This window comes from Podarcis gaigeae, assembly GCF_964106915.1.
Source record: "Podarcis gaigeae genome assembly, chromosome: 13".
Classification (NCBI taxonomy): domain Eukaryota; kingdom Metazoa; phylum Chordata; class Lepidosauria; order Squamata; family Lacertidae; genus Podarcis; species Podarcis gaigeae.
The window spans coordinates 20,830,596-20,902,078 of record NC_139689.1 but is presented as its reverse complement, the minus strand read 5'-3'; the positions used below and the strand labels follow the sequence as shown (position 1 = coordinate 20,902,078).

Sequence of the window (71,483 nt, the reverse complement as noted above, 5' to 3'; positions counted from 1 at the left end):
CCAGAGTCGGTCACGACTGGACCTAATGGTCAGGGGTCCCTTTACCTTTAATATTGGATTTGTTTGTTTGTTAGTTTAATAAATTTCTATCCCAACTCCAAGGAGCTCAAGGTAATGTACATAGTTTTCCTCTCCATTCTATCCTAACCCCGTGGCGGGGATTCGAACCACTGACCTTCTGATCAGCAAGCCCAAGAGGCTCTGTGGTTTAGACCACAGCTTCACCCACATCCCAATCCTTACAACAACCCTGCGAGGTAGGTTAGGCCAAGAGTGAGTGACCCGGGGTCACCACCATAAAGCCATCCATCGCAGGAAGAATTCTTGCCCTGTCAGAATTAACCTGGCAAGGGCACCAGTGTATGTGTGTGTGTGTGTATGTGTTGTGTATGTGTCTTCCCTTCACTGTTTTATTCTCTTCCCCACCCTGCTGCCACACAGCAGCAGTTGCCAAATAGGGAAAAGCTGGGAGAGGGAAAGGGGTGATGATCTAGCACCGGAGAAATATCCGAGCCCCCCTCCATACTGTCCTCTGCTGACACTGCTTCCACTGTGAATATATTTGCATCTTATTATCACTGAAACACACACACAGAGAACAGCTCTCACTGTGGGGGATTTTCTCTTCCCCCGCTGCGATATCTGTTAATTGCCGCTTGGCAGAGAGCGTGTCCGTGGGATCTTTGCAAAGAGCAAAAACGGGCTTGGGTCAAGGGGCTGCCGCTTTCTACTTAAGGGAAATAGGATTGATCTGCTCAGGCCGCTTGCCTCTTTCTCCCCCCCCCCCCTCCAAGAAGCGATTTCGTGGGAAAGAGCAAAGGAAAAGAGGCACCATCTGTTGCATTTGTGCTCTTAAGTTGGGGGAGACAGCAGTCCTCCTCCCCAGTTTGTGCTTTAATGGAGACAGGAGACTAACACCACATTCACACCTTGCCCAGCATGAGTTGCTGGAAGAAGAACAAATCACTCTTGCCCCCTTGAGGGCTTGCAGCTCCTCCTCCTGATACGCCACCCATCTATGTCCCCTGCTCCTCTTTCTCCCCTGCCCCCAACCTGCGTGTAGTTAAGCCGCGGGGGTGCTGGTTCCTCTCCCCTGCCTTACAAGCTTGGCAGCTGCAGGTTCCTGGGCCCAATCCAGTCCCCTGGGGCGTATTCTTTGCCCTCCTCCCTCCATCCCTCCCTTTGGCCAACTATGGCCCTATTAATGTCATACATTTAAAGCACTATGATGCCACTTTAAACAGTCATGGCTTCCCTCAAAGGATTCTGGGAGCTGTAGTTTGTTGTGAATTCTGAGAATTGTTAGGAGACCACCCCTCCCCATTCCCCTCCGCTGGTCCCCCTCCCCTGTGAAGAGGGGTTTGATAGTTAAAGCACTGTGGCAATTGTAGGTCTGGGAGGTGACTAGGGGCCTCTTAGCAACTCTCAGCACCCATAACAAACTACAATTCCCAGGATTCTTAGCTATGATATTGCTTTAAATTTATAAATTTATGATCATATGGGGACTTCCGGCAAGGAAAAATGGTGGGTGCCATGGTAGCGAGCAGCTTCTGAAGCCAGCCAGAGCCAAATGCGCTACCAGGCTGGCTCTGGGCTGCTGAGGCTGCCGCTGCCACATTTCCCGGGGACAGATTTGCAAATCTGGGGACATTCCGGGGACAGAATTTGTCCGGGGACAGATTTGCAAAATCAGGAACTGTCCCTGGGAACCGGGGACATCTGGTAACCTTAACATAAAGTAGATTAGGATGAAGAGTGAGTGACTGGCCCAAGATCACCCAGTGAGCCTCGTAGCTGAGTGGGGATTTGAACCCCAGCTTCCCAGGGCTTTAGTCTGACACTCTAACCACTATACGACACTGCCTCTTCTCATAAGGGCTTTTTCCAAGCATGTTAAAGAGGAAAGAACCACACTGGAGACTGCATGTGTCAGGACTGCCGCTAGGTCCCAGCTCACAGAGGACCAACACCCAGTGGATGTTATATACAAAAGTCTTTATTAAAGTTTAGTTTCCATTTCCAAGCTCTGGGCGCGCAGACCCACGTCTCGACACTAGACCGGCTAAGTCCCCTCTGACTCACTGCTCCACCCACACCAGTTTAAGATTCTAGCCCGGCTCCACCTCTTACGCTGTTCTTTCCTTCGCTGGGTCCTTCTGCCCTCTGGGGTTTCCTCCTTCCTGGACTCCTCTGACGCTGAGCCTCCTGAGTCTTGCCCCTCCCTCCGGCGGGCTTTAGGACCTGGCTCCCTTCCCGGGCTCCCCGCTGTGCCGCGCTCCTGTACATTTGAACTTGGCGCGCGCGCCCAGCCGGTGACTTTCCTTCTGACCGTTTCCCCGCTTCCTGATGTGGGCGTTGCCAAACCTGACTCCTCTCCTCCCTCTGGTGGTGAGGACACTGGTCCCGACTCCTGGGACTCCCCCTCCCCACTGCGCTCTGGTGGAGAAGCTGGTCCTGATTTCCAACTGCTGCTCAGGGACTCCCCGCTAGCCCCTTCCTCCTGGGGCTTCCCCCCTGGAGCCCCCCTCGCTCTGGCCACCGGCGCTCCCTTCTGTGAGTCCTCCGATTCGCTAGAGAGACTTGTGGAATAACTCTGGCCACTGTCACTGCCTGCGCCCCCCTCGTACTCCTCCTCCTCACTCTCCATTTGCTCCCCCTCCTGTGTCTCTCCTTCTGAACCCCTGACAGCATGCTTTATCCCTCTGGTTGCTTATCAGTTGCAAAGGCATTGCCTCTCTATCCTTCCCTAAGCTGGAGGAAGCAAATATATATTGTGCAAATATTCACTTCTAAAAACTCTTTGACTTCCTGGTTTCGCTTGGCTACTACTTATATCCCCTCCTTGAATTAGTCACATGGGTGATCCCACCCAATCAAGTATGATGTAGCAGCAGGGACACAAACCTCACTGACCTTCCAGATACCACTAGGACGCAACTCCCATCATCCTTGACCCACTGGCCATGCTGGCTGGAGCGGAGGCGAGTTGGAGTCAAGCAGCAACCAGCTGAAGTGAACAGGCTGGTGTCATATGTTGGATGGGATGACATAATTGACCACTGTTCAGCATAATGTGGATCCACATGATTAACCAACTTTGGGCAAATGAAGGCAATTGAGAGAGAGAGTGAGACAAGTGAAGGTATTTTAAACAATCGACACTTTCACAAATTCTCTAAGGCCTTTTGCAGGAGGGGGGGATAGGCTGGGGGGGTGGTGGAACTAAAACCCTGAGATACCCATTTCAGTGTCTAGCAGGTTGTTACACTGCCGGGAAAGTATCTGGGGGAATTACCGTATTGTTTGCTCTATAAGACTCACTTTTCCCCTCCTAAAAAGTAAGGGGAAATGTGTGTGCATCTTATGGAGCAAATGCAGGCTGCACAGCTATCCCAGAAGCCAGAACAGCAAGAGGGATTGCTGCTTTCACTGTGTAGCGATCCCTCTTGCTGTTCTGGCTTCTGAGATTCAGAATATTTTTTTTCTTGTTTTCCTCCTCCAAAAACTAGGTGCGTCTTGTGGTCTGGTGCGTCTTATAGAGTGAAAAATACGGTAGTTCTTGTGGAAGGAATTCTAGCATTGCCAAAAACAGGCTGCTTAACTATTCTCTGCTCATCGACACCCCTGCCTTCCCCCCGCCCCTGAAGACAGCAGGGTACTGTCAATTTGCTCAAGTACATCTCTGCCTGTACTTCATGCAGCCAGTGGTTCATCTCTGGCATTTCCTCTCCCATAGAGTTCACGCTGCTTACACCACCTTCCACCATCCTCCATCCTCCTGTCCTGCTTGGAGAGCAGCAGGGAAACTGCATTAAGGACCATGCTGGGCTCAGGGCACAGATTGGTGGAGCCTTCTGTCTCCCAAAGGCCCTGGGGATCTCCCAGATGTTGCTGCATGGTTGAAACAGCCGTCTTCTTGTACCCTGGACACTTTCTTTAATTTCAAAGAGACAGAGGTTTGAGGCTGCAGTCCTATATACCCATTTCCCTGGGACCGAGCTCTGTTGAAGCTGGTGGGGTTTATGCCAAAGTCAACATGCATAGGATTGCACAGCTAGTGCAGGGGTTGTAGGATCTTTGGCCCTCCAGATGTGGGTGAACTACAACTCCCATCAGCCTCGGTGAGCATGGCCAAGGGTCAGGGATGGTGGGAATTATCTCACAGTAGCAGAGGTGGATTTAGGGCAGGGCAACCTGTTCCATCGCACTGGGTGCCAAGCCCAGGGGGCACCATAGGGTGGCTCAACTCTGACGTCACAAATTGAGCTGAACGGAAGGTGGGATGCTGGGAGGGGGATTTTGGCCCCTGAAATTGGAAAGACCAAAGTCCACCCCTGAGAGCAGTGTATGGAGGATGAAAGACTAACTTAGGCATCATTTATTCATCTTCCGGAGAATCCAGGAGTCCCTAGATTCCCACCCAGACATCTTCAAGGGGAGGGACCATAAGAACTTAGTGGTAGTCTAGCTTCGCATGCAGGAAATCCGAGGTTCGGTCACATGTCTTCCAGTAGAAAGGGTCAAGGATCCAGGTGATGGGAAAGACAACAGCCGATCTAGAAGAGTGTGTCTGGTTCTGTCACACCGCATGTGGAGCTTCTGCAGGGCTGCAACTATGATGCCCAACAGAAGGTGAGAGGCAGGGGCACACGCCGAATTTTGGCGTTGCAAAGAGAGCCACTGAAATTTGAGATGCCAAGGTCCACCACTGAGAAAGGCCTTGGCCTAAGACTCCAGATGAACTAGAAAACACTGGGCAAGTTGGATGAACTGCCTTTGAGTTTTAACAATTTTTACGGTAATTATCTCATGTGTAAATTGTCTTAGACCCTATTTTTGAAGATTAATGAATCAATTGTAATAATAGTAATAATCATAAATAACAATACTATCCTGATGTGGTGTAAGATAGCTTCCTTTGCACCCAGAAAGCAGGAGTGGGGAACCTCAGGCCTGGAAGGCTGGATGTGGCTCTCCAGACCTTTCTATATGGCCCTCAGAACATTCCATTCCCCAGCCCACACCTTGTTATGGCCCAGATGGACAACCCAATTCTGTTTTCCTGGTTGGAACTCATGATAATGCCTCTTAGGTTGCCTGGAGGAGCATGTGTCAAAACTAGCCTACCGTACAAAGATAAAAATTTACATTCCTTGCTCCGCCCATGTTTGGCTCCACCCACCAGTATCATGTGACCTCAAAAGTTGCCCGGAAGGGAATGTGACCCTCTGGCCGAAAAAAGGCTTCCCACCCCTGCTATCAGGCTCTTTGGTCTTGAATGTGGTTATGGACCTTCATTGCAGAGACTGAAAGGAGCAACCTGGCCAGACCACAAACCTGGCTGGGTTTGTGTTGCGGTTTTATTCTCTTCCAGCACACAGCAAGCCTTGCGGTATTGCAAGTGGGGAGAGGTGATGGGGGAGCAGCAGCCAGCCAGAGTGGATGGGAAGAGCCATAGCTCAGTGGTAGAGCAGCTGCTTTGCATTCAGAAGGTCCCAGGTTCAAACCCCAGCATCTCCAGGTAAGTCTGAGAGACACCCTGAGAATTCACTGCTGGCCAGACTGTACTGAGCTAGATGGACCAGACGCCTGAGTCAGTATAAAGCAGTTCCCTGTGTTGCCATGACTTGCTGTAAGGAAGCTTCCTGTCTTCAACTCATCTCCCCTTTGCCCTCAGTGCTACTGGCTCCTTCCCGTACATCAGCCCTTTCTTCATCCCGACACACAGCGCCATCTGGGTCCCGCTGGGTCCCCCCTCCCTTCCTCCCTCCCTCCCTCCCTCCCTCCTTCCCTTCCAGAGTCACACTCCTGATCCAGAGCAGCCAACTCCCCAGCCGTCTGTGACTCAGCTGACAGCTGGCCTATCCCCAGAGCCTAGTGGAGGCTGAGAGATGAGCCAGCCTCAGACAATCCTGACATCTTCTTGCCTCTGCCTGTTTGCGGGGCCCAGTGCCGGATTTACATATAAGCTAAACAAGCTATAGTTTAGGGTCCCACTCTCTTGGGGGCCCCCAAAAAAATTAAAGGAAAAAAACACACTGGGTGTACATTTCCAAAATATAAGATAAAAAAAAAAATAAAATAAAACCTACATACAGCAACAGTGTTTTGTGTTGTGTAGGCTCCTGTGATGTAAGTAATGGGCCCCGCCTGCTCCCCTGCTCCCTAAAATATCACTGGTTTGCTTATTTCTATATAGAGGGTGCCTACATTCTGCATGGACTGGTTGCATGACAACATGTGCAAATGGCTTTAGATGCCTATTAGGTCCATAAATTACCATATAGCATATATTAAACACAAAAAACAGTGACCATTTGTTGTTGACAAAGGACAGCTGGACATATAAAGGTCCCCACTACCTTCAGTTGCTTAAAGGTAAAGGGACCCCTGACCATTAGATCCAGTCGTGGCCGACTCTGGAGTTGTGGAGCTCATCTCGCTTTATTGGCCGAGGGAGCCGGCATACAGCTTCCGGGTCATGTGGCCAGGATGACTAAGCCACTTCTGGTGAATCAGAGCAACGCATGGAAACGCCGTTTACCTTCCCGCCGGAGTGGTACCTATTTATCTACTTGCACTTGCTTGCTTTTGAACTGCTAGGTTGGCAGTAGCAGGGACCGAGCAACGGGAGCTCACCCCGTTGCGGGGATTCGAACTGCCGACCTTCTGATCGGCAAGTCCTAGGCTCTGTGGTTTAACCCACAGCACCACCCGCTTCCCTTCAGTAGCTTAGGGCCTCATCAAACCTAAATCCGGCCCTGGCGGGGCCCTCCAAGTCCAAAGCAGAAGCCCCCGTCTCAGGGTTGAAGGATGATCGGCTGGGCTTCCTTGAAGCCCTGGTTTGCAAAAGTGTAAGCTGCAATCCTTAGTGAAAGGGAGACCCCAGTGCCACAGTGGGACTTGCGCAGACACCATTTAAAGTAGATTTAAAGCACATGGCTCCCCGCAAAAAAGAATCCTGTAGAATACTGTAGTTTTTAAGGATGCTAGGAATTGTAGTTCTTTGGGGGAATGTGCTTTAAATGTATAGCATGTACACATGTAGAGGATCAGAGTGCTAGCCTCAGGACTACACTTGTCAACTGATTTAAAGAGTTATTTTTAAATCGTTGCTTTGTCCGGCTGTTTCTGACAGTGTATACCTTTGTATATTCTGCCATGTTTCCAATGATTTCATCAAAAGGGCATTTTGTGTGTGTGTGTGTGTGTGTGTGTGTGTGTGTGTGTGTGTGTGGAGGGGGCTTGACACCTGCAGGAGATACCTGAGAACTTGCATATTCAGCAAAGGAAAGCTCCCCACTCATTGGCTGAGTCCTCACTAGGGATGGACAAAGCTGTCCGTTTCGATTCTCTCTGCTTCTCATTATTCCCAATCTCACAGTCAGTTCTCCACATTTCTTCAATTCGCAGATTTTAGTTAAACTAATACTCATGAAAAGTCACCAGTATTTTAGTGCGAATTTCTCCTAATAAACACTTTTTCTTTTGTATACAGTTTTTAATAACGTGCACATATTTGCAAGCAACTTCCCCTGGTGTGGTGCATTTTAATGTTACTTTCATTCGCATACGCATTTATATGCACACTTTGCAAGAGCATATGAATTTCTGTACACATCACTTGGCTGGAGAACTATGACAGTGTGAATTCTGAAGGATGGTTGTATTGCTCCTTCTGAGGACGTGAATACAAGCCTCAAGCAGCCCAGGCACTTCCAGGGGAAGGAAGCCCCTCTTCTAGCCACAGGAGTGGAGCTGGCTAGGACTGGAGCCAAGTTTTTCGCTTCCTGCCCCTGCAGCCAGGAGGGCCTGGCTTTACAGTATAGTGCAAACATAACTTTTATATGCACTGAAAGGTAAAGGGACCCCTGACCATTACGTCCAGTTGTGGCCGACTCTGGGGTTGCGGCGCTCATCTCGCTTTATAGGCCGAGGGAGCCGGCGTACAGCTTCCGGGTCATGTGGCCAGAGCAGCGCACAGAAATGCCGTTTACCTTCCCGCCGGAGCGGTATCTATTTATCTACTTGCACTGGTGTGCTTTCGAACTGCTAGGTTGGCAGGAGCAGGGACCGAGCAACGGGAGCTCACCCCGTCGCCGAGATTCGAACCACCAACCTTCTGATCGGCAAGTCCTAGGCTCTGTGCGACTCACTTTATTGCAATATTCACTCAGGTGGTCTGGAACCAAACCCACAATATCTCTGAGGTATGCCTGTACCGTTTTATATATTTTCTGTAAAATGCTTTGAAGCATTTATTGTTGTTACAACCAAGTGGTGTATAAATTTAATGAAAGAAAATGGACTAAACTGTCAATATAGCTTTATGCAGAGTCAAACCATTGCTCCATCTAGCTCAGTTCTGCTTACACTGACTGGCAGAGGCTCTCCAGGGTTTCAAATGGGGAATGTTCCCAGCCTTACCTGGAGATGCTAAGGATTGAATCTGGGACCTTCTGCATGCAAAGCAGATGCTCTACACCTGTGCTAGGATCCTTCTCTCAAAGCTGCTCCTGCTCCTTCTTGCTCTCGTCACTGCAGCCCTACTAAAACCTTGGAAGCAGCAGAAGAGAAGCCAGGGTCCCTGGGCAGTAGGTCAGCAGCTGTGGGCCACCTGCTGGGGTGAGGAGCCTCAGCAGGTGCCCAGGGATGCCAATGCTGGATGCCATCCCTGCAGGTGTATCTGATTAGCAGCAGCTGGTCTGGCAAGCAGGTTTTCTGAGAGAGAAGTTCCTGAGCCGACAAACCAGAGGGAAACAAAAACCTTTGCAGGTCGAATTCTTGACATTTTGCTGCGTCAAGTCCTCCTTTCCTCCCCCTGCTGCTTCCTGTGCTTGGCCTAGGTCCACCCTCCACCGCCTCCCACAATCAGAATTATGAACAAACCTCATTAGGAAGTCCTTGAGAGCACACACTTTTTAGCTGCTTTGTGCATGGCAAGGTGGGATGGGGAGGACCTTCGGGGTGGGGTGTGTGTGTTTGAGGACTCCTGCTTCTCAGCAACCCCCCCCCCGCCCCTTAACCCCTCCCCCCCGGCTCATGAAGAACTCAGAAAAGACGTCTCCCCCTGTAGTGTCTTTTTTCCTACCTAGCCTGACATGTCTCAATGCCCGGATTGTCAGCGCCTTTGCTCTAAAACTCTAGTTCCTGCTTGCTTTGCTGGTGTGATGGGACAATTGCAAAGGGTGTGTGTGTGTTTTGATTTTACAAAACCTGTGGACCCCAGGGATGCAGGCAAAGGAAAATCCCCCTTGTAAGGTTGGCTTTTGTGATGCGTTTAAGGGAGAAGGTTTAGAAATAAGCACTAAAATGTGTGGGTTCTCCTCGGATATTTATCCACATAATAAATTTCTAATTCAATACCCAATTAACCAAGGAGCAGACTCCTATTTTGTGCTACTATTATATTTACTATACTATAGGCTCTATATAAACTCCAAAACCTGAATTCTATACAGTGTGGCTGGGGTGTGTGTGTGTGTGTTGTGTGTGCACAAGTGCATTATTACACTAATGTAATAATATGCAGTATGTATAATTTGTGTAAAAGTGTGTGTGTAATTCAAAAAGGCAATTCTTAGGTTTTTTCATAATGGTATATGAAGTTCTTTTTTATAATTCCCTTGAAAATATGCACATACGTATTTAAAAAGTCATTTTTCACTGAACTCTTTTATTTTATTAAGAAGAATGCCCCCCCCCCAAATCATCATTGAACTAGTCAACTTAGTTCTAACCCCCTGCCAAGAAGCTGGCTGAGGGGGCCTTATACCACTTGTTATCTCTCAGCCTATGTGGGGTGACATAGCTGTAGCTCTCCAGGGGTTGGACTACAACTCCCATCAGCCCTAGCCAGCATGGCCACTCATCAGGGGTGATGGGAATTGGAAGGACCACAGGTTAGCCATAGGTTCTCTTGGTGGGCTACTTTGGGAATTAAGCTCCAATGCATCCCATGCCGAGCTCCTTGGTGGAAGAGAAGGCTAAACATGTGACCCATCACTCATTCAACCAATCAATAAAATATGCATCTGCCTAACCCAAAAAACAAACAAACAAAAAAGCCCTCATCAGCTTCTGCTGATGTCAGTGAGGACAAAAGGAAGCCACACAAGCACACTTCTCTCTATGGCACAAAAGGAAAGTATTACTCAAGTGAAACACATCAGTCCCATATTGCAATGCCCAGAATGTGGAGGACAGGACTCCTGAACCTTTAATACAGGATTTTGCTGCAGAGACAATGTTCAGCAGATGCCGTTTGTCATGTAAGCTCCACCTACTAATATACTGTCAATTAAAGTCCAGGAGCCCTTTTCTGTTTTGCAGTTGGCCACTGTGTTTTTTACACAGTGGCCGCACAGTGTATAAAGTATTGTGAACACACAAACCAGGGAGTGTTGGGTTGTTCTCTCTCTCTCTCTCTCTCTCTCTCTCTCAGAAGCAACCCCATAAGTGCATGCCAACTGGAAGCCCATGTCACAAGGGGTTGGCCATGCCATTTTCCCCGGAAAGATCCTGTGAATGGGTTGCTTCGTGCCCTTACTACTCATGAAATCATCATGTGCTCACAACAGGAGAACATTGAGAATATCCCTGCTGAATCAGGATAAAGACCCATCTAGTCCAGCATCCTGCTCTTACAGTAGCCAGCCTGATACCTGTGAGAAACCCACAAAGCAGGACACCTGAGCACAAGAGTCCTCTCCCATCCAGCCGTTTCTAGCAAACGTAGGGCTACCATACGTCTTACTTTTCCCGGACATTACTGGAAGTTCAAAGGCGGAATTGATGTCCAGGAATTTCCAAAAAGTGCTTTGTCCTGGATCTTAGAGAAGTGAACCGAAAAATCATGGTTTCTTGGGTTTTGTTTTTTAAAAAAGCTCAGCAACTTTGTGTTTTGTCTTAGCTCAACAACTTTCGGGGTGTCCTGTTTTTTACTTTTTGAAATAGTGCAACCCTAAGCAAACGATACTTATAAGCATCAGAGCTAGTAGCCACTGATATCCTTAATCTCCACGAATTTGACTGATCCTCTTTCAAAGCCACCCAGCTTGGTGGCCGTCACTGCCTCTTTGCGGGAGCCAATTCCATCGTCTCCAGAGTCCAACACAATTCCTTAGAAACCCCGAGTACCAGCTTAAAATGTTGGGAGAGGCCCCGCGCGGAGTTAGAGGAACGGTCGCCTTGCAGAAAAGCAGAAAAGCTATGGGTCAGCAGCACCTCCCCGCCCCTCTTGTTACGCAACACACCCTGGAGTGCCCGAGTAATCGGGTGCTGCTGGGCTGTATCGTGGGAACGAGCGGAATCCATTCCCAGGTCTGCAGGTGTTCGACTGAGCAGTTTCTCAGGAGACCTCTCTCTCTCTCCCCCCCCCCGCCCCCAACTGATCTCCCAGCCCCGGGCGCGTCTGAGGTCTCGGGAAGAGCAGCAGCATCCCTTTGCCTCTGCCAGCAAAGAGGCACCTCCGCGCCGCTGTCTGTTTGACCTGCTGGGTCTGCAGTTGCTCCGCTCCCTAAGCCCTTCCCAGCTTCCTCCTGCCTCTGCTTAGTTAAGTACTTTTGAAAGATTAATGACGGAGCTGTTTGCCTGCCTTCCTCTTGGGACGCGCCCGGGACTTGCGGCGAACTCGCTCGCTCGCACACGCTCTCGCGTTGCTCGCTCCGCTTTCTCTAGAGAGAGACGCAAAGCCCTCGTTCGTATTTATTGTGTCATTATTATTATTTTTTCCTGCAGACGTCCGTCCGTCCTCATTAGAATGTATTTCTCTTCCCAGCCCTAAAAATAAGAACGGGTCGATACATTTGTCCTCCTCCTCCTCCTCTCTCTTTTCCTAGTTTCCGTTCTTTCTTTTATTCTTTTTCTTTCGTGCATTCTTTCTCTCCCTCTCTTCTGCCCAGACCTTCCTCCTCTCGACCTCTGCTTTCCTCCCAATAAAGCTCTCTGTCCGCGCACTCTTTATCTGTCCGCCTATCCATCCCCCACACCTCTCTAATCTCTTATCTAGATCCCCCCCCCCCCTCTCACACACACTCGCTCGCTCGCTCACACTCACACACGCGTAGATTGAGTCCCTTAATCCCGCGCCGGAGTCCTGCGCTCTCCGCGCGCGTCGCTGTCCGCGGTGCTGAAATCCCCTCTCCGGGCGCCGCCCAGTTCTCTGGGACGCTCAAAGTTCTCCGCCGGCCCGGAGCAGCACCGCGCCTCCCCTGGCAGACCCTCTCGGGGCCGGGAGCGAAAGGCGGACCCGAGCCAGGCTGGTGGAAATCTTGCCTGCGGAGAGGGAGGAGTTGTCTAGGTGTGCGTGTGAAAGAGAGAGAGAGAGAGAGAGAGAGATCGGATGCCTCTGCAGCGTCCCACGCAGGGCACGGGCATTAGTGCATGTGGGCAAACGCTGCCCCAATGACGCTTCAAGCCCGTGTCGGTGGCGGAACGGGCACGGGGCCAGGCAGGCAGAGCCGGTGATGGTTGCATCCCCACGCACCGTTCCTCAAGTTGAGATCGTGGTGCCATAAGAGAGAGGGGGGGGGGGTAAAAGAAAAGGATTTGCGCTGCAGGAAGAGGGAGTAAGAGGGGGAAAGAAGAAAGAGAGAGAGAGAAGGAAGGAGAAGAGAGGACAGAGAACGAGAGAAGGAAAGAAGAAAGGGGAAACGGACAAATAGAGAGATCCTATTATCTATCCATCTACCGCACCAGCAGTGACCTCGCGCCCTCCCCAAAGAAGCCTCCGCGATGTTTTGGTGGAGTCTTTAATTTATTTTTAACCTTCGTGTCGCCAAAGGTGATACTGGGACATAGCCCGGGGGGACCCTGCCTCTTTCTCTTAGCAGAAGAAGCCAGAAGCCATGGAGATTCGGACAGAAGAATTAAGGAAGTTCGCTGGGAGGACTTTAGGGCAGTTAAACAGGTAAGGTTTGCAGTGTGTGTGTGTCTGTGAACAAGATTTTCAACGTTGGAAGGAAGTTTAATGCAATGTTGGGAAGACGAAAGCTCCAGTTTAGCTTTAACCACAAACAACATTCTGTGTATGTCTACTTCATGAGCTTATTAATAAATGTCCTTGGGGTGTGTGTGTGGAGTGCCAATGGTTCAGATCTGAAGTGGGAATGCTCACTCCTTGTACACTCATAGCCCCATATGCAGACCCAGATGCTGTGGGCTCACATCCCTGTGCGCACGTATGCTCACAAGAGTGCCCTTGCATTTGCACTAATGCAGCCTATTGCAACAACCCCTTGTGCTCCCTCTCTGTCACCATGGCTCCCTCGTCCCAGCAATATGATCTAGTGCAAATTCTCTTGTTCACGGTCAGGATAGGAAGTGCGGCATAATGGCTAAAGCCCGTGGAGAGGCTTAGGCTTCAAACCCACACTCAGCCAGGAGGCTTGCTGGGTAATCTCAGGCCAATGGCCACCTCTCAGGTCAAACCTACTTTGCAGGACTGTTGTGAGGATAACATGGGGGGTGAAGAGAATATGTCACATACAGTCTTGAGGGTCACACCCTATTGTCACAGGCCCACTTTCCAGCTGTAGACACACCATATGTTTAAAGTGCAGTTCTCTCTCTCCCCCTCCCCATAAATCCTGGGAACTGTAGCATGTTAAGGGTCCTAGGAATTGTAGCTCCACAAGGAGTAAACTTCAGGATTCTTTGGGTGGGGCAAGTGTGTTTTAAGTGTGCTTTGAATGTATGGTGTGTGCTCAGCCTTATTATCTTTTCTGACACTCTTCCACAAGCTCTCTCCCTCAACATACCTCTTCCTTTTCCTCGCAACTTTTGTCCTGCACGTACATCATCTCCACTGCAGCCGTAGTCACCCCTCCTTCTCCACCAATCCACCTTCCATCCAGTTTATTTTTAAAACTCTCTTCCCTTGCTTTTAGCCAGATGGAGTCTCTCTCTCTCTCTCTCTCTCTCTCTCTCTCTCTCTCTCTGCTGCAAACCTGGGCATTTGGGTGTCTTTTGCATCATCCTGTTCTGCTTGTTTGCTTGAACCACATGTGCAAAACAAATTTTTGTTGTTATTGCTTTGGCCTTACCAATTGCATTAAAAAAACCACCCTCTCTCCTCCCTCTCTGGCACTTTTGGCTTTACCATGTCACCACTTAACACTTAACTCTTACTAACCATTGTGTGTTGGGTCATCAGGAAAGCAGGGAGTGGTGGGGGGGGGGGTGGAGAAAGAGGTGAATGCAATAAAAACAAGGGGAGGGAAACAATTTTCTATTTTTAACCTTCATCCATTCATCTGCCCACCCCACTCCCCCCGTGCGGTAATCTCCCCTGCCAACCCCACAACGCACACAACTCCCCAATGTATCTAGGTTTATTTATTTATTTTGCCGGGCTGAATGCTCCGTGTTCTTTTTCCCCTTGATTAAATTTGATCTCTCCTCCACCAGCACAGGGGAAATAATAGAGAGGAGAGGAGCCCCTGAATGGCTTAAAAACAGTCAGATAGGAGGTGGGCGGGAGAGAGCAGTGGCGATTATGAATGTATCAAACCCATATTATCTCCTTAAGCCTACCGGGGGTTGAGTTCGGAGAGGTTGCCAGGTTCTCTAGGGTGGGGAAATGGAGCTGGTGGAAAGGAGAGCAAGCGATGAATCCTTCAGGAGTTGAGCAAGATGAGCTGTGGATCCTCAAGGCTCGGGGCAACCAGACCCACCATGGCTCAACACAACCCTAATTTAGGGATCAGTAGGGTCTAGATACCTGGCATAGGCCCAACTGAGGAAGCAAACTTTTCAACAAGGAAGGGGCAATGGGGCTTGCCATTTCACCAATCCTCCTCCTCCTCCTCCTCCTCCTCCTCCTCCTCCTCCTCCCAGGTTTCTGTCAAACCAAAGCTCTCCAGGGCTCAGAGAGGTCACGCAAGGTCCTGATGGATGCCACTAGAGGATGGTTGCTTTCTTAAAAAAAAAAAGTTAAGCCAAGCAGGGGAAATAATAATAAATTAAAATTCCCAGCCCACCTTGGAGAGGGGAGCGAAGGTTGGCGGCCATAGCAAAATTGCTTTACATAACTGGCATGAGTTCCAGTTCGAAATATGCACCGTCATAGCAGAACTTCATAAAATATTCACCAGAGTTATAAGTGGCTACGTGGAGATCTCTCTTGCCTCTCTCTCCCTATGTATAAATATATTTACTCACATATATTCTGTGGCTCTTGACGTGTTTGGCTGAGATGGATAACTGTGCAGATGCAATGGAACGTCCTTCTCCCAAATGTGGATGCCTGGGGACATCAGAAGCATTTATAAAGCATGTTTCTAATAGGGAAATTCTATAACTAGGGCTGCCATATTTTTTTTAGGAAAACTCCCAAGTTGTTCAATTGACTTGCCTAAGATCCAAAGGTTTCTAGACCTTATGGCAGCAGAGATGAATTTGGAATCAGTCTTAATTATCCAAAATATATTCTAAAGGGTTTATTTTTCACAATCCATTTGGGTGGCAAAATCTGGCTTTTCATCCTGCAGAATTCAGATTGCATTTGGATGTTTTTAAGGACTGGGTAGGTCCCTGCACATCAGGGATGTGAAACTCTTTTCTGCTTGAGGGCCACATTCCCTTCTGGGCAACCTTCCAAGGGCCATATGGTGGGCGGGGCCAGAGACAGGTGTGGGTGGAGCAACACATGCAAATATTGCCTTTGCACAGTAGGCCAGTTTCTACACACACTCAAGTGACCCGTCTACCCTCCGTCTAGACAAGCAAGAGGCATGATCAGAGTTCAGGGGCACATTCTGACCAGGCAAAAACTCTTGAGGTGTGATGCTTGGCCAGCGAGACAGTGAGGACTTGAGAGAATCCAGAGAGCCAGATAGAAAAGTCAGGAGGGCCACATTTGGCCCCTGGCTTCAAGGTTCTCCAGCCACACTGTATATAATCCTTTTATAAAATGTCTGTTACAAAGGCAGGGTCTAGGATGGGGGTCACAAGATCTCACTGCAATGGTGCATCCAGGCTGAGGGTTTTTAGACCTGCCCATTCCTTGTTCTCCTACTGACAGCTAAAACCACTTTCCATGCCTCATCAAGTACTGCCATCTTCCACCATGCCAACTTTCCCTCACTTTTTTGCAGGGCAAAGAGTGGGAATTCTGCATTTAAATCCCTGGTGTAGAAGTGTCCTTAGTCAGAAACAGCTACCCACAGAATTAGGCTGGATTCAGCCCGGTGCAGAATTAAGCCAAACATTATCATAACTTTCAACTCAAATTTGGACTGATGGAAGGGGAGGAGGGCAATTAGCCCTCCCTCCATCAATTTAAGGGCGGGGTTAGGTGGGTTTTTATTTTATTTGTTTAAGAAAATTATATACTACTTGGTTGTAAAAAAGAAACAACCCTCCACAAGGTTTTCAGCAATAGAAAATAAAACATTGAAAGCTGTTGTTAAAACAGGTATTAAAATATTTCAAAAGGTGATGAAAATCAACAGTAGCTTAGAAAAGAAGAAGATGAAAACAGTTCAGCATTCTACAGACGTGCCCAAACAAAATTGTTTTTAAGCAGCTGCTGAAAAGAGCACAGTGAAGTCACCAGCCCAATGTCAACAGCGAGTTCCAAAGTGTAGTGGGGCCACACAAAATGTTCAGTTTCTTACAGGCATGAAGCAAGTATTAAGTAGCACTTATAGCAGTGCCAGTTCTGCAGATCAATGTGGTTTAGCGGGCCCGGTATGGGGTGAGGTGATCCTGCAAGTAAACTGGTCCCAAAGTTGGGAGGAAATTCGTCACCGTGGCCTTGTGGTTCCCCTTCCAAAATTTCTATGTTACTTGAGGGCGTAGCGTCAGCTTAAGGGGAGCTCCTTTTTCGAGGGGCGGAATGACACCTTCCACTGGTGACCATCATTCGTTCCTGGAAGCTCCTACCGGTGTCATTACAGAACATTACAGAACATCCTGACAGTAAGAGCTGTTCGACAGTGGAATTTGCTGCCAAGGAGTGTGGTGGAGTCTCCTTCTTTAAGCAGAGGCTTGACAACCATATGTCAGGAGTGCTCTGATGGTGTTTCCTGATTGGCAGGGGGTTGGACTCGATGGCCCTTGTGGTCTCTTCCAACTCTTCTATGATTCTATGATTCTATGAACATCATTCTGGGGACTTTGGGTGGGTGTTTAGGAAGTGACATCTGCCAACAGCCAACAGCTGCTTGGAGAGCCTCTGGCTTTGGCTGTGACTTCCGCCTCATCCCACCAAATCGTCCCAAGCCCCCTTCACTTTGCAGCCTGCAACTTGGGAGGCAGGTCTTTTGAGGACCAAGCCTATGAATGCTCCCTTGAGTGGGAAGTAAGTCCAAAAGGATGAGGTTCAGGTAGGACATTCCAAGATGAGCATCCATACTCTAAGGGTGGTAGCAGCTCACTGGAAATGATGGCTTAGGAACACATGACATTGTCAGCCCTGGGAGTCTTTGAGAAATGGCCAGGCTAATATTTCAGCCGGATCACTTTAGATGGGTTTGATTCATGAGTCAGGAGGAGGAGTTGGATCAGAGGTGGCCAATGAGCCACATGTGCCCCCAAAGCAACTTTATTTCACACACACACACACACACACACACACACACTACACTGCCCCTGGTAGCTCTACTAAATTTTAATCTAGGTGTGACGTCGGGTAATCTGCATTTCATCAGGGAGATGCAATGAGGCTGTCTGTGTATTTCATGCAAGTTTTATTGCATTGCTCTCTCGTGGCCTCTTAAAGGGAACTTTCAGGAAGCACATTCATTCTTCAGCACTGTTCCTTTCATTAATGATGACCTCATAATAACCAGGAATATGTGTCCTCTATATGCTGGTGCCTCAAGGACCTTCTCCCCTGCCCCCCGGAACCTGGGATTGGGATTTGGGGGCCATCTCCCAAGGCCCACACCCCGGCAGGGTCTCCCCAGCTCCTCTCCGTGGCCCTGATCCTTTTGCCTGCTGTAGCTGTCTACTCACTTGCAAGCAGGGGCACGAGCGAGGCGAAAGCGTAGCAGCCTGTCTTTGCTTGCCTTCCCTGCTCCTTGTGGACAATGACGCCAATTGGGCTTATGGGAAAATAAATCAAACAGGCAGAGCTGATGGTGGCAAGGAGGTGGAATCATTTAGGAAAACGGGGATCCCAAGCCCACCACACAGCTCTGAAGCAGACAGTGTGATCCTGCCTGCTTTAGGGGAAATAGATGGATTCTCCTCTAAAACATGCATTTTGGGGTACTGACGTGTATCTTCGAGCCAAGAATCAGATGAATTCAAGAGGGAGGGGATAAACGCATTCTGATTGGGGTGGTAGAGTTTGCATTTAAAGGTGGACTTAATGGTTCTGCGCTTTCCAAAACAATACCAAAACAGAAATGCAGCCTGCCTTCAAAATTTGCTCTTAAAAAATAAAATAAAAACATTATGCAGTTCTTCAGCCAAGTATTACGTTTTTCAAAAATGCATATAGCAGGGGAAAGTGTGTGTAAAAATGCACATATTAGTGAAAATAAGTTTCAAAACACTTTGCAAAAATGTGTTTATTGGTGGGGGGAGGACAATCTTACAACCATGTGCATATTAGGAAAAATTAAGCCAAAAATTATCATTAATTTTTATAAGGACTGATTAAACACACACACACAAACTGTTTCAGAAATGTGCAGAACTGGATTTAGGACTGGGGAGAAAAAGAGAGAAAATGAAATGCACCAATTTGCCCATCCCTAATTCTTATCAAAGTCACTAGTCTGGGCAGTGCAGCTCAGGTGTGTTATCTTTAAAAAATGCAGACTCAAAGAAATCCCTGCTGGGCAGATGGACTTTGGTGTGAGTGACCCAGACAGGCACAACTCCTGTGCTAAGGTTCAAGACACCCTCATCCTGCACCAGCTAGGTCATCCTGACTAACAGCAAATCATTTCCCAAAGCTAACGAGGCAGCCAGACAAATTTTGTGTGTGAAATGGGTGCCCCTAGACAGTCAAAGCTGCCCTGTCTTTGAATGCCAAGGCTGGGGGGTGAGGGGGAGAAAGGGACGGATTCAAAAGCCTGAAGGTTGTTACAACAGTTTTTGAGTGCATTTTCTGCTAACCTGATCCTCAGTGCACACAGTGGCAGAGGGGGGAAGGGGGACTTTTTCCATCACCTATAACATCACCTAAGCCTTTCCATTTCCTTACCCATTTGTTCATGAGGCAAGAGCGTTGGCCTGCGCCTGGAGAGGTCCAAGTTCAAATCCTCGCTCAGCGCTGATTCTTAATGGGTTAACGCTCGGCCTAGTCTTTCTCTCAGCCCATCCTGTCGCCCAGGGCTGTGGCGAGGATAAAATGCTTAGTGGGGTCTTTGTATGCTACTCAGATCTCCTTGGAGGAAAGGTAGGAAATAAATGAAATTAAAAATAATAAATCTGTTCTCCTGCAGCTCCCTTTACTTTCTCTTTACATATCTTCCCTAATCATAGTTTGATTCCAAAGCAGAGTCAAAAGCCATTGCTGGTTTTGGAGGCAAAAATGGTGAGTGGTAACCATGGTTTGCCAGATTTGGATGTCCCAGTAAACCGTGGTTCCCATGACCCAATAAGTGCAGGAAGAAACTGAAGCCTGTCTCTTATCCCCCCATTCAAGTCTTCAGCACTTTCCAGATATCTATCCCATTGTTTATTTCTGCACCATCATTGCTACACATCAAGGCCTGATTAAGACATGCACATATATATATATGTATATATATGTGTGTATATATATATATATATATATAATAAGGGACGCGGGTGGTGCTGTGGTCTAAACCACAGAGCCTAGGGCTTGCCAATTGGAAGGTCGGCAGTTCAGTCCCATCTCCTGCCCACCTTGCAGTTTGAAAGCATGTCAAGTGCAAGTAGATAAATAGGTACTGCTCTGGCGGGAAGGTAAACAGCATTTCCGTGCACTGCTCTGGTTCGCCAGAAGCGGCTTAGTCATGCTGGCCACATGACCCGGAAGCTGTCTGCGGGAAAACACCAGCTCCCCCAGCCTATAGAGCAAGATGAGCACACAGCCCCAGAGTCGTCTGCGGCTGGACTTAACGGTCAGGGGTACCTTTAGCTTTATATATATAATAAGATGACTGCTGCCATCACAGATGACTTGGATGTGTGAATAGGCAATCACAGATCTAGCCACAGCAACAGAAGTAACACATCACCACACACACATCGGAGTTAGTTCACACATTCACCTGCCAGTCATAAAATGCAGATAAATCAAGTGATGTCCTTGCATTTAAGAACCTGGTCCTAATACATCACTATCTGTCAGTTTGTTATCCATGTGCATACATACACCATCCACCCACTTTGTCTCTTTATAACTCCTATTACAACTAACCACCCATCCATCTGTGGCTATCCTCTTTCTGCCCACTGTCCCCTTTTCCTTCCCATTCTCTCCTTCTAACTTTTGCTGCTACCACCTACTTCTGAAATTCACAGCAGACTATGATACATACACAGACACATATATCTATAAAGTCCCCTAACTGGAGAAAATAAACAATGCATAGGCTCAGTTCAAATGTAAAAAATCTTGGTCCAGTAAACCATGGCTTATTGGGCAAAGATTGAGCAGTGTACCCATATACCCCCTCTTCCTTTCATGCAGCCAGTTTCAGTGCTTATATCCTGTTTTGTTAAACCACAGTTTCCCATGACACCTGAATGAGGAAAGGGTGGTTTTGATGGCTCCCAACAAAACGGGATATGAAATCAGGATCTAATTCTGCTGTTGATTTCAGCAGCACTGCAGTGTGTGACTAACTCTCTCTCCACTGAAGCCAAGGTGTTAAAACCTTTCCTTTTCTCTTCCCCTTTTCCTGGCATTCATTCTTGTCTTACATGCCTTTCATCCTGGTATTGTGGGTCATTTAGGCCAGACTTTTCCCAAAGGTCCTTCTTCCACTCTTAGTGCTCCCCAGACCAACACCTTTCCCAATTTAGTGCAAAAGGGTAATATCAACCCTACATCAATCAGTACCAGCGGCCAAAGAACTCTGGGAACTGCAGTTTTGTGTGGATCTTGACATTTCCCCAGTCATCTGTCCATCTAGTTCACCCACCTGCCCATGCTACCTCCCAATCTCGTCTTCCACCTACCCAGCCCAGAGTGATGGCTCTGTCACAGTCAAAAATGGAGTTTCCAAGTTGACTCCATCCAAATATATCTCGGCACCTTCAACGCTTGTAACAGAGGGAGAATCGAAGCTGTATCATTCATTTGCCGGCTCCCTTTTTCTCTGGAGCCGGCCGACGGCTGTAACATTTTGTGTGCGTTTGCAGAGAATAAGACAGCTGGCCCCAGAGCTAATCCTCCGCCTAGCATCCGGCATAAAATCTTTTCATAGATGCTGTTTGGCTTTCCCGCCCCCAATACTCTAACCCTTATATAATGTGACTGTCTCTGGATGTGTGTGTGTGTGTGTGTGTGTGTGTGTGTGTGTGAGAGAGAGAGAGAGAGAGAGAGAGAGAGAGAGAGAGGGTTTGTGCATTCAGTGGATAGAAGAGGTTCAGTTGCCACTGCTGTACCTGAAAAACAAAACAGAATTAAAACACACACACACACACACAGTGGGGAAATGTGTGGAAATTCACCCTGTCAGGTTCTCAGCTATGACTGAGACATTTTAGCATGTGGGAAAAGGCTGCACATTCTCAGATGTATAAGCCCACACAATTAGCCTTTGGCAGATGGACCTGTTACATGATTTAAGTTAAGTGGGGCCTAAATCAGCAGTTCTTGTTCTCAGGGCATCTTATTGTGATAATCACTTATCTAAGAAGGGAAAAAAGAATGAAAGAATGCTGTTTCCTTGTTTAATAATAAGTGAGCCAAAGGCTTCCCTATTGGCAAACATGTGCTGCAATTATAAATGTGCTTACAAGGGAGTAAGTACCCTGCCTAGGACTTTCTTCTGAGTAGACATACAAAACATTGCACTGCTGAGCCTGTTTTGTGACCTCATTACTTGTCATGCAGCTGCCAAAGGAGCCTGGGAATTTGGGGAAACTGCAGCTTAGGGGCTCTGCGTGGCCCTCCACTCCTTTACATGTGGCCCTTCAGGTGCTGTGGGCCCACTCTTGCTACCTGGATGCATCCCCCCCCCAGGACACACATAATGTGTATGTAAGAAAGAGAGAAAGGGGGGTGGGAATACTTCACCAAACAAGAGATGAGAAAAGAGGACAGATATTAGCATAGAATTTGCACATGTTTATTTACTTATGCAATTTATATACTTCTTAGATATCATATTCTATAAAAACTACAAAATGAAACTTCAGTTAAAATGCCTGCTGAAATAAAAAAAAGGTGCTTTCAGTAGGTGTCAGAAGTTCACCAGGAAAGGGGGTAAAGGTAAAGGGACCTCTGACCATTAGGTCCAGCTGTGGCTGACTCTGGGGTTGTGGCGCTCATCTCGCTTTATTGGCTGAGGGAGCAGGGTAACAGCTTCCGGGTCATGTGACCAGCATGACTGAGCCACTTCTGGCGAACCAGAGCAGCACATGGAAACACCGTTTACCTTCCCGCCGGAGTGGTATCTATTTATCTACTTGCACTTTAATGTGCTTTTGAACTGCTAGGTTGGCAGGAGCAGGGACCGAGCAACGGGAGCTCACCTCATCGCGGGGATTTGAACTGCTGACCTTCTGATCGGCAAGTCCTAGGCTCTGTGGTTTAACACACAGCGCCACCTGCGTCCCATTGCCACCCGTGTCACTCAGCTAGGAAGAAGTTCCATAAAATTGGGTCCACAATACTAAACTCATGACTCCTGGTGGATGCGAGCTTTGCATCCAAGCCATAGGGGACCACTAACAGTGACTCTCCCCGAGACCTCAGCGATTGGACACACATAGAAGGGATCAGGTGGGCTGTCCTTTGTAAAGTAGGTCACATGGCCATTGCACCATCAACAAGCAAAACTTAGGTTGCATCATTCATTCATTCATTCATTCAGCAAATACACCTGCTGCCAAGGAACCTGCAGTGGTTTGAATTGGGTAATGAAGGTTGTGTATACTTGTTGTTCAAACTGTTCATTCATTCATCGCTTGAGCATTCACACTTTTTAATCTTATGATATCAAATAGATATTGTTATATTCATTAGCCTGACTGCCAATCTGCCCTCCTCACCCTGCTGAGGCACTACCATTGTCCTGATCTGCCTTACCTTCTGTCTCCTTACCTGAACTTCCTAATTTCCTTTCAATTCTCCCCCACGCCGCCTCTGCTCGCCCTCCTGTCTGGCTGACCAAGGACCAGTTACTAGAGAGCAGCATTGGAAGAGTGCTGGGGCTCTTGTCTCCTGCTTACAGGCTTCGGTGGGGCATCTGATGAGCCACAGTGAGGAAAGCACAATGCTGGAATGGCTAGATCCATGGGCTTTTATTATGTTCTTAGGATGCTGGTGGTGCTGTGGTCTAAAGCACTGAGCTTCTTGGGCTTGCCATTCAGAAGGTTGACAGTTTGAATCCCCACAATGGGATGAGCTCCCGTTGCTCTGTCCAAGCTCCTGCCAACCTAGCAGTTTCGAAAGCACTCCAGTGCAAGTAGATAAATAGGTACCGCTGTGGTGGGAAGGAAAACGGCGTTTCCGTGCACTCTGGCTTCCGTCACGGTGTTCTGTTGCACCAGAAGCAGTTTAGTCGTGCCTACCACATAACCCAGAAGGCTTTCTGTGGACAAACGCCGACTCCCTTGGCCTGAAAGTGAGATAAGCGCTGCAACCCCACAGTCGCCTTTGACTGGACTTAACCGTCCAGGGGTCCTTTACCTTTTACCTATTATTTTCTTATGGCCACACACTTTTGAGCCCCTCTTTACACACCCTTAATTGGCTAGAAACATACCCTAGCTTTAAAAAGCAATGGTGTTGAATTTCAGCTTGTGGAATAAACTCATGCCTGGATTGTGACAAATTAGTCCTGTAATTTACTCAATCGGCGGGGTGGGATTGAGGAGACATTGCAGACATCAAGTGTTCCCAGATAGCTGCTCAGATTATATTTTAGGTAGAAATCCTAAGGAGGAAGGGTTTTTGAGGCACCAGATCAATATTCAAAGCATTCCCCCCCCCCCACTGGTTTCCCACCACTCAGTGATTTCAACCACCCAGTAATTTAATAATAATTTTATTATTTACATCCAGCCAATCTGGCTGGGTTTCCCCAGCCACTCTGGGCGGCTTACAGCATATATTGAAACATAATGAAACATCAAATATTAAAAACTTCCCAATACAGGGCTGCCTTCAGATGTCTTCTAAAAGTTATGTAGTTCCTTATCTCCTTGACATCTGAAGGGAGGGCGTTGCACAGGGAAGGCGCCACTACAGAGATTAAAGTAAGTCAGGAGCTGGGCACTGGTGGAGGAAGGGGGTGCAGTAGGTGCGGCCTGCCCTGGGTGTCATCCTTGAGGGGGGTGACATCGCCCCCCCGTCACCCTGGGACGCTCGCCCCGCCCCGCTTCGGGTGCCAGAGCAGCTAGCTCCGCCTCTGGAGCTGTGTACGCTGATGAAAATTTCTGCAGAGCATTTTCCCTGTTACCGAGACCATAACAATAGCCTTACATAGCAAAGGGTGGAGGAGGGGAAAAGGCATCCTCATGCCTCTTGCTCTCGTGATCATGCCCACTTCCTGCTTCTCAGGGAGTGAAATTGACTAGGCCAGGCAGAGGGCGAAACTTATGATGATCTATCCAATCCATTCCACAAATCCTTCCATGGAATTGTTTTGGGGGTGGGGGAAGTAGTGGAGAATGGAGATCAAGAGGAGAATCAACAGGCTTCTGCCAGGCCACACCTCCAGGAAGAAGACAGTCTCCCCATATATTTCCCCCCATTATCTATAGTATGGCTCTCAAGATGTACTGGGGGAAGCACTCTCAAGATTGCCAGGGGGAAGCGCTCCCAAACTGCCCTAGCTTTGCTATCTCTGCAGAGCCTCAAAAGTTTACCATCTGTGCAGAGCCCGACTCTTGTCTTATCCCACTGCCTTTTAGGAAGCTGCCTTGTACTTGCTCTGTGGTCTCTACGCTGCCTGGCAGTGCCTCTCCAGGTTTTCAGCCAGGAGATCTGTCCCCGCCCTAGCTGGAGATGCCAGGGATCAAACCTGGGACCTTCTGCATGCAAAGCAGACGCTCAGCTACTGAGATGCAGCCCTCCCCGCCAATGTCCCACCATACGTCCTTTCTATGTGGGTGGGTGTGTCGTGGCTGCTTCCCACCCTGCTCTTATCTCCACCCTTTCACCCAACCAGAGAGCCAATATCATAGCTCTAATAATATTATTAGCACACCACATTCCTAAAGATACACATGCGCAAGAAAAAGCAAAATTGTTATCCTATTGCCATCTGTTGATGCCTAACAGTAGATTTTAAGGCTTCTTTTGTTTCTCGCTGTTCGTGAGTTCTCATCTTAATTGACATGCAGCTGGCTGCTTGCCAAGCTTATCTCGCTTATTTCAATTAACTTGCAGAGAATCTCTTGAAAGAACAGTGGATTTGTGCGGTAGCAGCTCAGCTCTCGCTAGTCTTGTCCACCCTAATTGGAGGTGCTCTAATATGGCCTAGCAGCTCAGTTCCAGTCAAAGCTTATCTAAATTTGCAAAGGAGCGCTTTTCAAAGTTTGGTGTTAGGATCCAGTAGCTTCACTCTGGCCATTATTATTGCAGTTATCCTGGTAGCCTCACAGAGGAGAATTTTCAAGGAGCTTTGGTTTGCTATAGCACCTCAGCTTTTGCAAAGTTCATCTTGCTTTTATTCTGAGATTATTTTGATAAAGGGTGGTATATAAATTTAATTAATAAATAAACTGCCAATAACATCAGCTAAGATGCTTCAAGAAAGAGACTCTACCTAGATAAGCATGCTGCAATGAAAGCAAGGTAGGAAGTAGACTGTAAGGTGGCGAAACTGTAAGGAGATTGATTGAATCAAACGTTAATTGTATTGCGTGTCGAGATATCAAAAAGCTCGCCTCCCTCCCTCCACCTGGGTGAAACGATACAGGCCAGATATAACTGTCAGAATTCCACCTTAGCAAGTAACACAACTGTCAGGGACTCTGGGCTATAACGTAATTCAGGGGTAGTCCACAGGGTTCCCTTCCTGATCATGCGGGACTACAACTCCCAGAATCCCCTGCGAGAATGGCCAATAGTCAGGGATGGTGGAAGCTGTACTCCAACAACATCTGGAGGGAACTATGCATTCTGAGGCTATGAATGCCCAGGCTTCAGAGTCCTGTTTAGGAACAGAAGGGAATAGGAATGTAGAATAACAGATACTGTGATTGGCAGGTGATGAGAAGAAGCCTCTGGATTGGCCGGGCCTTCTATAAATTCTTGTAGCCTATCCCTCTTTGCTTTTAAAGCCATCTAAGCTAATTCCCACAACCATATCACGCAGCTGCAAATCAGCCATGTGTTGTGTGAGAAGCATATTTAGTATGTTCGCCAGTTTCACAGAGTGATCCTGTGATGGGAAGGAGGGGAGAAAAAGCTTTATCCACTTTCACTATACCATGGATGGGGAACCCATGGTCCTCTGGGTGTTCTTGGACTACAATTCCCATCAGCTTTAGGCAGCATGGCCAATGGTCAGGGATGATGGGAGTTGTAGTCCATTAATGTCCAGAGGGTCACTGCAGTGTGTTTATAGAAGGTTCCTGGTCTTCTGAATCCCCTCTGTGTGTTTGCGTCTCTCTCTGTGTGACTGTTCAAATCAGGGTTCAAATCAAATTTTGCTAATTATCTAGAATTTGATGCGATAACAGAGTTCAAATTAATCTGTCACTGATTCAAAACACATCATATTTTGTTTTGGATATCCAAATTTGCAGGAGACAGAAAAAGGCAAGAATCTTTCCTCTTGCTGTTAAGTTGCAAAGCAATGAAACCTCAGTATTGTGCCAAATTCACAGGCCCCAGAGTCTTTCTGACATTTGTTTCAGCACATGACTCCTCATCACTTTGTCAATCCATCCACTGAAAGCAGTGACCTGTTATTTAGAAACACAGATGCCAACGTTAGCCAGTTAAGGCCCTTTCGCGCGAATGTATGTTGTGGGATTGGTGCTATTCGTATATGCAGGTCTGTGTGACATTGTTGGCCTCAAAATGCCAACCTGTATTTTCCCTCCCACTGAAGTTGGAAAACACAATAAGTTCAAAACAACAATGATGTGGATGCTAAATTCACAGTATCTGAGTGGCCTATTTGAAGCACAGCAGAAGGTCAGAAGACCCCTGCTGGGTCAGGCCAAAGGCCCATCTAGTCCAGCATCCTGTATTCACAGTAGCCAACCCAGATCTCTCTTTGGAAGACCACAAGCAGGACCTCAATGCAAGATTACTCTCCCCGCCTGTGATTCCCATCAACTGGCATTGAGAGCCATACTGCCTTCAGAGGTATATTGCACTTTAGGCATGCTCAGAGGCTGTTCTTCCTTCTGGCTTTGGCCAGGTCTATGTAGTAGAATAAAAACAGAAACCTATACATAACGTCATTTTTAATGATAAATAAGTCTGTGGTTAAGCATTTCTCTTTCTGACCTGTTGGGCAGAGCTAGTCTCTCTTTTCTTTTGTTAAATTTATTTATTTGGTTTTTCAGATTAAAACTTTACAGTCACATATCCAACATACAACATAAAAACAAGATTCCAAGGAATCTCTTGGACTTCCCTCCTCCCCTTTGTGGGTCCTGTTGTTAATCATTTCCTCCTGCATCTTTTATTATAATCAAAATCTTTTACTTCTCCATTGTACCCAAAATTCACCATTAAACTACAAGTGATACTCCAATCCTACTAATGAGTTTAACTGTCTACAACGGTCTTTTAACTGTCTACAATGGTCTTTAAGTTATAAAATTTCCCCGTTCCTTATTAAAATTTTGGTCTTCCTGATTTCTGATTCTTCCGGTCATTTTAGCCATTTCGGCATAATCCATCAACTTGGTCTGCCATTCTACTCTGGTAGGGACTTTATCTACTTTCCAGAGCTAGTCTCAGTTGACTGGCAGCTGACTCCTTGGCAAGCTTGATCTTCAATTCTAAGCTTGAATTCTTACAAGGAGATGTGGCCAATGTCACCACTGCTCCTTTGGTGTCGTCACTCAGTGTTTGCAAGCTTCTCCTCATCTACATACCCCATGCTGGATCAGACCAAAGCTCCAACTTGTTCATGATTCTCTGTCCAGCAGTGGCCAAGAGATGCCCTTGGGATGTTTATAAGTAGGGCCCGGTGGATATGTTTCTTCTGTCACCACTGGCCCCAAGACACTCGTCCCCATGCCAGAAGAACCCAGGAGACCCAAATGCAAGGCAATGTTAAAAATAATTTTTTTAAAGAAGCAGTGAGAGGGGCGGGCAGAGAAAGCGCAAGCAAAGTTTTAATTACATGAAATATAGATGGAGGAGGAAGCACTGAGTGCTAGAGGGGCATGAATTATTCAAGATGGCCTGGAGCAGGTTTAAAAGGCATCCCGCGTGCGCATTCCTGCGGTCCCTGGACACCTTTGTTGCTCAGCATGACAGGAAAGGTTGCGAGACAAGGCACTTGCGTCTCCCAGCCAGCGCACCTGCGCTAGAAGCCATTACGTCGTGATGCCTCGGACTCGCTCTGAACTGAAAACAATGGTTGCCTTTGGAGCAACAGATGCTCCGGCCAAAGGGTTAATGTATGTGACCTGAACACCCGGAATCTCCCAGAAGCTCAGCCATTGGCCGGTCCACTGAGACAGCACATGGAACCCTTGGGCACATTCCAACTGCTCTGGGGAAAAGCTTTCCGTGACTGCATGTTGACTGGGTACACTGTGCCTGGGAGGAAAGGTTAGCTTGGCAGCTAAGGCTTCATGTGGGATCATGGGAGTTTGAGTGTGATTTGCAGGAAGGTGGTAGGAAGGATGAGAGCTGGGAAGCATGGTGGAGAGATGGACCTCAGGGGAGCTAAGAGATTTAAGAAACCATTGCGTGGGGTCGTAGTTCTGTCCTGTCTATGCAGAAGGTCCTGGTTTCAGAGATGCCAGCAGGACATGTCAGGGAGCAGAGCTCAGGAAATGCCTTCCCCTGAAGATCTCAAGAGCAGGTGCAGTTACTGACCAGCACCGATGGCTGCTTCACCTGGTCCTATGACAGGAAGCCCAGAGAAGAGTTGCCACCTAGCTAAGGAACACAGGGAGCTGCCTCACACACCAGGGCAGACTATCTGTCGTGGGAAAACTCACTCAGCCTGAGGACCTTCCAGAGGCCACATGCCAGGGGTGGGCAGCGCCAAAGGTAGAAGTGGACAGGGCAACAAATGTGGATTGGCAAAGGAGGCTTGTCTCAACACATGTGCACCGGCACCCCTCTCTGTCCTCCATCCAAGCATGCAAGAAGCATGCATGTTCTGCGTTCAAAAACTAATTCCAATCAGGCAAAAGCCCCTGAGGTTGGTAAAGGGGCATTGGCTGGGGAGATGAGATTGCCTGAGGGGGAGTGCAAGGACCAGACTGAAAATTCTCCTAGGCCACCGTTGACCACTGGGCTGGAGGTTCCCCATCCCTGCCCTGTTCGTACTAGCAGTGGCTTTCCAGGAGCTCCAGTAAGGGTCTTTGACACCCCCCTTGTCCCTTTAGCTGGAGATCCCAAGGGTTAAACCTGGGACTTTCTGCATGCCAAGTTTATTTATTTCATTTATATACTGCCCTTCAACATAAGATCTCAGGGTGGCTCACAGAATAAAATCTTATTCCATCAAGTGTGAATGAAGCCCACTGATTCTTGACCCGATTTGCCTGGTTAGTTAAACTAGACCGAAGGTTTTCAGTTTCTTGAGCAGTGTTCCTAAAGCCGCGCTTCTGCAGCAAGATGATTTGAAATGTCCAAAAGTCAAATTCAGAGCAAGCCGACAAGGTGGCCATCTAAAGAAGCAAAAATTCTGGGTGGGAATTCAAGGTAGTGCTAAGGAGATTGCAACCATTTCTGCTTGTCTGGCAGTAAGATCTCCCTTCTCCTCTCCCACCCCAAACTGTCCCCCTCATAGTGAATTTGGGGGAGGCATGGGGGGGAGAGAAAGGGGAGAAAGGCCTGTTGCTCTAGCAGGAGTCCTTGCACTGGCTTCCCCTAGCAGAACTGGGTAAAAAAAATGCATTAAATAATGTCTTGTAACTTGCTGTAAACTCAGGTTGAACTTGCGAGTGTACACCTCTTTCAAGAGAGTTGTAGAATATATCCAGAGCCCTACCTGCTCAGACCAAAGGTGCATTTCCTCCAGCACCCAACTTTACACAGCGGCCAACGAGATGCTCCTCGGAAGCTCATAAGTGGGGCAGGAGGCGAAAACTCTCCCCTGTTGTGTGTCAGAGGTGTGCTGATTTCCACTCATAGAATCATAGAGTTGGAAGGGACCATGGGGGTCACCTCTAGGCCAACCCCCTGCAGATGCAGGAATCTTTTGCCCAACGTGGGGCTCAAACCCACAACCCCGAGATTAAGAGTCTCATGCAGACAGAGCCGAGCCACTGTCGCCACAACCGAGACAGCCTACCTATATATCTCCCCATTCTACATTGAGGCAAGCAGGACTCCAGGGGTCCCAAGTGAAAGGGTCCTCGGGAGGGAATAGAGGCAGGTCTGCTAGCTGGACATAAGGCTGCTGGCCACTGTGACTCTGTTCCGCCTCCACTGTCAAAGCCAGTATTTTTCTGAATGCCAGTCACTGGGTGTCACAAGCGAGGAGAGTTCCTGCTGCCCTCAGGTCCTGCTTGCAGGCCTTCCCTAGACACCTGGTTGGCCAACTGCAAGAACTTGACAGGAATGAACCATTGTCTCTATCCATCAGGGTTCTTCTTGTGGCCATAGGGCCCATGCTGCATCCCTCTTGCTGAAGCTGAGCAGGGCTGCATCTGGTCCACTAGCCGTGTGTGTGGCATGGCAGGAACTGCTGCTTACCTGGACAGGGATGGAGCAGGGGAGCAGCAAGGTGGGGCCATGCAGTCGCATTGATGTGTTGGGGGAGGCTCTGCGCTCCTTTGTGTCACCTGCCACTTGTGGGAATGTTCAGGGATGCAGGAGAGGATATGTTGTCTGATTATAGCCTTTCCAACTTGTGTTAACAAGTTCACAATTTAGCAGAGTAACATTCCCCTTTTTAAACTCAGCGGATACGTTTGCTCAGGCTCGCTAAAGCCTCTATAATAACTGTTCTGGTGTTTTCCCCTTATTCCCTCATAAAAGATAAGACACGACATAATCTTCTATAAAAGTATAAAAAGAGTTTACTCACATTCTGTTCACAATTGGATCCCAGAAGGCAGACTTAGCTTAGAAAAGTAACATACACTTGGAAACTATCCCATAAGAAGACAGCCCCTTTGTCCTCTCATGGCTGGAAGCCAAGAGGGCATCTTTGGCTAAGCAGATGTTGCTTCTTCGATGCATGTAGACAAAGAGAGAGAGAGATAGTTGCCCTGCCTTGTGCTTTTGTCGTTACCTGCACAGGTGAGGCCACGCCCACCTCTAGTCACATGCAGAAGAAGTCTGTCCCAGCCCAGAAGGAAACAGGGAGTTTACCTGCTGGCTGGACAAACATTCCTCCCCATGTGTAAACATGTTCGCTCTAGGAATGTTGTACTTGACTGCTCTTGTGTTTCACATCCCACACCACTAGCTTCACAACAACCCTGTGAGTGCCTTGCCTAAGCTCACCCTGTGGTCTCCATGGCTGAGCGTGGCTTCAAACCTGGCCCTGCCTGGTCCTAGCCCAGCACTCTCAACCACTCCAGCACACCGGGATAGTTAAGAAACATGTGGCTGGCAGAAATTCACGAGGCGTGGCTTCCTCCCCAGCATGGAGACGCCATGTTGGGCAAAGCTTAAACTTCTACATGGCAGCCCTCTCTCTCTAAAAAAATATAATATGGAAAAAATGGACAGTCCTGTAATCACAGCCTAAGGAAGTTGTCGTATTCAGAGTGAGATCGCAAGTCCATCTAGCCCAGTATTTTCTACGCTGGCTGACAGCATCTCTCCAGGGTTTCAGAAATCTTTTCCAGCCCTACCTGGAGATGGCGGGGATGGAACTAGGGACCTTCTGCATGCAAGGCAGTTGCTCTGTCACTGAGCTATTGTCAGAACCCATATATATGCCCACCACCACCCCTTCTTTTTGCCGCCTTTCTCTGCCCTCATTGCCAGGTGTCAAATCTAAGGTTTGACTGCTTCTTGGAAGGGGATCCTTGCGGCTTTCAAACCCCCCACCCTTTGAACCTCCCCGCTGTGCAGTGACCTTCCTGGTAGGGAATTAAACACAGGAGTTAATCCCCCCCCAACACAAGTTCAGGTTGCTGCTGCAGGCTACAAATCCCTGTCCCCTTATCTCCCAGAGGAGTGGAAAAGGCAAGTCACACACAGCCTGAAATGGAAAACTAACGGGTGGTTGGTCATTTTCTAAGTGGCACCACCAGGGTGGGACTTTGTGGCAGATGCCCAGGACTCCATGCAGCAGAATGATAATAGAAACATAGAATAATAGAATTGTAGGGTTGGCAGTGACCACGAGGGTTGCCTAGTCCCACCCCCTGCAATGCAGGAATCAGTGTGGGGCTCAAACCCACAACCCTAGGCTTAAGAGTCTCGTGCTCCACTGACTGTCCCTGCTAGCTAGCTATGGTGGCCCTGAGTTTAGCAGGGCCAACTTACCACATTTTGAAGTAATACACAATGCCCTCTAAAGAGGGGGAGGGGTCCCCTTTAAGATGATTAAGTCCAGAGTCTAAAGGCCCTCTCTCCATGTCCCAGGTGCCTTATACCCAGTCAGACTATTGGTCCATCTAGCTGAGTATCCTCTGTACTGATTGGCAGTGTCTCTTTCAGGGTTTCCTTGGTAGCATTTCGCCTGAAATCCCGGCGCACCATTGCCAGTCCGTGCTGGAGAGTTCTGAAGCATCACTCCCAGTTTCCCAGCCCTGTCGGCAGAGACCCCAGAGATTGAACCTGAGGTCTTCTGCATGCATAACAAGATGCTCTGCTCACTGGGCTATGGCCTCCTTCCCCAAAAAAACATAAGCACCATGCTCTTGCGGTCAGGCACACATTGCTCAGCACTGATGTTGCTATTCAGGGTCATGGCTGATTCTCCATCTCCTTTTGCACATCACCTACTCTTTGACTTTCTCCCCCCGCCCCGCCCAACAAATATAGATCATAGATGTTGCCCAAATTTCCGAGTCCTCTGTGTGCGCGCATGCATGCGTGCATGTGTAAAACGCCTGCCAGTGACAGCTTGTGAGCAGGATGCTTCTAGGAAGGGGGGAACTGCGTGTGCCCGGATGCCCGTGTGTGTTTGCGCATGTGTTATTCTCGGCTTCCTTGCTGCATATTTCATGAGCAAGGTGATGGAGGAGGAGGGGGAGGCTGGGAGAAGAGGCTTTGGCTGCTGTACAGAAGTGCTGAGCTTTAAAGCTACCTCCATATGTTCCTCGCTGCCTTCTTATCCAATGCCAACAATCTCTCTCTTTCTCTCTCTCACACGCATGCAGCGATGTGCTCAGAATCGCACCAGGTTTTGTCTTCTGGTCCCTGTTCCGCAAGGAGCAGGACACAAAGCGTTCTGTAGGGGGTGCTGTGTTGCAAAGGGAAAAGGCTCAGGGCAGGGCAGGGAAGTGGAGGAAGAGAGACGTGCCTCCCTTGTTCTGCAACCTCCTCGTCTCCACATTCTATTTTGGAACACAAAAAAACTGACAAGGTGCCATTTTTGACACCTGTTCCGTTAACACTGCGAAAGGAGGAGAGGGAGGACAAAAATACCAGCGAGATAAGACAGCCACACAGGGAGGCTGTGCACGTCCCTGTTGCTCCTATTGATGCAAATCCACAGGGGTTAGCTGAATGGTGGTGCACACACGAAGCATCTAAGGCCCAATTAAAGTGCATTACTTCCCCAACAGAATCCTGGGAGCTGTAGTTTGTTAAGGTTGCCGCATGTCGTAGTTCCGTTTGCAGGAAACTACAGTTCCCAGAGTTCTTGGGCAAATCCACAAGGACAGGAATTACACACCTGGGTTTCTTTCCAGATGTTGCTGGACCCCAACTCCCATTGGCCCCAGCCAGCATGGGCAACCGTCAAGGGCAATGGGAGATCTGGCTCTAGGCCAGACAATGACTGATGGAACATTTGGTCCATCTAGCTCCTTATTGGCTCTGACTGGCAGCAGCTCTCCAAGGCTTCAGACAGAGAGTCTCTCCCAGCCTAATCTGGAGGTGCCAGGGACTGAACCCAGGACTTTTTTTTCATGCAAAGCAGATGCTCTACCAGTGAGCTATAGTCCTTCCCCTAAAGCAGCCTTTCTCAGCCTGTGGGTCCCCAGATGTTGTTGAACTTCAAGTCCCATCACCCCTAGCTAGCAAGGCCAGAGCTCAGGGATGATGGGAGTTGTAGTCCAACAACATCTGGGGACCCACAGGTTGAGAACTGATGCGGCCTAAAGCAAAAGGCTGGTCTGGTGGCTTCCCCAAGACACTGGGATTTATAGTACAGTGGTACCTTGGGTTACAGACGCTTCAGCTTACAGACGCTTCAGGTTACAGACTCCGCTAACCCAGAAATAGTACCTCGGGTTAAGAACTTTGCTTCAGGAGGAGAACAAAAATTGTGCGGTGGCAGCGGGAGGTCCCATTAGCTAAAGTGGTATCTCAGGTTAAGAATAGTTTCAGGTTAAGAACGGACCTCCGGAACGAATTACCGTATTTTTCACTCTATAACACGCACCTGACCATAACACGCACATCGTTTTTAGAGGAGGAAAACAAGGGGAAAAACATTCTGAATGAAACAGTGGATGTATCATTTTTGTGCTTCATGCTGTGGCCACAGACATGTGATCTGATGGTGAATTTGGGCTGACCCAATGCAAAAATCCTGAGAATCCCTGTGCATCCATGGTTTGTAACCACGTTTTTGCACCATTGCAGCCCCAGGCAACAGTGGGTGCGTGATTTTGGGGGGGCAGGCTGTAGCCATGGACATGCTATGTGCTCTGATGGTGAATTTGGGCTGACCCAATGCAAAGACCCTGAGGATCCATGTGGATCCATGGTTTGTAACCACGTTTTTGCACCATTGCAGCCCCAGGCAACAGTGGGTATGTGATTTGGGGGGGGGGCAGGCTGTAGCCATGGACATGCTATGTGATCTGATGGTGAATTTGGGGTGACCCAATGCCAAAATCCTGAGAATTCCTGTGGATCCATGCTTTTTAACCACATTTTTGCACCATTGCAGCCCCAGGCAACAGTGGGTGCGTGATTTGGGGGGGGGGGGCAGGCTGTAGCCATGGACATGCTATGTGATCTGATGGTGAATTTGGGGTGACCCAATGCCAAAATCCTGAGAATTCCTGTGGATCCATGCTTTTTAACCACATTTTTGCACCATTGCAGCCCCAGGCAACAGTGGGTGCGTGATTTTGGGGGGGCAGGCTGTAGCCATGGACATGCTATGTGCTCTGATGGTGAATTTGGGCTGACCCAATGCAAAGATCCTGAGGATCCATGTGGATCCATGGTTTGTAACCACGTTTTTGCACCATTGCAGCCCCAGGCAACAGTGGGTATGTGATTTGGGGGGGGCAGGCTGTAGCCATGGACATGCTATGTGATCTGATGGTGAATTTGGGGTGACCCAATGCCAAAATCCTGAGAATTCCTGTGGATCCATGCTTTTTAACCACATTTTTGCACCATTGCAACCCCAGGCAACAGTGGGTGCGTGATTTTGGGGGGGCAGGCTGTAGCCATGGACATGCTATGTGATCTGATGGTGAATTTGGGGTGACCCAATGCAAGGATCCTGAGAATCCCTGTGGATCCATGCTTTTTAACCACATTTTTGCACCATTGCAGCCCCAGGCAACAGTGGGTGCGTGATTTTTTTGGTGCAGGCTGTGGCCATGGACATGCTATGTGATCTGATGGTGAATTTGGGGTGACCCAATGCAAAGATCCTGAGGATCCATGCTTTGTAACCACATTTTAAGTGGGGAGCGAAGGAAAAACAAAGAAGGGGCATTAGAAGGGTGTGCAGAGAAGCAGCTGGCTAAGAATGCAGGAGAGGGATTTAACGGGAGGGAGGAAAGAAAGGCAAAAGTTTCCCCCCACCCAAGCCAGCCATCTCTCTCTCTCTCTCTCTCTCTCTCTCTCTCTCTCTCTCTCTCCCTCTCTCCCTCCCTCCCTCCCCCTCTCTCTCTCCCTCCCCGCTCTCTCTCTCCCTCCCCCTCCCCCCTCTCTCTCTCCCTTCCCCCCTCTCTCTCCCTCTCCCGCAGCAGCACCGGAGCTTGCCTGGAGGGGAGGGGCTTTCCCTGCTCTTTGTTCCGTTTCAGCAAACACAGCAACGAAACAGAGTAGGGTGGGCAGTAAGACCCTGAGGCAGAATGCAGGAAAGCAGCCGCTTCCTCTTTTCAGGTTTCGCTTCTCCGTGCAGCGTGCAGTGCCGCGATTTGATTTTTGCATGATTTTTCGGCTCCAGGGACCACACATTCGCTCTATAACACGCACAGACATTTCCCCTTCCTTTTTAGAAGAAAAAATCTGCGTGTTATAGAAGGAAAAATACGGTAAGTTCTTAAGCCGAGGTACCACTGTACATCCCTTCCGCCTGGATAGCAAAATTAAAGAAAACAGTTTTGAAAACAGTTAGAGAAAGAAGTTTGGTTTGTCGCAGGTGGTTGGCTAGCAGGAGCCGTGGGCACTCTGGGAGCCAGCTTGCTTTGCACTATTCAGCTTGTGCATTTGTAACTAAACAATAGCAAACTCAGGTGGGCAAGTGCCTATCAGTTTATAAGCACTTACACAGATCAGATCAGAAGAATCTTTATTTGCATCAGCCACTAGCCATAGCAATAAAATAAAATAAAATGTACTGAAGATAGAACTTAACTATGCAAAATACATTTTGGAGGTTTACATCAATAACCAAACAATCAATCTTATTCCAATTGCCCCTGCTAAAAATGTTGCAGTTTTTGCTGTCACCGGATTATCTTGATCTGCTATAAGAAAGGACACAGTAGCAATGGTTGAGCGACCTGGCATCTGGCATGGAGAATAGTCGAGGGGTAATAACCTCACTCCTCAAATCTTTATAAAGAGTGCAAGCCAGAAGCACATGAGCCACTGACTCAATACTGCCATCTCCACATGGACAAAACCATTTTTCCAGCGGAATTTTTCAAAACTGACCCTCAAGTACAGCCAAAGGCAGTATATTCATTCTTGTGTAAGTGAAAGTGCGTCTGTATTTTGTTAACTTTTGCAAGTAGGGTGCCAACGTGTCAAAATGACTAGGTGGAAAATAATCATACCATGGACAAAATTTCCTTATCGTGGCCAAATTATTCTGTCGCTCGATATCATATAGGCGCTGTCTAGTTAAATTATTGGCTTTACTGAAGCCCAGTGTTAATAACTGTTGTGGTGATAAACCAGAAAAGTAAAGCTTTTGGTGGACAATTTTAGTCCAAGCGCTCTCATGACAATCTTGTGGTACCAAGGGTAGTTAGACCAGTGGGGTTTAAATTTAGCCGAAGCCAATAATTTAATGTTTTGTACCTCCAAGGTGAGTGCCTGTCCAAATCTGAGCCCCATATAATAACTGTGCTAGGGGTTTAGCTTTAGACACTTCAAGTGCTGATGGTATGTGATTGCCACCTTTTGTAGGGAAAAAGCATATCAGAATTTTGGAAGTATTTATATCACACACCACCCCAAGCTGAATACCAACTGCCTGGGATCACAGGTGGGGAGAATTCCTGTTGTGCTCAGGGCCTGCTTTAGGGTTTCCTATAGGCATCTGGTTCACCCCTGTGAGAACAGAATGCTGGACTGTGATGGGACTTTAGTAGGCCTCTCCTTATGCCCAGACTGGCCACCACTTTGCACCCACCCACCCACCCACCCACCCACCCACCCACAATGCCCCATCCGCACTAAAAATTTAAACACAGCTCCATTCCAGCACATTTTTGACTAACTTCTTTTTTACCTCAGGAATGTTTTTAACTGTTGGTATCTGTTGTTGTTGTTCTCTGTTTCACAGCTTTATCTCCTTTTGTTTTGACTGCTCTTAGTCTTATCCCCTGAGCTGCCTTGTTGCAAAAAAGCGGGATAAAAAATGGTGAAGTAAGGATGGCGGGGGCAGCATTCATTGAAATAATACGTTTTGAGGACTGCTTTAAAGGAGGAGGCCCACTCTGTGACATGCCCAGGGCCCACCTGTAGATCTCAGGTTTGGGCCCTCAAATCTTGAATTATGCCGGTATGTGATTGGATGTTACCCCAAAAGAGCCACAACCAGGAAGCACCTTGAGATTTCCAGGCTTAGCGCTGCTTTCAACTATCAGGGAGCCCCTTCCAGGCTGAGCCGCCTGCCAGGCTCTCCGTGCTGGTCTTTCTTTGACAGCTTCCAATTCACACACAGCTAAAGCCTTTGCCAGAACTGGAAACCTTTTATGGTCCTTCCAGCTCTGAAGGACCCAATGGCCAGCCTGGGTGGGCGAGTTCTCTCCAGGCATCAGTCATGGTGAGACAGCCACCTCAGGCATCAGATGCACCCTAGAAACTAGTAACTCCTCCCAATGGACCTGGTGGCTCATTGCCCAGGGCAGCAGCATACAGATCAGGAGATTCCTAATTCTAATTCCTGCAATTTCTGTCCTGCAATTTCCTAAGGAACCCACAAAGAGGCTTATGACACCCTTAAAACAGGTTTATTGGACCAAGGGCCAAAGTCAACCTGATCAGATATAGATCAGTTGGCAGGTGTAATATATAATTATGCACACACATACACCATGTGTGTTTATAGGTGGCTCATTGTGTGGCAATGGGATGCAGGGCCTTCTCTGGTTTTCCGTCATGTCGCCTCTGTTGTGGAGTCTCCTCCATGTTGACAGTTCCAACAGCAAGTGAAGCTTTTTCCTTTAGGCTTTTGGCAATAGATGGATTAAAGAGCTGGTCTGTCTGCTGCAGGAATGTATGTTTTGCCGCAAATTGCTTATTGATGCTTATTGGTGTTATGATGATTTTTTAAGAAAATCTACATGGATAATGTTATACTTTATTGGAATATGTTTGTATACTGCCCTGGGAACCATTGGGTTGAACGATGGTGTTAAAATGTAATACAACAGAATTGTTATGCACACTCTAATGGTGTGGTTTCAGGGGATCCAGTGAGTACTTTTAGGTTGGTTTCCTTTGAATAAGAGTGTTTTGTAACTACCGTATTTTTCCGTATATAATTTCCCCCCTTAAAAATAATGTCAAAAATTAGGGGACATCATATACACGGATAGATTTCCCCCCATTTTCTTAAATCTGAGTCCCCCAAAATAGTCTTATACATGGGGGCGCCTTATAGACGGAAAAATTCGGCATATGTGTTTAATTGCAAATATACAGGTTGAGCTTAGGTGAAGGTTTCGCAGCTTAAACCTGCTCCAACAGATTCTATTCTCCCACCAGGTTTCGGGGTGTGTGTGTTTCTTACTCCAAAGAAACCCCATAGTTTTGACCTTTTCTTAGACTAACTCTGCTGCCACTTTAATCTGTTTGCATCTTTCCAGACACTGAATTCACTTTATTTGTAAGGGGAGAGAGGCACTCCCAGAGTACAGACTCATGCAGAGATGCAGTAGGCAGCCTCCTTCAAGAATAGGTTGCATTGCTGCATTTCTTCATTGTTGCAGGCAGGCTGGGCTATGGGTAGCACCTTGAGGGGAGTCAGGAACCAGAAGCTGTAGGACAAATCAGAAGCCATAGTGTATAACCAAAGGTGTTCAAAAAGGCCAAACAGCACCCCAGACAAGGAGCATCTTTAGCATCCCCTCAATTTGCTTTGATTTTTGAAAGCCTTTAGGTTTTTGAATTGCATTTGTATTCTGTTTCCCAGCTTGGATGCATGATTTATCCTTGTTATATAAAAATGATAGATTTACACAGTTGCTCACAATGGTTTTACATACAGATAGGTAGCCGTGTTGGTCTGCCATAGTCAAAACAAAAAAAATTCCTTCCAGTAGCACCTTAAAGACCAACTAAGTTAGTTCTTGGTATGAGCTTTCGTGTGCATGCACACTTCTTCAGATACACATCTTCAGACTGTGTATCTGAAGAAGTGTGCATGTATTCTTCAGACTGTGTATCTGAAGAAGTGTGCATGCACACGAAAGCTCATACCAAGAACTAACTTAGTTGGTCTTTAAGGTGCTACTGGAAGGAATTTTTTTTGTTTTGGTTTTACATAGATACTGTTGAATGAGCACTGGGGATATCAGTTTCCCCATGAATAAAGGGGGAAGGGGAATGCATGTTAAACTGCCCTTTGGGAAACCAGAGGAGGGAAGACCCCAATAATAAGGGTGGGTAGGCAGGCAGGAGATAGCTTAGTTGGTTAGAGCATGATGCTGATAGCACCAAGGCTGCAGGTTCAGTCCCCGCATGGGACAGCTGAATATTCCTGCATTGCAGGACTGGGTGTTCCTCAGGGCTTCTTCCAACTCTACAAATTATATGATACAATAATCTTTATTGTCATTGTCCCATACATAACAATGAAATTGAAAAAATTTACATCAGACATTCAAAAATCCACAAGCCTGCTATCCCAGCCTGGTTAGCCCCTAAAAACTCTGATACCCCATAATTGAATACAATATACTCACATAAAGTCTACCTTACACTGCATTTAAAACCAAAATCGCATTTGGATAGAAACTGTTTCTCAGGTGGCTAGTCCTAGTCTTTATAACCCTGTACCTTCTTCTGGAAGGCAGAAGCTGAAAGAGATCATTTCCGGGGTGCGCACTATCCTGCACTATCTCTGCAGCTTTCTTATGGCACCTGGAAGCATAGATTTGATCCAAGGTGGAAGAGTGCACCCAATTATTCTCTCCGCAGTCTTTGCAACCTTGGACAGCATTGTTTTTTCCCTGACCGTGCAGCTCCCAAACCACACACACAGACGATAGGTTAATATAAGTTAAAGTTATATGATTCAAAATGCACAAAAACAAACATTTTATTGGTCCATTAATGCAACACTTGTCAGCCTTACAAGTGAACTGTTTGTTTCAGCTATCGGGCAGACATTTGAGCTGAATGCCTGTGACAGGTGCCCCTCCCCAAAGCCCATTGCCCCTCCCCCATGCCCAGTTCCTAAGGCAGATGCCTGCCTCTAAATCTAGACCTGCTTACTAGGTAAATTGATGCTTTTGGGAAGTATTCAGTATCACACAGTCTAGGAACACTGCCTTCCAAGCCAGTATCCAGGATAAATGTCCAACCTGTCCAACGTGAGGGACAGGCCCAGATTTTGTGGGTGGGTAAAAAAACAACAATGGTGTCTTTGGTTAGCTGGGGGAAATCTGTCCGTATGATTGGCACATGCAACGATCCGTCAGGTGGACACATGACAGAAAGGTTAGGTCACTTGCAGTCCAATCATATGCAATGCTAGGTGTGCATAAGCCCATTATTTATAATAGGCATAGGGGTCCCTTATTTTGCACAGGATAAAGTTTTTTGGGTGAAATTCGAAGAGCACAACTGAGAGTAAGGTCAGGTTCTCTGGGATCAAGCAAGCCCAGGATTCAGCAGTTCATGCCTGGTTTTGGGTCACCATTGCGCATGATCATTATAACACTCATGTCTTTGGGGCTCTCTTTGCACTTTCAATGGGTTGATGGGATCTGGTGGTGTGAACGTGAAGCCAGGAAAGAAATTGGAGGCTGATAAGCTTATGGCACCACCCAAGGTCACTGCAAACCTGCTGGCGGTGGGCAGCTTAGCCAGGGATATTTAAAACCTCGTCTCCTAAGCTGCCAACACGGCCGTCTTGAGCTGACGTCAGTGAAAAGGATCATATCCAAAGTCGGGCAAGATCCAGCGCAGGACTTTTGTGTGTGTGTGTGTGTTGCTGTATTACAGAGAGAAGGGTGTGTAGCCCAACCAGTAGAGGGCGCTCTTCCTCTTTGGAAGGACTTGGGTGTATCTTCTTCCATTTTTCAAGCAAGGAAGCTATTTGGTTGGGTGTGACCAATTCAACTCTTTCAAAAGAAAGGAAGAAAATACTTATTGTTGGTGTTGCTCTTGGAGTTCTTCGATAAGGCCTGTTTATTGAGCCTGATTTGCTTGCACAAAGCATACGTAGAGGGGTTGTCTATGTCTGGTCTTTACTGAGAATGCCTTCTGCCTAGTTCCCAGGGAGGTTATACAGCAGTGAACATTATACAGCAGTGATTTGCTGGCACTGTGCTGATAAAGTCTGCTTGCTAATGATTTGTTCATCCTACACTTTTCAGTGCATTTCCCCATCAGCTTCCTAACCAGAAGGATCTTGTGCGTTGTGGTGCTTTCATCCGCTTCAGTCGTGCAAAAGCTAAATTTCCAGCATGCCCTCGAATCTTCCCCTGGCAGTCTGGAGGTGGCTTTGCTGCGTTTTCATTTATTTTTCTTTTTGTTGTTGCTGCTGCTTTTATATTTTGCTAATTTCTTTTTGTCGTAATGGCTGTATCATCCTTGCATTTATGTGTGCTTTGATAGCTGAGAGCTGCTTTGAGCAACTCCTTTGAGGAGGGGAAGACTGGAGTACAATTCCAGTAAAGCAAGGAAGCCATTTTTTCGTGCGTGTGCTTTTTTAAAAAACAAAGGTGTCAACAACAACAACAAACAACAACAACCAACCCTTGGAGCAACCTGGATCCACAACTCCTTCTCCCCTTCCATGCTATAGTCGCATTACCTCCCCAGGCAGCAGCAAGAGGACAAAGGCAAAGAATCTCCCTCCAAAATGCCCACATCAGCACTTTGATTTGGGCCTGGAAACTGATTGGTAGCCAATTGGTCTCATGTGCTCCTGTGTGGCAAACCCAGGAGCTCAGGGCTGGGTATGCTTTTCTCCCCTCCCCCCTTTTATATCAGAAACAGCGAGGTAAAGGTAAAAGTAAAGGGACCGCTGACCATTAGGTCCAGTCACAGACTTTATTGGCTGAGGGAGCCGGTGTACAGCTTCCAGGTCTTGTGGCCAGCATGACTAAGCCGCTTCTGGCGAACCAGAGCAGCGCACGGAAATGCTGTTTACCTTCCTGCTGGAGCAGTACCTATTTATCTACTTGTACTGCGTGCTTTTGAACTGCTAGGTTGGCAGGAAGGCTAGGCTAAATTAATATATGTACATAAGCAGCAGTTATTGAAATGAAATCATGTAGCACAGGAGTGCCCTATAAAATCAGATCAAGAGGCGTGTGATGGAGGGGTGCTGGGTCCCCCAAAGTATTTCTCAGAGCGTAAGGAAGGATGGCATTGCCAGCTGACAAGAAAACAATATTCTCTTTTTTTAGAGAGAGAGGGTTGAAAGCAGCATGTCGCCGCCCAAAACTTGTCACCTAAACACCATCCCCCTCACCGACGAGGACTGCTGTTGTAATTCAAGCAATATATATGGTTTAATGTCAGACGAATTGCACCCAAATGCTTAGGGGTGTTTCCAGCGCTGTGTGTTTGTGCGCATATGTGATTTCAGGAGTCTTTTTTGGTATGTGATAATAGCACATCTTCCTGAGCATTTTGGGTGTTGATGCACGATGTGCTTTAGTCACCATTTGAAGAAATGGCAGTCTTTCAGATTTTTTTTCCCCCTGAGGCAGAATGAGTTGTCTGTTAAAGAGACAGTGAAAAGGGCTTTTTGTATTTTAAAAATAGTGACCCTAAGGAGGCAGTCTGAAATGCTGCCCCTGGGAAGGGCTCCAATGTGTAGAAATCTAGCAGGCAAAGATTTTCCTGACAAGTTGGTGGGAAACTAGTCACTAGCCAAGTAGTTTCTGTATGCGGAGATCCTGTTAAAGGTGTAATCCAGGTGGTCGTCTTGCTTGTGGGATCATATTAGGGAGCGGGCTAAGAGGAAACGAGCCTATCCTAGCAACAGCTGCCACCAGCGTCAGAACTCTGGCATAGTCTATCAGATTTCTATATCATTTTTTCATCCAATGAGCTCAGTTGTAACAGAACAGTCCGGTGAGGGAGGCCAGGCTTAATGTCTGGCCCAAGGTCACTCGGCAAGCTCTGTGCCAAGGATTTTCGCTCAAATGCTCTCACCGCTACATGACAAATGACAGTCACTTGTGGTTTCTGGCTGGATTAGATTGAACAGTTTTAAACAAGTTTTCATGGAAAAGTGGGGTGTTCAGTGCTCCAGTCATGTGGGGAGAAAGGTAGGGGGGAAGCTCTAAGGAAATCCAGAACCCTCTTCCCTCTAACCACCGCCACTACTCTGGGCTCTTCAAGAATTTAGCACACAGGCCCATGACACAAATTTGGGGGCAAATTAAGATGGTGTGTGCCTGGAGTCACACTAGCTCAACTAGGGCTTGTGCGCACACCATACATTTAAAGCAATTGGCTTCTGCCAAATAATCCTGGGAACTGTAGTTTGCTGCTCACAGAACGACAATTCTGAGCACCCTTTAACAAACTACAACTCCCAGGATTCCTTAGGGGAAGTCATGTGCTTTCAGATGTAAGGTGTGTACGCAGCCACTTTGTAGCATGCCAGCAGAGGGTTTAAAAAATAAAAAATAAAAATTGGATGGGGGACGAACCAGAGATCTGGGGCCTGACACAAAGGACCTGGAGCTCAGGACCCCTGGGCCACAACCTCACAATGCCACCTATTTGCAGTTTTAGCCAAATTATGATCCATAGTCTCCTGTAACTAGGGCGTTTGGGAAGAGTGTCACCCAATTGTTTTAAGAATCCCTCCTTGCTAAGATGTACATTACTCTGCATGTACACCATACATTTAAAGCACATTCCGCCACTGCCGCCTCAAAGGACGCTGGGAGCTGTATTTTGTTAAATGCGCTGCTGGGAATTGTAGCTCTGTGAGGGGCAAACGACGTCTTCCAGGACTATCCGGAGGCGGGCGGGATGTGCTTTAAATGTACAGGATGGGTGCGCAGTGTCAGGTGCATATTTGTACTCACTAACACTGGTTGGCTTACGGACCTGGCGGAGGCTGCGTGTGCAGGAGAGGGCAGGAAGGAACGAGAGACTGAGGGGAAGGGACGATACGAAGGGGCTCAGAAAGAAGGCCTTTCTGTCGCCTCCGTTGCTAAGGGAAAGGAGTTGTTCTCGGGCCCAGTGCCGAGATTGAGCTCAGAGCCCATCTGCACCAGCTCTGATGGGAACAGCTTCTGCGTGGGCATCCACCGCCTCCCCACCAGGCTGACGAGACAGTGTGTAAGAGCGGGAAGGGGGCGGTGATGGACGAGGATTTGGGGGTGCTCCAAGCCCCTCTGAAATCTTTGGCAGGGAGGGACCTTCCCCGCGTCTGAGCCCACCCTCTCTGCTCTCAGGTCAGTCTGGCCTGACTGCCTGCATCTATGCAGAGTCACCTGACACAGCTCCTTACAAGGATGCAATGGTGGGCTTAGCTAATGCTACAGCTATCCCATTTCTGCTGCTCCTGTCAAGTCCATATGCAGCTCCCTGTCATCCAAAACAGTTCTCCTGCTTTCCTAGAATAAGGACAGCCACACTTTTCTTCGTTTTCTGTTCTCTGCCTTACAGCTTTGGCGTGTTGAGCTCCAAGAAGCCAGGGGTCAGAGGACCAGCCAGAGGACTGCATTCCCTTCAGGGCAGCCTTCTGAGGACCGCATGTCTGTGGTGGGCGGGGCCAGAGGCAAATGTGGGTGGAGCCATGGATGTGAATTTTACCTTTGCCCAGGAGGCCAGTTTGTACACATGCTCACACATCCGTATCCTCCATGTGGGCAGGCCAGAGGCACCATCAGAGCTCAGAGACACTTTCCAGCCAATCAGAAACATTTGTGGGAGTGAAGGAAGGCCAGAGAAGGGTGTGGTCTGGGGAGATTTCTGAGGGCCACGTAGAGGGGCTTGGAGGGCCACGCTTTCCCCCAGATCTGAGATTCCCCACTTGTGTAATTCACAAGGGGGGGTAAGGAGCCTTTTTCTGCTGGCTTTTGTATTTTAAAAATGGAGTGGCAACACTGCTTTATCACTACATGCTTTGAGGCAAGTCAACCCACAGATTCTGCACAGGACCTTGCAGAGCCAGGCAGAGGCCCGGGCCAGATAAATAATGTGCCCCCCTTTTTTACCCTTGGGGTAACTGAAGTCTTATAAATAAGTAAGTATATAAATAATTTTCACAATAAGTAAGTATATAAATAAAATTCACAAAAGTTATGCTGAGAAATAATTTTATTTCAAGGCTTGAACTGAACCTGCATATTTCGCCCCAGCGCATCCCCTGCAATTGTGAATATGTTGACAGAGGCCCCCTTTGGAATCGGAGGCCCGGGCCAAGTGGCCCATATGCCCCCCCCCCTCTGTCTGGGCCTGATTCTGCACTGGACCCAAACTAACCTCATTAGTCTGCAAGACTTCTTAAGTCGCCATCTCAAAACTTGTAATCTATTGCCCATGGGCCTTTCCCCATGGCAGGACGCCTTCCTCACCCTCTTTCCCCCTTCCTCCACCCAGTTTTCTTCATTTAACACTGAACATTGAAAAGTTCTGTGAAACTCTAAAGTGAGTGAGGTATGATTGGCAAGAGTGGACTCCGGACGCCAGCGGGGCCACCGAATGAAGTTTCCAAGCTCATTTCCAGAGGCAGCCCCACAGAAGGCATATTAGTGTCACTGGCAGAGGAACGGGAGTGTGGAGGGAGTGGACTGCCCCCAGAACCACTATTCCAGTAGGGTGCCATCGCAGCAGCCCCCCTGGACATGCGCTGCACACACACCCCGCGCACCAGGCACCAAGCCCCCATAGGCGGTGCGCCACGACCCCAGAACGTGTGGCACGACCCCCGTGGCGCCAGCCATGCCACGCCTGCTCTCCGCCCCCGGTAGCGGAGCATGCAGCTTCGCCACTGGTTAGCGTGAAGGATGGGGGAGAATTCAGATTCAGATCACATTTAAAGGTGAACCTTCCTCACTCACACTTTCTGAAGCAATACAGTGGTACCTCGGGTTACATACGCTTCAGGTTACAGACTCCGCTAACCCAGAAATATTACCTTGGGTTAAGAACTTTGCTTCAGGATGAGAACAGAAATCGTGCTCCGGTGGTGCGCAGCAGTGGGAGGCCCCATTAGCTAGAGTGGTGCTTCAGGTTAAGAACAGTTTCAGGTTAAGAACAGACCTCCAGAACGAATTAAGTACTTAACCTGAGGTACCACTGTACACAGTATGGAACAATATCGTCCTGTGAAATTTGCACTTCTCTGAATTTTGCAAGGCAGTACTCCAGCCAAGCAAATGTGTGCAAAAATGCATATGTGTAAAATGTGTGCATAAAAGTAAAAAAAAAATAGTGATCAAAGTGTGCAAAAATGCATTATCTTAAGGGAAATCTCTTTGCAACAGGGTGCGTTTGAGGCAAAGCTGCATTAAAATGTGTGCTTTAAGAGACATTCACACTAAAATGCTGGTGAATTTTCATAAGGACTTAAAAAATGTATATCACAAAACTGATGTGGAAATGTGAAGAACTGGAGAACCACTAAGGTGTAGTATTTAGTGTGTTGGATTAGGACCTGGCAGACCAGGTTTCAAATCCCTAGTAGGCCATGAGGCTAACTGGGTGACTTTGGGTCAGTCACTTCCTTTCTCTGCCTCACCTACCTCACAGGGTTGTTGTGTGAATTAATTGAGAAGGGGGGAAGAACCATGTACAGTGGTTCAAGGTCCATAAATAATAACACCCTAGTGGTCCCAGGCCCTAAAGAAGTTAGATTGGCTTCAACCAGAGCCAGGGCCTTTTCAACTCTGGCTCCGGCCTGGTGGAACGCTCTGCCTCATGAGACCAGGGCCCTGCAGGATCTGATTTCTTTCCGCAGGGCCTGTAAGACAGAGTTGTTCCGCCTGGCCTTTGGCTTGGAGCCAGTTTGATTCCCTCTCTCTCTCTCTCTCTCTCTCTCTCTCTCTCTCTTTTTTCTTCTCTTTCTTTTCCTTCTCCTCCTGCGATGAGGCTACATTTTAATATTTTAATGTTCCATTATTTTAATGTTGTATTTTATTTTTGTTTTTAAGTTGTAATCATTCATCTTGTTTTTATTATTGCTTGTAAGCCACTCTGAGCCCGGCCTTGGCTGGGGAGGGCGGGGTATAAATAAAATATTATTATTATTATTATTATTATTATTATTATTATTATTATTACCTCGGGTTAAGAACTTAATTCATTCCAGATGTCCGTTCTTGACCTGAAACTGTTCTTAACCTGAGGTACCACTTTAGCTAATGGGGCCTCCCGCTGCTGCCACCACGCAATTTCTGTTCTCATCCTGAGGTAAAGTTCTTAACCTGAGGTACTATTTCTGGTTAGCGGAGTCTGTAACCTGAAGCATCTGTAACCTGAAGCGTCTGTAACCCAAGGTACCACTGTATACCACCTTGAGTTTGTTAGAGGAAAAGGTGGGATATGAATGCAATGGATGGATGGATGAATGATTTAAGAATGGAAATATGGGAAACTGAGAAAAACCAAAATGGTCAGATCCACCAACCCCAAGTTAACAGTCAACAGTCAACACAGACCAGGGTATGCATGATGTGTTGTCCATGTTCTAGAGCATGTATGCAAAGCGCTGCCCGAAAAAGATCTTGCCACAACCGCAGATGCAGCACCATCACATTGATTCTGCCTCCCCTTCCCCCCACTTTTCTTTGGCAGCGTTTTATGTCATAGACAGGTTGGACACAGAGGGATGGTGGGAGGAACCAGCTGGGAAATCCCCAAGGAAGAAGGCTCAGAGCCCAGGGAGTGGTGGTGGTGGGACAACAATGGGTGGTCAGCGGTAGAAGACTGGGAGGAGGAGGTGTCCGAAACTGAAGGGGTAACATGGTTTAGTGAGCAGGAAGAGGCAGTGGCAGAAAGCAGTCCAGAATCAGAGGCAGAAGCTAAAGTTTGTGAGTGGGAGGAAGGTGGCCAAGAGGCAGAGGTGAGTCTGGCTCCTTCCACCCTGTCTCCCAGAACCAGGAGATACATGAAAAGAGCAGAGCAGAGATTGGCTGCATGCAGGCGCAGTCTCTGATTGCTTGGAGAAAGCCCTGGAGAGGAGGAGACATAGACGGCTGTGAGGAGGTGGGGACCTTTAGTCTTGGCAACTGATTCCGTGGAGTAAAACCACCAAGAATGAGATGCGGTGCTCATAAGGCCAGACACCCAGCCAAGTCCGTGGAGATTGTGTTTCCGCTAATAAAAACTCCAACTTTGCACAGTGTGATTTACTTATATATATATATATATATTATATTTTTATTAGTTTTCAAATACAAAAACAAATTTATACATTCCATACATCTTAATTACATCTTACTTCTCTTTTTTGACTTCCCTCAATTTGTCTGCCATTCCTCCCTATTGTTACTTTTTACACATTTCTGCCCTTTTAACCCTTTCCCCTCACAGAGCTTCCTTAAAGCTTACAAACGTAATTTTATTATCACTCAGTTTTTGCATATATCGGATAAACTTTTCCCAATCTTCTGTAAATCTTTGATCTCGTCGATTCCGGATCCTTCCTGTCATTCTGTCCAATTCTGCATAATCGCCCAGTGTGATTTACAGACTGGCTCGCTCTGTGATACTTCAGGTGCTTCGTAAACAGAGAAGTGAGAGGAGGAGAAGAGGGGGAGACATTAATGAAAATGGAGGAACTGAGAACTGTGGCAAAGAGGGCATCTTCCAGCTTCAGAATTAGTTTAGAAAATTGTCCCAGTTCAACCCGCATTCTGGAGGGCAGGGCGGAGAGCGCGTCCCCAGGGCCTTCCCCAAATAATGTGCTCCCTGAAGCAGGGCATCAAACAGGAGGACTCCCCTGCTGAGAGCCTGAGGGTCCCTTTCCTGCCTCTCTCCACCTGGCCCAGGGCCCAACAGGCTTCATAAGAACTGCTGCTGCAGCTGTTGACTGGCAAGAACTGGGGTATTTGGGGAAAAGTTTTGTTGGGAGGTTTTGCTGTTACTGATATTAACTCATATTACTGATATTAACTTTTTGTATCTTTATTTTTATGTGGCAGTTGTTCAGTTTGGTTATGTAGTTTTTAATTTGTTTTATTTATTTTTATGACTATTTTGCTATGTTTGTAATTATGTATCGTATTTTTCGCTCTATAAGACGCACCAGACCATAAGACGCACCTAGTTTTTTGGAGGAGGAAAACAAGAAAAAAAATATTCTGAATCTCAGAAGCCAGAACAGCAAGAGGGATTGCTGCGCAGCGAAAGCAGCAATCCCTCTTGCTGTTCTGGCTTCTGGGATAGCTGCGCAGCCTGCATTCACTCCATAAGACGCACACACATTTCCCCTTACTTTATAGGAGGGAAAAAGTGAGTCTTATAGAGCAAAAAATATGGTAAATCTTTTCATATTGTAAGCTGCCTTGAGCATTGTTTTAACTGTGGAAAGGTGGCATACAAATAAAACGATGCTGATGTTGATGCTGATGCCCCCTTTCTCACCTGAAGAGTGGCCAAAGCCAGCCAGGTAATTTTGGCTTCTGAGACAGAAAATCCCACAAGTAGGGATGGAGGAGAAATTTGATTCAGTTCGCGCTGAAAGGCATACCTACCGAATTCTCGCTTTACAAAAGAATACACCAACAGTAAGAGCGATCTTTTGAAATTTGGACTTCTCCAGGTTGTTCCATTCAGTTTTCTAACCAATTGATGTATACAAAAATTCATAACTTGGGGTAAAGTGTACACATACTTGTGAAAATATAGTGGGAAAATACATTATTGCTTTGCAAAACTGCATACAGAAATGGGGGTATTAGGAGAAATCCACACCAAAATGCTGGTGGGTTTTGGGGAGAACTTTTAAAACATAAAACAAAGAGGCCACAAGCCAATGGAAAAATGTGGAAAACTGAATTTAAGATTGGAAAAAAAATGAGAAACCAAAACTTCCCAATTCACCCATTCTTTCCCACAAGTACCTCCTTCCCCTCCCTGGCAGAAAAAATACAACAATAACCACTTAACTGACAACTTGCTGCCCTTTCGTGACCGCCTGAGGCAGCTACCTTCCTTTCCACAATGGTAGAGACGTCCCTGATATCAATAAAGGAGTGGAAAGAAGGCAGTGAGGCAGAATCTGCTCACCTCATGGGAACAGATTTGAATCATTGCTTTTTCTGGGTCGTCAGCTTTCGGTCCTACCCATCTCTTCAAGCCTTCCTCTCATCTCTGACTTCTAGGATCCTTGATAAGAAACAGGCAGGTGGGGAGACCATCGAGCTAACTGAAGAGGGCCGGCCTGTTGAGGTGACTGAGAAGCACCCGCCCATCGTCGACTGCACCTGCTTTGGCCTCCCTCGCCGCTACATCATCGCCATCCTCTGCGGCCTGGGCTTCTGCATCAGCTTCGGCATCCGCTGCAACCTGGGCGTGGCCATCGTCAGCATGGTCAACAACAACACCGTCTACGAAGGGGACAAACTCGTTGTGAAGGTGAGACTGTCCTCCCTCTGGAGCAGGAGTGGGCTTTTTTTTCTGTTGAGGGACAAGGGACGCAGGTGGCGCCGTGGTCTAAACCACTGAGCCTCTTGGGCTTGCCGATCAGAAGGTCGGTGGTTCGAATCCCTGTGACGGAGTGAGCTCCCATCGCTCTGTCCCAACTTCTGCTAACCAAGCAGTCTGAAAGCACACCAGTGCAATTAGATAAATAGGTACTGCTGCAGCGGGAAGGTAGACAGCGTTTCCGTGCACTCTGGTTTCCGTCACGGTGTCCCGTTGCGCCAGAAGCGGTTTAGTCATGCTGGCCACATGACCTGGAAAGCAGTCTGTGGACAAACACCGGTTCCCTCGGCCTGAAAGCAAAATGAGAGCCGCAACCCCAGAGTCGCCTTTGACTGGACTTAACCGTCCAGGGGTCCTTTACCTTTAATCTGTTGGAGGCCACAGGGCAGTGCTGGGTGGAGCCAGAACCGATTATGGGCAGAGCCAGAGACAAAAGTGTTCTGGAATAACTAAGCCAGAATGAAGTTTTTCAGTTTTTCACCATGCCTAATCAGATCAGCACCCCCAATCCTGTGCAGGTCTACTCAGAAATAAGCACCTCTGGATTTTTTTTTTTACTATTGCTTCACACATTCCAGAGCCCAGACTGTTTCCCAGGGTCAGTTTTCTATAACAGATGTGGGGACCTTTTGGCCCTCCAGATGTTGCTGAACTACAACTCCCATCAGCCCCAGCAAGTGTGGTCGATGGCGAGGGATGCTGGGAGTTGTAGTTCAGCAGCATCTAGAGGGCCACTGGTTCCCCACACCTGGACTAGGATGACCTTCCAACTCTATGATTCTATGGTTGGATACACAACATACACTTGAAGCACAAGCTTCCTCCCAAAGAATTATGGGAAATGTAGTTCACTCCTGACAGAGCTACAATGCAGAGTACCATTAACATAAACTACAGTTCCCAGGATTCTTGGCTGCAGGGGGAGCCATGAGCATTGAATGGATGGTGCGACTGTGACCGAAGTCCTGCTGCTGGCTGTAATCAGGAACCAAATCTTTCCTCTGTTCTTCTCACCACTTTAGAAAGCAGAGTTCAACTGGGATCCTGAGACAGTAGGCATGATTCATGGATCCTTCTTCTGGGGTTACATTGTCACCCAGATCCCCGGAGGGTTCATAGCACAGAAATTTGCTGCTAACAGGTAAGATGCAGGTAGGGTATTTTTGTGTGTGTGTGTATGTGTAAATCAAAGAGGGGGAACATGCAGATTTTGGCTCACCCCTGGTGATCTCATTCTCTAGAACAGGAACAGAAAGATACCTTGGTCCATTTGGGCTAGCTCACTATCTGGTGAAAGATAAAGATCATGAAAATTGACTGTACCTTTGTATAAACCAGATTATCACAACAGCAAAAATTTTGGTATTTTGTGTCTTTTTTTAAAAGTTTGTAGTTCTTTTCAAGTAAACTTTAGTTGATAATTTAAGAAGTTTAGCATGCAATAAATTTGCAAGCATGAGGAGCAGCACTAATCCCAGAATAAACACCTATCTCAAAACACACATGCGTACATAGACCCTCGCTAGAGAAAGCGGAGGTTCCTTGTGGTGTTTCCTAGGCCTGTCCTCTCACTGTGCAGGTCTCTAGTCTCTACAGCACTTGTGTATATATTATCCTGCGGCAAGAGGCAGGGAGCTGTTCAGAGCAATTGGCTGACCATCAGAATGTGGATGTGGGACATGGGTTCAAATCCTCCTTCAGCCACGAAAGTCACTGGTGATTAGGGCCATTGACTCCCTTATCACTTCACAGGCTCATGTGGAACAAAAAAACCCTCTGTAAATATCAAAAGAATAATGATGAGGGGGAAAGCAAACGGGCCGGGCTTTCTTTCTTTTTCTTAACACCTGCCTTTCGGTCCACAGGGTTTTTGGCTTTGCCATTGTGGCGACATCAACCCTGAACATGCTCATTCCATCGGCCGCAAGGGTCCACTTTGGCTGCGTGATCTTCGTGCGGATCCTGCAAGGCCTTGTGGAGGTAAGGCCCGCACCCCTAATCTCCATGCTTTCGCACCGCCCCGTAATATCGACCTGTCCACCTTCCTCCCCGAAGCCTCAGCTCCCTTCCCTCAGAGCACCGTCGCTGTCTTTGGGGCGCTTAGCCCCCTTGTAAAGAACGGAGTCAAGGTGGGACAGAGTTATGGGTCGGAAGCAGAGCTTGTTCCTTGGGCCAGCCTCCTCTCTTGCTCTCTCTCCGGTGGAAAGGTAGCTCTGATCTCTATGTAACTCTCTGTGCCCTCCACCTCCAGGGGGTCACCTACCCAGCATGCCACGGTATCTGGAGCAAATGGGCACCCCCCCTGGAACGCAGCCGCCTGGCGACAACAGCCTTCTGTGGTAAGGTAACATGTTCACCGACCATCAAAGTTAAATGGGCGGGGAGGGCCTCCCATGCAACAAAACCATGGTTGCCCCCTTGAACCTGATGTCCTTTGGCTTCTGACTTGTTGAAACTTCTTAAGCGGAAGCCTAGAAGACCTGTCCCAAAGTCTAGATCAAAACGCATCACATCCTGGTTTGGTTTTACATGTTGGAACAGCTCTTGGTGAGTGACTCGCTTTAGCAAAACTCACTGGACGCACCCTGTTAAGTTGCTTTCACACGAGGACTGCTTTGCTTCTGAGGAATTGAAACAGTGGTTCCATACAGAGTTTAACATAATGCCACGTTGTCTAGCAATTCCTAACTCCACAGCCAGGATCCTTCTCGCTCTCCAGATAGCCTCGGGTTCCTTTCACTTGTGGGGCTGGCCGAGCTTCCCTCACCAGTGGCATAGCGTGGGTTTTCAGCACCCGGGGCAAGGCAAGTAATTTGCGCCCCCGAACCCGTGGATTTTAGTAGGGGCAGAGAGCTGCGAGTGCGAGCGCGCCCCCCCCCAGATGTTGCGCCCGGTGCGGCCGGCCCCCCCTGCACCCCCCACTCTACGCCACTGTCCCTCACCGCCAGCCCCGGGGAGCAGTGGGAAGGCACGCAGCCTTTCCACTGCTCCCCGCAGCTTGTGGGGCTGGCGGTGGGGAAAGCCGAGCTTCCCTCACCACCAGCCCCAGGAAAGCCACTGCCAGCCCCAAAGAGCGGGTCGGGGAGCAGCGGAAAGGCTGTGTGCAGTCTTCCCACTGCTCCCACAGCTTGTCGGGGCTGGTGAGGGAAGCCCGGGTCCCCCCCCCCTCCAGCCCCAGGGACCACACATTCGCTCCATAAGACGCACAGACATTTCCCCTTAGATTTTAAGAGGGGAAAAGTGTGTAATATGGAGTGAAAAATATGGTAAATTTCCAGGTAGCAAAGGTCCCTCTCGACTTTCGCAGTTTCCCCCCTTGCAAATTCTGTCCCTCTTACTGTTCTTGCTGAACAGGAAACAGCACAGCTGTTGCCCCCGAATTGCCCCATTATTTGACAGTTCCTGTTCCACAAGGAGAGGGTGTTGAACACTGCTTTCCTCTTGTGTCCCCCCCATTTTTTCTTCCTTTTTCATAGCTATAACAAAGGATGGCAGCTAGTCATGGAACGGCGAGTGTGGGAGCAACCTCAGAGGGGTAGCGAGGGCTGCTGGGAGTCAGGCAGTAAAGGCTGGTGCAGTCAATCAAATGGGGGCACTGCCCCACTAAGCTCAGCCTGCCCTCAGCCAGACCCCACACCTGGCTGCCTTCTTACTTACAGCCAACTGGTCACCCTGACCTCTGCCCTGCCAGTCCCAGTGGGCACCAGTCCCCACTGGAGTTAGGAATTTCGGCTTGTATCCCTGGCTAACCTTTTCCCTCTGCCTATACAGGCTCTTACGCAGGGGCTGTGGTGGCCATGCCTCTCGCGGGGATCCTAGTGCAGTATTCCGGGTGGAGCTCAGTATTCTACGTCTATGGTAAGCCAGCCAAGAGGCCATGCAAAGAAGAGTGGAAGAAATCTAAAGACTATTTAGCTAGATATTGTAACATACGATAAGTAGAAGTTACTTGAAAGGACCAAATGGCCCTAGGACTAGAGTGAATTGTAAAATATTATGGATTTGGATAATTATGAAAAGAGAAGAAGATTGTAAACTAAAGGTGTTAATTTGATTAGAAAGAGGGTATTGGAAAGCTGTTAAAAAGTGATTCAATGAAATTCAGTAAGGAGGGATTCGAGGAAGTCAGTTAACAATGAAAATTAAATTAGGCCTTAAAGATTTGGTATTTATATGCTTGCTTTTGTTGCTTTTTGTTTTAGTATTGTAATTTTTTCCCTTTATTTGTATGTCTTATTTGTTATAAATTTGGAAAATTGATTTTAAAATTTGGGGAAAAAAGAGAGGCCAACTCTTTGGCTACCATGCCTTCTCGGTTGCCTAAACCTCGTTGGATCAGATCGTAGGTCCCTTCCCTCCAACCGCTTCTGCAATTCTGTTCCTTGGCAGGCAGCTTTGGTATCTTCTGGTATATGTTCTGGCTGCTGGTTTCCTATGAGAGTCCTGCCCAGCACCCAACCATCACCGAGGAAGAGAGGAAATACATAGAAGAAAGCATTGGAGAAAGCGCCAGTCTTATGAATCCCCTTCTGGTCAGTGCCTTGCATTGCTCTCTTGCCATTCATATGGTGCCATTGTAGCAGGAACCCCCCCCCCCCAAATCATTCAGTTTGTACAAACTTCACACACACTCACACTCACACACTACATACGCTACACTTCTGTTATAAATTCATAGAAAATCATCCATACATCGGATTTGCACTGTTCCAATTTTATTTAACTCCATGAAGGAAGGAATACAAAATGAGGAAGGTTTGATACTGGGCAGCCATAATCCTTGAGCATACCAGTACATACACAGGAGCCCTGCACAATTGCTATGCCAACCCTGATGGTCCTAGACAGAAGACCATCAAGATCACAAAGAACTTGCATATGGGAGTGGATTCAGCATGGACTGGCACAAGGGACAATAATCAGCTCTTCCCTCTGGGGGCAGGAAACTGCCAACCCCCCTTTGTCCTCTAGAAATTACTCATGGAGGAGGGGGAAAGGGGGAACCAGCCAGATGACAGGACACTCAGGTTACCACCACAACCCGTCCCTCAACCCCTCCTTTCTGTGATGTATGTAGGATGTTTCTGGGGGTGGTCTTGATCTACAGGGTGGCAATTTCAAAAGTCTTTATAAGACCTTGCACACCATTTTTCTGGGTCCTTCCTCTCTCCTGCAAGTGAGGGGAGCACCCTGTTGCAACAGATCAATAAAGGTGAAGCTTCAGGCTGCTGTTTTGCTCCAAGTTATCCTGCTTGGTGTCTTTGTTTTTGTCCAAGGGAGCCCTCAGATTTTTCCGTTAACACCAACAAGGTGCACGGAGCCTTAACAGAGTGTGGCGTAGTGGCCAGAGTGCCAGACTACAACACTAGGAAACCAGGGTTTGAATCCCCCCTTGGCTGCGAAGCCTGGTTACTGCCTCTCGGGTTAACCTACCTCACAGGGTTCTTGTGAGGATAAAATGGGGAAGGGGGGAGAACCACATACGCTACCTTGAGCTCATAGTATGAAGCATTGAAAAATGAAAATAAGAAAGAAGGCAGGAGGTCAAAAAGACAGGTCCCAAGCTACAGAGTTCCCTGGGAAGAGCGGTTGACTGCTAAACCACTCTGAGAATGGCACCTGTGTGAGGGGAATAGGGGTCTCCTAGAAGCTCTCGGCACCCTTAACAAACTACAGTTCCCAGGATTCTTTGGGGGAAGCCTAATTGTTCAAAGTGGTAGAATACTGCTTCAAATGCCGAGTGCATATGGGGCCTAGTTGTGGTATCAGGCAGCTCCAAGCATACTGGGCTGCAGGGCAGGTTCATATGAGACATTTGGACAGGTGAGGGTGGTGAAGGTGGAGGAGCAAAGGCCATGGGCAAGGATATGAGAGAGCAGAGAGAAAGAAACTGCGCACACACCATATATTTAAAGCACGACTTCCCCCAAAGAATCCTGGGAACTGTAGTTTAAGGGTGCTGAGAGTTAGAGCTCTGTGAGCGGGAAACTACAGCTCCCAGGATTTGGGGAGCAGGGAAGCATATGCTTTAAATGTATGGTGGTGAGGGGGCAGGCGTTGAAGATCTCTCTGCAGTAGGGAAGCTCTCAGCAGCTTCATGGGGCACCATTTTTGAGGAGGCAAGTGGCCTCTGAAGTCCTGCGACAGCACTGCGGTGGGGATATGCGAGGATGTGAGGCAACTGCATTAATATTTTCATATTTCTCTCTCTCTCTCTCTCTCTCTCTCTCTCCCTCTCCCTCTCCCTCTCCCTCTCCCTCTCCCTCTCCCCTCCCTACCTCTTGGCAGAAATTCAAAGCGCCCTGGCGCAAGTTCTTCACTTCCATGCCTGTCTACGCGATTATTGTAGCCAACTTTTGCCGGAGCTGGACCTTCTATTTGCTCTTAATTAGCCAGCCGGCCTATTTTGAAGAAGTCTTTGGCTTTGAAATCAGCAAGGTGAGAAAAATTGCCCTTGGTTAGAGGTGTGTGTGTGTGTGTGCGCGCGCGCGCACGTGTCAGGGCAAGAAATTGGAGACCTGTCCATAAGTTCTCTTCGCTGTTTTTAATACTGAATTTGAAATTGTTCTAACCCGGTCTTGGGACCTACTGGTGAAGAGTGGCGGATATTGCTGTCGTCATTAATTAATTAATTAGCAGAGGGTGTTTCATTCTGTGCTGAGAAGAGAAAGAAAAGATGGCCCTAGCCACGTGCCAATTGTTCTTCCATCGTATGCTGGGGCAAGGCTGAGCAGGAATGCACTCTGAGAGAAAACAGGTTCAAATATCCAAAACAAAGACACACACAGAGAGAAAAGGAACCAAGATGTTCCATTTTTTAAATTCTATGGCTCTTTGTGCAGTATAGACTTTAATTTTTTTTTAAAAAAAGAAGAAAAATATAAAACTTCAGAAATTATCAGGATCAAATTTCAGGATTCCAAAATGTACATCTACACAGCTGCAGTGCATGGGCAGGGTGTGTGTGTGTGGTTGGAGTGGCAATGGCACCCTCCCACTGGCAATGGCACTTGTAAGGAGAAGATTGGGGTAATGTGAGGCTTCAGCAAGACCAGGGGCTCCTTGAATCAACATTGGCGGCCCTGCAGGTGCACTTGAGTGGCCACTACCAGCCCAGAGCTCCTCTGACCTCATCACACCTCGCCTTGTCTCCTCCCTCTCTTGGCAAGTTCAGTTCCGTCACTCTGACCCTCACCTGCCACCGCTGCTCCTGCCACAACTACTACTAGAAAGCAGACGGTGATGGCGAAGAGGACTATTGGAATTGGGTTTGAAGTCCTTTGAGAGAATTATATACAGTCATACCTCATGTTGCATCTGCTTCATGTTACATTCTTTCAGGTTACGTCCCGTGGCGGCCTGGAAGTACCAGAACAGGGTACTTCCGGGTTTCGCCACTTGTGCATGCACAGAAGCGCAAAATGACATCACGCACATGTGCAGAAGCAGTGAACCGCAACCCACACATGTGCAGATGCGCCACTGTGGTTGTGCTCTTTTCATGTTGTGAACAGGCCTCCGGAACGGATCCCGTTCGCAACCAGAGGTACCACTGTAATGTTTTCAACATGGGTGTCCGTGGAGGGGCAGTCCCCCCCCCCACCAGGAACTATAATCCCAAGATTCCTGGCTTTCATTTTTGTTTTTAAAGAGAGCACAGGTTATATCCAATGGGTGGCTGGCAACTAAATTTCACTCTGACTAGACCATTGGAATTAACAGGCCTGACTTAGCCTTGTTCATTCATTTCAGTGGGTCTGCTTTGAGTAAAACATATTTAAACACCAGCCAATGTTATCAGGCTAATTTCTCACCAAAAAAGTGAGAAGAAAGGTACCTGCACGTTTTGTCTCGTACATCAGTTTTACACAACTTAAGAGTTGTCTTCAACTGAGCCCTACGTATTAGTCAACCCACTGAAATTCATGGTCATGGCAGTATTACTTTCAGTGGGTCTACTCTGTGTAAGACTTCAGTTTAAGTTTGCAGAACCTGCTACTTGAGACAAAACGTATAAGCACTATTCTCATTTTTTTGTGTGAGAAATAAGCCTTATCCCGCCCTTCCAGTGTTCTACTTGGACACACACACACACACACACACACACACACACACACACACACTGCCCTTCTCCCCACTTGCAAAATATCCTGCAGGTGCCCTTGGTCATAAACGTAATGTTCAAAATAAAAAAGGCCCCACATGACAGCTGGATTTTCTTAACTGTTTTTAAACACCCTCATATGCCTGGAACTTATGGGCTGCCTCTTCCTTTTTGTCCCTTCCTGCACAGGTGGGCATGCTTTCTGCTTTGCCTCACCTGGTCATGACGATCATCGTGCCCATTGGGGGCCAAATCGCCGACTACCTGCGGACGCGGAGGATCATGTCTACCACAAACGTCCGCAAGATGATGAACTGTGGGGGTGAGAGAGAAAGGCATTGTTGGAGAAAAGGCTCGGGGAGGAGGGTTAAGGCTTGGTTGAGAGATACCCGGACTCCAGTAAGGGGCAGGTGGCTGGCTTGGCAGTGGGAAAGGTTTCTAGAGAAAAGTGCCCAGGCCAGGAGTAGGGGACCTGTTGCCCTCCAGAACCTGCTGCTGGACTCCAACTCCCGTCTGCACCCAACTAGCATGGCAAATATCCAGGGATGATGGAAGTTGGAGCCCAGCAGCATCTAGTCAGTACTGATGGTGCCACAATATTTGAAGCAAATGCATTAGAGACAGAATCCAGGAACTCGCACAGGTTTCTGAGAATCTCTGTTTTCATTGAGATGTCTTTCTTTCTTTCACGGGGACGGGCACACCTCAGTTTTTTAGCACTTGTGGATGCAAAATCCCTTAGAGGTTTCCATGTCCTGCTTAGAATGCTTTTCTGGGGTTTCTAGTAGGCCTGGGCGATGGCGCCTTCATCCAGCAGTATATCGTGGGTGAAACTGCTGTCGCTCCTGAGTCCCTCAGCCACCAGCGCCTGGTGCACAGAGGAAAGAAAAAGCTACATTGGGAGCGGAGGCAGTTTCACCCCAGCACCTTGCGGGGCTGAAGACAATGCAGCTTGCTTCTCCCTCTGCTTTTCAACATTGCAATGTATCACAATGTTTAGCTGGTGATACATCACAGTGTTGAAAAGCTGATATCTCCCAGCCCTAGTTTCCAGTAGGAGGGCATGAGAAATCACCACATATCCCTGTCCTGTATCCCTGTCCTGTGGGTTGCAGTGGACCCAGTGGCGTAGCGTGGGTTATCAGCACCCGGGGCAAGGCAAGTAATTTGCGCCCCCTAACCCATGGATTTGCGCCCCCTAACTCGTGGATTTCCCTAACCCCCGGATGTTGCGCCCAGTGCGGCCGGCCCCCCCTGTACCCCCCACGCTACGCCACTGGTAGAGAGGTAATAACCTCACTCCTCAAATCCTGCACTCTTGCTTTTAGCAAGCTCTCCTCTTGCCAGTTCACTTTTCACAAAGTTGCAACCTCCCCTGACCCTCATTTATTCATGAGTCAGTCTTATACCAAGTCCATATAACCCAGGACCGCACTGCTGACAAAGACCTTAATGCTGGCCTTCCCCAATTTGGCACTTTCCGGGTGTGGTTGGACTACAACTCCCATCAGCCCATGGTCAAGGATGATGGGAAGTGTAGTCCAGCCCAGGTTGGAGAATCCTTCCTTATACGGAGAAAGGTCTTTCTCATCACTGCCTTTGATGTTTTCCGCTCAAGGCTGGCTTTTTATTCGTTAGCTCATTTGTTACATTTTCATCCTGCACCATCAGCTCTCAGGACAGCTTAAGACGAAAATAAAATAAAGTTACACAATCAACTATAAGATCAAACAGAGTAAAACATCAGCTATAACACAATAGATTTTTTAAAAAGCAACCACACAGTGGATAAATAAAACACAAGCTTCCAGAGTGGCTTAAAAGGATTTTTAACGCCTGGGAGAATGAATTGGTGTTGAAATGACACATGCATACCATGTGTTGCAGATGTTGGGGGACTGAACTTAAGAACATCACACGATCCCTTCTGGACCAGGTCAAAGGCCCTTCTAGTCCAGCACTCTGTTCTCACAGTGGCCAGCCAGATACCAGAGGCCAGCCAGCAAGTGGGATCTGGGTGCAACAGCAATTTTTTCCACCTGCAATTGCCAAAAACTGAGGCCTTCTATATGCAGAGCATATGCTCTTCAGCTCATTTGCAGCCCCGCTAAGTTATGACACCCTTCCCCTTCCATTAGCAAAGAAAAATTAGCAGCACGCACAGCCACATGTAAGTTTTATGTACACCCTGCTCTAGTTTCTTATGCAGCGCGATCACAGTCAAAAGTTGAAAATAGACACAGCTGTGCTTGTGTGCAGGAGCTGTGTGTCCACACTCACTTTCTCTGTTCTTCCTTCTTCGTCAGGTTTTGGCATGGAAGCCACACTCCTCTTAGTGGTTGGCTATTCCCACAGCAAAGGCGTAGCAATTTCTTTCCTCGTTCTGGCCGTGGGTTTCAGCGGTTTTGCTATTTCAGGTAAGCTCTTAGCCACTGGCGGAGGAAGAGGAGTGCGGAGGGAGCGCACTGCCCCTGGCAGTGCAATCCTGGTGGGGTGCCATCACGGCTGCCCCCCCCCCGCCTGCACTGGGCGCCACGCCCCCAGAACGCGCACCACGTCCCTGCAGGCAATGCACCACGTCCCCAAGTTGTGTGCCAGCCCCGCCCCTGCCTGCTCTCCGCCCCCTGGTGCCGGAGCATGAAGCTCTGCCACTTCTCTTAGGGAGCTGGGTTGACCTTCTGAGGAAGGTGAGACCCTCCAGTTGTTGCTGAACTACAACTTCCTATGTCCTTGGCCACTTGCTGGGACTGATGGGAACTGTAGTCCAGCCATGAAAGATTCCCCACACCTGTGTTAGGGCATTGTGGCATTCCAAATTAAAGGTCCTCTGCTTCCCCCCCAACAAGTAGGGATCAGAGAGTTTGTGCTCCTACCTAAGTTGCACTTTCTGAAACAACACACAAACCCCACAGCCGTGCTCTGAAATGCGAAATTCTCTGAAGTTTGCAATGCACTTCTCTAGTCAAGCAATGTGTATAAAAGAACACATACTGAGGTAAAGTGTGCATCAAATGCATATATTTGTGAAAATAACATATGTTATGTATATATAGTGCATTATATCAGGGGAAATTGTCCTGCAAAAATATGTATACAGTTGTACCTTGGAAGGTGATTGGCTTAATTCCTGAATGTTTTGGCTCTCGAACTTCGCAAACCCGGAAATGACTGTTCCGGTTTGCAAACTATTTTTGGAAGCCGAACATCCGGCAGGGCTTCTGTAGCTTTTGATTGGCTGCAGGAGCTTCGTGCAGCCAATCAGAAGCTGCACTTTGGTTTTCAAACATTTTGGAATTCCGTTTGACTTCTATGGTACAACTGTATTAGGCGAAATTGTATGCAAACATATATGTTAGAAGCAGGGCTTTTTTCCAGCCAGAGTTCAGCTCTAGCACCTCTCAGGTAGGCGCCACTGCCATTCTAAGAGAATAAGGGAGAAGTTCATGGTGAGCTTTGGCACCTCTTTTTCTAGAAAAATAGTACTAGTTAGAAGAAATTCACAGTAAAATGCTGATGAATTTTCATGAGGACTGTTTTGTTTTTGTTTTTTCAGCCGACTAAAGAACCAAGTCTAAGATTGGTATTTAAAATTGGAAAAATAAACTGAGAGAACCTGAAACTGTAAGGTTCGGCAATCCTTGCCCACAACTCCCACACAGTGGGACGCCTGACATGGAGGCTTTCTGATACCCATATAGTCCAACCCTGTGAAGGGCTCATCCTCATTAGGTGCACCTTTTTTTGCATGGCCCTCGAAGTCTAGTCCGTGCCCCCTCTCCTTTGACCACACCCCCTAACCCCCTTGCCCTGTGCCCTCTGAGTGCTTTTGCCTGGCCGGCATATGCATTGAGCTGTGATGTCCTCCATGTTTCTGACTGCCTCAACCAGAGGTTGGGCATTTTCTGCCACTGCTCCTAAGCTGTGGAAGGAACACTCTTCTAGCAGAGATTTGGCAGGCATCCCTACTTTTGATTTTTGGGAAAACTCTTTTTTTTTTTAATGCCGACAGGGCTATGTGGCTGTTTACATTTTTGGATGAGTAGCCAGGTGTTTCAATCATTTTGATGATTGTTTTGTACTGCATTTAATGGGTTTTGAAAAATCTTTTTTAACCAGAGCACAGGATTGCTCCGTAAGAGGCAATAAGGGTGATACCTCTTTCAGGAGATCACGATTAGGGAAAAATGCAAAAGGAGGGCAGAAAATCAAGGCAAGGGGCCCATGTGATTATTCCTTTGAACTTTGTTTCTGTTCATGACTGCAGAAGTAAGAGATATTTCAAGTATCTCATAGAAGCAACAGGGAACTACATGCAATCTAATACCAAACGACTGTGATCTTGCGTGAACTTACAGGGGCAGGGAATATCTGTTAGTAGTTATAATGGTAAATTGTAACTTTTAGCACATTTGGATGCTTCCAGACAACCTGATATGTTTACGGAGAGAGTAGATGACATTGGTTATTTAATCAGCTTTCATTCTGATTTGTTTGTGGGGAGGTTAGATGATAGTCCTCAAAACAAGTGTCATCCCACTTTTTCCAGTGCGTATTTTCTGTCATTTCCTTTATTGCAAAAAGTCTGATCAGTTTAGGGAAGCGGGTTTGCTCAGGACTTCCCAATCATTGCGCTACCTGGATTGGCCAGTATGTAATTGCATACCACTTAAAAATAGTGATAATCTGGAAGCAGCCTCACAGTTAGAGGCAATCTGTGGCCTACATTAGCTCCAAAGTTAAACTGATGTAAATTCCTTTCTATAACCCACCTCCTCGCTTCTAGGATTTAACGTGAATCACTTGGACATTGCCCCCCGATATGCCAGTATCCTCATGGGGATCTCCAATGGTGTGGGAACTCTGTCAGGGATGGTGTGTCCACTCATCGTTGGAGCTATGACCAAACACAAGGTAGGAATCAAAGCTCCTGAAAACACGGGGGTTGCTTGACTTGATAATTTCTAGCCTTCTGATTTGGTTCTCCAAGTGCCGTTTATGTAGCCAGAATGGCAACAGCCACACAAGGAGGAGGTCTGAGCATGCTGCCTAACAATATGCTCTCTTGCTGACCGTTGAGAGCAGTTGGGTGAGGAGGCTGAAAAATGGATGGGGGGGGCAATGGAACGGAGCAGCTAGAAAAGGAGGACAGAGGAAGAAATACGTTGTTGTTTCGTTTCACTCACGTGGGGGTTAAGTTTCTGGGAGCAGCGCGTACGTGAAGTCCCGTATACTGGTAGCACCAACTAGAAAGCCTGCAAATGCTCTCTAAACCCCTGGAAACTCTTGAAAAACTCTTTAAAAACTGCTTACCAGACTTCCTCCCAGTGCTTTTTTTCTGGGGGGGGGATGCAGGGGTACACATACCCCTAAACATTTTGTGAATCTAAGTTTGGCCTCATTAAGGGGCAGTATTTCAATATGTGTAGGAAAATGAGAGTACAGTGGTATCTCGGGTTACATACGCTTCAGATTACATACACTTCAGGTTACTGACTCCGCTAACCCAGAAATAGTGCTTCAGGTTAAGAACTTTGCTTCAGGATGAGAACAGAAATCGTGCTCCGGCGGTGCAGCGGCAGCAGGAGGCCCCATTAGCTAAAGTGGTGCTTCAGGTTAAGAACAGTTTCAGGTTAAGAATGGACCTCCAGAACAAATTAAGTACTTAACCCGAGGTACCACTGTACCCGTAAACCTTTTTTTTTTGGGGGGGGGGAAGCACTGCTTCCTCCAAGCCTCCTGTCAGAGCTGCCTCTAGGTCCCAGCTCACAGAGGACCAACGCTAGGCTGTCGTAATATACAAAAGTCTTTATTGAAGTTCAATTTCCATTTCAAAGCCGCAGCGTGCAGCCCTACGTCTTAAACCCTAGATCGGTGAAGTCCCGTCTGAGTCTCCTCCCCTCTGACACCAGTTTAAGATCCTAGCCCTGCTCCACCTTTTCCGCTGCTCTCTCCTCCTCTGGGTTCTCCTGCCCGCTGGGGCATTGCCCTTTCTGGACTCTTCCGACGCTGAGTCGCTTAGCTCCTCCCCCTGCCTCCGGCGGGCTTTAGGACCCGGTTCCCAATCCTCATTCTCTGCTGTCCCGCGCTCCTGTACATTTGAACTTGCCTCTCGCGCCAACCCAGTGACCTTTCTCCTAACCGTTACACTACTTCTGTCACTGCTTCCCTCTTCCGGGATGCTGGCCGGATCTGACCTTCCCTCCGTTGTCCGACTCTCCGATGGAGGCGTGGTCAGCCCTGCCTCGTCTTCTCTCCCTGGTGGGGAGTGCACTGGCCCCGATACTTGGGACCCTCCCCCCCCCATTCTGCTCTGGTGGGGAGGCTGGTCCTGATTTCCAACTACTGCTCTGGGAGTCCCTGCTGCCCCCTTGCTCCTGGGGCGTTCCCCTTGGGAACCCCCTACCTCTGGCCACTGGCGCCCCCTTCTGTGAATCTTCCGATTCGCTGGAGAGGCTCATGGAATCCCTCGGCCCACTGTCCTCTTCTCCTATGCTCCCCTCGGATTCTTCCCCTTCGCTCTCCATTGCCTCTCTTCCCTGTGCCTCTGCTCCTGAGCCCCTGACACCTCCTTTCTCAAACTCCAATTCTCCACAGGTTTCAAAGGTCGGTGCAATGGCTCCTGGGATTGCTAGCTGCTCTTTTTGCCATTTCTGTGCTCTTCTTGGGCCATTGTTGCCCATTTTTTTGGCAGCACTTCTGGGTTCGAATCGAATTGTTTTTTTATTTCGCAGTGCCACACATGTACATGGTGGCATGCGAGCTGGTCTCACACAAGTGGGGAGTTTCCTGTATTACGAATGCTTCGCCCGCAGGTCCCAGGGCAGGGTGCAATGTTAACATTTAGAATCACAAACGGTTAAAATATTACATGAATACCGTGGATATACCGTTGACATGTTAGGTATGTTAACGTTGCTTCTGAACATGAATGTTTCACTTAGCTATCATCGCTCTTTCTCCTTCTCAGAAGCTTTGTTAGCAGTACTGTGTTACATTTTTAGACTGTTATTTCCATATGCAGTGGTTCTTGACTGCATTTGTCCTTCCTCAGGTTTCTCATTTATTGCGGTCAATGTCCTCTTTGACCTATAGAGCAGCACCATTACCAGTGCAAACCCCTCGGTCCTTCCTGTATATTTTATATCTGGGGATAATTGTATCCCATTGATTATCCCTGCCCTACCAGATTTCTGATATTCCCACAGTATCTGTGTTCTTTTCTAATAGCAGGCACTCTAAATTCACACTTTGGTTGTTGTTTTTTTAATTAAAAAAAATGTGTATTGAGAACATTTTTACCCTGCCTTTCTGCCACATGCAATATGAGGCACTTAAGAAAATCAATGGAATATATAAACAGGGGTTGGGGGGGGGGAGGGAGAAAGATGAAGTGGGGGGAAGCACCAGCAGATAACACCAATTAAATTGTAAGAGAGAATAAGCAAAGAGAAAAAAGGCAAAGAGTGCAAAACTCATCATTTGGGCATATTCTAGGCCCAGGACCAAAGAAAACAAAAAACAAAACAAAACAAAAAACCACTTTAACCAGCAAGGTGGGCAACAAAAGGATTGCCTGGTCAAGCAACAATGGAGAAGAGAAGGTCCTATCACTGTGGATCATGGAAATACAGTGGTACCTCAGGTTAAGTACTTAATTCGTTCCGGAGGCCTGTACTTAACCTGAAACTGTTCTTAACCTGAAGCACCACTTTAGCTAATGGGGCCTCCTGCTGCCGCCGTGCCACCGGAGCACGATTTCTGTTCTCATCCTGAAGCAAAGTTCTTAACCTGAGGTAATATTTCTGGTTTAGTGGAGTGTGTAACCTGAAGCGTATGTAACCTGAAGTGTATGTAACCCAAGGTACCACTGTAATCCATAATGAATTGAAAAAAAAAATGTTTAAAAGTACTCCCCCCCCCCAAAAAAACCCAGCCCTTTCTGTTGGAGGAAAATTCAGACTGAAATTCCCAGGTGTCAAAAAAGGTTATTTATGTATGCCACTACTGCAACCCATGTTTTGTTAACCCAAAAATGGAAACTGAGTGAGGTCCCAACCAAAGAGGAATGGCAACTTAAGTTGACTGAATATGTACAGCTTGCAGACTTAACCTATAGAATAAGAGAACAAGGAGAACATACGTTTAGAGAAGATTGGAAAACGTTTATTGAATATATGGGAAATAACTCTGTACAGCTGAAAACGCTGGTGACATTGATAAATTCAAAAGTGTAAATAAGTTTTGATGGGTGTAATAATGGAATACTGAATGGTATAGTCTTTGTAAAATACGCAGGGATTTATGATATGTAAAATGAACCATGGAAAGAGAAGAAGGGATATCTTAAGGATGTCAAAATGAGTACTTTAAATTGTAAAACAGGTCCTATCACATGTCTCTGTTAAATGGGCCTAGTCCTTTAGGGCAAATGAGGCACTATGGTCAATGCTGCAAAACCAGGACGCATGTTTTCTGAACTGTACTCCTGAGTCACATGACCCACATGAGAGAGCAGCACCTAAAAACATGCCTTTGGGGCCACTGTAGTCTTGTGAGTTTTGGCACGCTGTACTCCCACAAAACAAGATGTCCCAGACAGTTGACGGATACCTGCCATGGACCCTCTGAGTGGCCTACATGGACTCCCTGGGGTCCGAGGGCCAACCATTAAGAACCACTGGAATAAACGAATGAAGTACTTTCTTTGGTTATCCACACTGACCTCTTCCCTCTTTCATTCCCCACAGACACGGGAGGAGTGGCAATACGTCTTCCTCATCGCCTCTCTAGTGCATTACGGGGGTGTCATCTTCTATGGGATTTTCGCCTCTGGCGAGAAGCAGCCCTGGGCCGAGCCGGAAGAGATCAACGAGGAGAAGTGCGGCTTCATCAATGAGGACGAACTGGCCGACGAGGAGGACGAAGCGGCCCGCATGGCCGCAGGAGGGGGCGGGGGAGGAGGGGGCGGGAGCTACGGCGCTACCAAGAGCACCAGTTTTGCCAATGGAGGCTGGACGGCTGACTGGGACAAGAAGGAAGAATACGTCCAGGAGCCTGGCAAAGATTCGTATATGTACGGCACGCCAGGAGAGCGGGACTTGTCGTAGAGATGCCCCATCCCTCCTTCCGCGTGGGGTGCTGGGGCCTTGGTTCAGTCCTCTGGAGTGAGGGGGGGAAAGCCTGTGTTTAGGTTGCTTCTCCCCCTCCCCTTTCTCTTTACCGTCCTTTCCCTCCCACCCCTCAGTTCTGGTACAACCGTCCAGATCCACTGAAAACTGCCTCCCTCTTCAGCCTCATACCCCTTGGTAAAAAAAACCCCAAGGGCACCCACACACCCCAAACCGCCCTCCTTCCTTTTCCACAGGCCCCCGTGTGTTGTCATGACAGCCGCCATGCCTCACACAGACCCAACGCCACCTACTCTGCCCCCTCCAGTTGTGGTACCTCCCCCTACCCTCAGGATATGGGGGCAAGGGGTGGGTGGAGTTAAGTTACACCCACACACCCCTTGAGCCCTACTAAAGACCTTTGGACACAGCACAACAGCACTGATTTATGACCTATGGCCTCTGGGTTACCCAGGTGGAGGGAGCCATAGGTCTGTGGCAGAAAATGTGCTTCGCATACACCAAGTTCTAGGTTTGATTCCCAGTCTCTTCTAATCGAAGGATGTCAAGGAGCGGCTCTGGGAAAGATGGCTGGCTGAGCCTTGGAAGGCCTCTGCCAGCTAGAGTAGACAGTACTGGCCTAGATGGGCCGATGGTCTGGCTCCATGTGAAGCAGGCGCCTCTATTCAGCATCCCCCAGCCCCGGGATGGAGCTGTGTTTGGTCGCCTCGCCCCCACTCTGCCACTCACTGCTTCAGCACCTTAGACCAGCCTGTCGCCAGCCTAGTGCCAACCAGGTGTTTTGGACTACATCTCAGCCTGCAGCCAGCCTGGCCATTGTGGCCGGGGTTGATGGGAGCTGCAGCGCACGACGCCTGGAAGGCACCAAGTTGACGAAGCCTGCCTTAGACTATGCCTCAGGCCCCTCTCTCTTTCTTAGGAACAAATCAAATATTTTCCCCTTCCTGTGAATGTATCTGGGGAGCTTTAATTTGGGAGGGGCGAGCATCTTATGCCTTCAGCATTCATGCGCCAAAAATGACCCTGCACTGAGGAGGGGGCGGGGAGCAGCTCACCTTGACCCTAAGGCAGACCCCTTGCTCCTACGCTGAGAACCAGTCAAGCCATGCTTCTTCTGTGGCACAAATCCAGCCTGTCCGTTAAAAATGCCCACAGGCCATCATTTCTAAATACTCCACTTGCTTGTCACCGTAAACGTGTGTTTATCCCACCCCCAAGCCACAAAATGCTTTCAGTGCTACACTGGTTGACGTTTTCTCAATGGACAAGTGAAAATCTGCATAGTGGTTTCGAGTGACACCGCCTCCCTGCCCCCAAATACTATGGATGGTAGTTTCAAGAGCCCCCCCCCCTTTACTCGCTCCAAAAATAACTCTAGGCATGTGTTCACACAGTGTTGTTATAGTGCTTTCAGGCTTACAGTGCTGCAAAATTATTTGAAACCTAAATTTAAGAAAAAACCTAAAAAATATATAATCCAAGCTTTGTCACCAAAGACCTCGGCGGGGGGCAAAGGGTGGCTATGCTCCCTTGAAATGTTGTTGGACTCCAACTCCCATCAGCCCCAGCCAGCAGGGCCAATGGTCAGGGTCAATGGAAGTTGTAGTCCAGTAACAATGGGAGGGCCACAAGTCCCCCTCCCCGCTCTAGATTCTTAACTAGAACATGATAAAGGTTCACACTATGCTTAAAACAGTATATATTAAATGTGTTTCAAGTGCAGTTTTGAGTGGCTGTGAAACATTATGAAACTGGCCACATCTACATTACAAATTTAAAGCAGCTTAGTGGTATTGTGTTTTACCTATTTTGGTTTCTGTCAAAGAACCCTGGGGGTTGTTGATGCCCGAGGGTGCTGATCTCATTATTTTACTTAGCTAGTTCATAGATCTCTATCCCACTTTTTAGGATACTCTCCTCACAAAGCTGATTATTATTATGAATTGTCTTTTCACCCCTTTTTTGACTCCCAGAAGGTGATTGCATCCTTTTGTCCTCACATCCACCCCGTGAGCTAGGCTAAACTTATAGAGAATGACTAGCTCAAGTTCAGCCGGTAGTTGAATGAAGAATTTGAACCCAGGTCTCCCTGGGCAAATTTCAAAATTCCAGCCATTATATACCACACTGAACCATTATCAAATCAGCAATTCCCAGAGATCTTTGCTTAGAGGGCACAGGGACTGGTTTAAATGTGTAGTACAGACATACTGTGTAAGCACAAATTAGTTATCCGTGTTGTAAGCATCACAAGCTATTTACAGTGCAATTGTATGCATGTTTACTCAGAAGCAAGCATTGCTGAGTTCAATGGGACATACTCCCATTGCAGCTGCAAGGTGCTTTAACTGCCTTAGTGTGAACACAACGTAGGGTTTTTGCACCATGACAGGAGCCAGCATTACCCAGTGGACACTAGAATGTTCCGTTAGGATGATCATCCCCAACCTGGTGCCCTGTAAGATGTTTCGGACTACAACTCCCATCAGCCCCAGCTAGCACGGCTCCCTGGCTGGAGCTGATGGGAGTTGTAGTCCGGAATACCTTACAGGGCACCAGGTTGGGGAAATACTGCTTTAGGGTCTGAGATGTTTTGAGAGTTTCATCTTAAAATGGCCCTCAGCGACGCGTACAAAAA

The 71,483-nt window shown here is 47.8% G+C and overlaps 1 protein-coding gene across 1 annotated transcript; it reads left to right on the top strand.

The window, feature by feature from the left end:
• The first annotated feature begins 12,031 nt into the window (after positions 1-12,031).
• Positions 12,032-70,295, top strand: SLC17A7 (solute carrier family 17 member 7). Its single transcript, XM_083707901.1, has 12 exons — positions 12,032-12,913; positions 51,292-51,544; positions 52,636-52,754; positions 53,479-53,593; positions 53,865-53,952; positions 55,385-55,471; positions 56,003-56,145; positions 57,902-58,051; positions 59,907-60,039; positions 62,024-62,134; positions 64,501-64,628; positions 68,465-70,295. The coding sequence occupies exons 1-12, from the start codon at positions 12,852-12,854 to the stop codon at positions 68,822-68,824; spliced, it is 1,749 nt and encodes a 582-aa protein (XP_083564027.1). The 5' UTR covers positions 12,032-12,851; the 3' UTR covers positions 68,825-70,295.
• Positions 70,296-71,483: the final 1,188 nt, after the last annotated feature.

Excerpts from the sequence above, each read along its gene's own strand:
- SLC17A7 (XM_083707901.1), top strand. The coding sequence starts at position 12,852 with ATGGAGATTCGGACAGAAGAATTAAGGAAGTTCGCTGGGAGGACTTTA. Across the intron at positions 53,594-53,864 it reads TCCTGCAAGGCCTTGTGGAG|GGGGTCACCTACCCAGCATG; the intron begins GTAAGGCCCGCA and ends CTCCACCTCCAG. Across the intron at positions 62,135-64,500 it reads CAGCGGTTTTGCTATTTCAG|GATTTAACGTGAATCACTTG; the intron begins GTAAGCTCTTAG and ends CCTCGCTTCTAG.